This window comes from Balearica regulorum, chromosome 28, assembly GCF_011004875.1.
Source record: "Balearica regulorum gibbericeps isolate bBalReg1 chromosome 28, bBalReg1.pri, whole genome shotgun sequence".
Taxonomy (NCBI): Eukaryota; Metazoa; Chordata; class Aves; order Gruiformes; family Gruidae; genus Balearica; species Balearica regulorum.
Genome location: NC_046211.1, coordinates 2,072,989 through 2,141,057, shown reverse-complemented (window position 1 = coordinate 2,141,057; position 68,069 = coordinate 2,072,989). Strand labels below are relative to the sequence as shown.

Sequence of the window (68,069 nt, the reverse complement as noted above, 5' to 3'; positions counted from 1 at the left end):
GGGAGACCTGAAGGAAGATCCCTGCCACAACTCATAGCTGCTGGAAAGACAGCGTCCCTGGGGGGGGGGGGGGGTGTTACTATGCCTGCCCGTCAACTGGTACCTACGTGCACACGGTGGGACTGCGCCCCATCTCTCCAGCAAGGACCCTCTGCAGAACAAAAGGCGCTGGGCTCTGCTGTGTTCTTGTGACCACCCAGCTGCTCGTTCATGGCAAAGTTTTCTCTGGCAGACCTGCCTTTTTGGACCGTTCCCTGCAGCCAAGCTATCAGAGATCCCGTAGCATCCACAGTGTCATGTTTGGTGCCATTATACTTTGTCCAGATATGCACAAGTGCAGTTTGTGGAGGGGGCAGCTGCCAGCTCCATCACGTCTGGTTTGCAACACGCTCTTGCAACCAACGTCTGCAGCCCAGGCTGGCTGCGAAGGCTCAGACGCTCTGCATAGACGGTGCAAGGCCTCACCGACCACCCTGTGATGCTCAGCGGGGTGATGCGCCAGCTACCATACTCTTCACAGACAGTGAGCGGGAACCAGAGCTAGTTTGGATCGATGCTGGAGAAGCACCTGAGCAACCTGTTAGTCTTCACGCAGGGTAACGATGCCCTGCAAAGTCAGGGCTCAAGGCATTTTTAGGCACGTATGTTAGAGCACATAAATGGGTGTGCACGTGCAGGTGGGCTGTGCAAGCTGCGTGTGCACAAGTGCGCGTGCAAACTTGGGTTGCAGAGTACACATGCATGTGGGTAGGTGGCTGAGCAAGGTCCAGCAACCCTCAACACATGTCTGCACGCACACCCATGTTTACTTGTGCGTGTGCTTAGCTAATAACAGAAGGCCCCTGATCTGCACAGCTCTCTCCACGCCCTGGCCACGCTTGCCTGGCTAGTGACAGAAGCTCTCGGCTCCGATAGCCCCTCTCCTCGCCTTTGTCTCCCTGCCTTTTATTGAGTGCAGGTTTTGTGAGCGGTCGGTGACAGACGGCCCCGGTGCTCGATAACTAGACAATCTGTCACCACCACCACTGACAGCTTTCACAAGGAGCCCCTTTCCTTTCATCCTTCCCGGTTCCCTTCGTCTCTGCTTGTCCCCCTTCCACACGTGCTCTCTGGCTTTGTTCCCCCCTAAAAGCCAAATAGCGACAGAAGCTCCTGATCATAATATTGCTCTAATCGAGTCTGTCATAATCGGATCCAATCTAATTACGTTCAGATCCCTCTCTTCTCCTGACTCTCTCTATTGCCTGTCCATCTGTCCCTCTCTTCCCTTCCAGTCTTTGTGTCCATCCATCTGTTATCTGCAGGCCTTTCTCCCTTCCCATCATCTCCCTGGGCCCCTGCCCCATTCGCAGCGTGGCCGCCCCGGCCCTTTCCTCCAGCGGCTCCCTCTCCAATCTATCTCTCTTAAAGGCCTCTCCATCAATCCATTTAGCAGCAGCTCCCTGCCTCCTCTAGCCCATCTGCTTCTCCCTTTCTGCTGGCTGCGAGATGCAGAGATGCTGTTTTGTTTGTATGTCGATCTTGATTAGCCCCAGAAACCTCACTGTTAAAGCTGTGCTGGCACTGGGGAAAGATCACCTGGGTAGCAGAGAGCTGTAGGTCCTAAGAACCATCCTCCATCCCTGCCTCATCATCTACCTCCTCCAAGCAACTGCATCACACACAAGCGCTCAGGCTGGACACGCAGAGAGAGGACGAGGTGGAGCAGAGCCGGGGCAGATGGCTGCAGTGGTACCCAGCAAAGGAAGCAGGTGCCCGGGTATCGGTGTGTTGTGGATTTGGGGCACGGGGTCACTCCAGGGTCTTCTGTGCCTTTCCCAGCAGCAGCAGGTGCTGGTCTCTGTCAGAGATGAGGACAGCAGCAGAGATGGACCCTGGGCATGATCCAGTCTGGCAATTCCTACACTCCTATTTGTAGTAGTCAGACCCTGATTTTAAACACATGTTGGAGTCAGATGCCTGCTGGGTGCCAGCCAATGGCCCTCGCTTACTGCGACAGTTACCCTGAGCTAAGCTGCCTTCGTTCCTCGTTGCTGCTCATGGGTAGGACACACAAAGCAGTTGTCAACGATCATGGCAACAGGACTACTGGAGAGTGACCATGGGCTACTGGACAGAGCACAGGACTGGAACACAGGCCCCAATGTATCCTTTAGACAGCAGCATCACACAAAGGCTCCATTACATCTGTATCTGCTTTATTGCTCCATGGTCCACAGCCTTACGTAGGGAAAGGACGGGCTTAGACCCACTTCACAGAGACTCAAGGCACAGGTCACACAAAGCTCAGAGGTCTTTAAAGTATTCAGCCCTGACAGATCTAGAGCACTTTCAAAGGCATGCAGAGGAGTAGCTCTTGTGGCAGGTCACAGGTTTTCTCCACGTACTTATTTTGGAGTTAAAGCTAAATGCTCTCCCTTGAGTAATCCATGCCCAAGTGATTGTTACTTGTGAAAACAGGGTCTGGTGGTCTGCATATGCATTAAAGCGGCATGTAGAGCAACACCTCGGCCTCGCTAAATCCTGAGCGAGGTATCAGGCAGGCAAGAGCCCAACTGGGAGCTGGACGCAGCCACACTGCAATGCTGACCATCAGGGAGAAGTGCAGGGGGTGAATGACAGCCCTAGCAAGGCCATCTGTGGGACAGCTCGACTCCAGCCAGCTGCAGGGGAACAGGAGAGGCAGCAGAAGCTGGGCAGACTGGAGAGGAAGGAGAAGTGTCATCTCAAGTAAGAGAAATAGTGACTTCTTAGAGAAGTGATGGAGAGCACAGTACTATGAATGCTGCTCTGCCACGTCCCAAGCTCAGTCCCCAGCTTGAAGAAGGCGATAGTAGCTCTTCCTATAGTTCACCCAACAAACTCTCCTGCCCTTTGTCAGAAAGCCTCTTTCTTGATCTCCAGAAAGCAATCCCTTCACCCCCGCAGTGGGCTTCATCTCTATTTCAGCTACTGATAAAACATAGAAAACAAATTATTTAAGATGACACCAATTTTTTCTTCCTGTCTCCACCGCTTCCTTCTCCCAGAAGCCAAACAGCCCTGGCTTTGTTCTGGGTATTAATTAACTTTCCTGCCTCTTAATATTCCAGAGCCATAAAGTTCCCAGGAGCTGGGAGGCCGGGCGCTAAGAAAACACACATTTCCTCTCCTTTCTCCTTGTCTCATTGACTGTCACCCCCATATGTCTCCCCCCTCAGGGCACAAGGGCAGCTGCAAACCCTCCTCTCTGGGCTCAGCCCCAGCCCTCTGCCTCCCGCGAGGCAGCTGAGTTCAGGGGTCAAGAGAGTCAGTGGCATCTTCTTTTTGTGCAGAAATCCCTGGTAGAGTTGCACGGGGAGAGAGGAGAGGAAATTGATGCTTGCAAATTATGTGTGCGCATGAAGGGGGGAGCGTGTGTCTCAGCAAGATGCCTGGGGGCTCTACGGCAGAGACAGCATGTGCCAGCTGCCCTCCTCAGCAAGAGGAGTCAGGGGCTGCCCAAAAAACCCAGGCTGGGCTTTGATGTAGCTGGAGCTGGTTTGGGGAAAGTTTCTTCAGAGCAGGTTGGTAATCCAGGCGCTATGTGAGGCATGGGTGGGAGCTCCATGGAGAGTCCGCAGGGTTATCAGTAAGGACAGGACTTCTCATGGGTCCAGGCAAGGCAAGGTACAGGGATGAAGCTAGTTTTGGAGGATCCTGGACAGTCAGGCAGAGATCCCTGAGTTTCTACTCTTGGCTTAGCACCTTGTAGCCAAAAGAGCTGGCAGCAGGTAGCAAACGACCTCTCAGAGTACAACAGGACAGGGCTGCCTGGCCAGCACCAGACTCACTGGAGCTGGGTGTGGGAGGAGGCAGGAGTAGGCACAGAGCTGCAGCCTTTACCTTCATGAGCAAAACACAGCGCAAGGTGCAGACAGGCAACTACCCCTGGGAGCAGCTGTCCCAGCCTTCACTGGCGTCAACGGCCTGTTTATTTTGAGGAGCAGTTCAGCAAGACTTGCTAGAAGTTGCATCACTTCTTTTTCCCCTGGCAGAGGGCTGCAGAACTTGCTTCTTCCAGGCTCCATCTCTTGAGGATGAATTTGCCCTCGGCTGCTCAGCTGCTTTCTCCTTTCTTCCCTGTTTCTTTGGTGAAGCATTGAGCAAGGGAGAGAACTTGCAGAATCCCTCTCCCACTAAACCAGCAGAATAACTGACCTGCTGAACTCAACGCCTAAACTTGGCCAAGGATGCCAAGTGCTTGGACAGAACCCAAAGCCATCCAGCACCTACAACCATCAGGAAGAACTGGTTAGACTAGTAATGATGTAAAACAACCTCAAAATGTAGTAGTTCTGGAAGAAATTCAAGTACTCGTGCTTTGGAGCTACAAGACAAAAATCTTAAGAGTCAGAAGAGAGCATTTTCCCAGTACCTGAACTTGACTGTGATGCTGAACTGAAATGGAGTGAGCTTTTGTTTCCTCTGCTGACTGCGTTACAGAGATGGCAACCTTTGTCAGCTGGGACAGTATCTTAAATCGCCGCAGCAAGATTTGCCAGAAGAAATCTGTTGAAGCCAGAGAACAGCTAGGTATCTCTAGTTCCTGGGAGCTGTTTCCCAGCTGGACTATGTCCTCCTGGGCCAGATATGACAGATACGAGCGGTGCTTGCCGCATCCCTCCCCTAGACCAAGAGGCAGCCAGGGCTGCTCTGCGCCGCTGCTTCAAAGACGACCAGACAGGGAGCAGGAAAGTTGTTTGCTTTCCACATGTTTTGCATAATTTCCCATGCAAACTTTTCTAATTATCGAAGCAAATTGGCTTTGAACAGGGGAATTCTCATTCACGTCAGCCTACCTCAAAAAAGGCCACACCACCAGCTTTGCACTGTCGTCCAGCACAACTTAAGACTCTACCTTATTTAGCCAGCACACATCAAAACACAGGCAGTTGCTCCTCAGAACTCAGTAATTCTGTTTCTATCGCAAAGATAGAAACTAAAACCTAAATAAACCTACATATATGCCAATACTCAAACTACTTTCCACGTTAATGTACTGAGAAGGCACTTATTCCCCATTGCTTATTAGCATTAGGGATGCTCTAATTAATGCACATAATCTCAGGAGTGATGGAGAAAAGTGTATCAGGGGAGTTATCAACTTTAAGGTTTGCACAGCTGAGGACAGCTGCTGTTATACCAGGATGGGCAGGAGGAACTAGAAGTACAGCTCAGCCCCAAACCAAGGGCAGCTACTGAACATTACAAAGGAAGATGCACAAGGAGTCAAGCCCGTTTCATTTTTAAACCGGGGACATGAATCTACCGCAGATAACTGTACTCAGACTGAAGGCATGGAAAGGACGGCTTAAGAGTGAGCCTTTCCAGGGCTAAAACACTAACTCTGGGCTTAAAGCAGCAGACAGCAACTCCCTAAAGGGCAGCGATTTAGTAGCCGTACACAAAGCAGCAAAGGCTTTCCTGGTCCCAGCGGAGGGGAATGAGCACTCCCAAATCCAGTCAGCTCTTTGTTCGAAGATCAGGAGTGAGACCAAACAACTGAATAGGTCACAGAGATCCCGATTCCTCCCAACTCACCCCGTTTATGAGCTGGAGAGGGGTGCAGGTGAACGTAAGACCTTTTTCCATGGTCTTGTTTCCATATAAAATGGGATTTCATTCTACACAACACAAAAAGCAGCTCCTTTCACCAACATTAGCTTTACCTTAACAAAACACCTTTGTATTTCAAGTACTGTTCACCTCAGGGTCTCAAGAGCATCCCCTCACCCCTGTGAAACAGGGCAGTAGCAGGGTCCGTGTCACCGGTGAGAGAAGGGCACTGCGAGGGGAAGGGCAGCAACCGCAGCCAGTCTGGCGAAGGACAAGGAAGAGAAACCTAGGAATTAGGACTCACTCTCATAGCTCATTTACTTCCCAGACGAATCCCGCAATCCTATTTCTTCCCCACCCCCTTTCATCCAACACTCAGGCCCGATTCCCCAGAGGAGGGAAGACTCAGATCTGCACGGCACAAGCCTCATCATCAAAAGCCAGCTGAGCAAAACGAATTTACTGACCATGGCAAAACACAACAAGGAGTGCTGGAAACACCAACAGCTACTGCCTTTCCTTTTACCCCGCTGTGCGGCAACACTGCTGGCACCAAGAGAGTTTGAGGGACGTGCAAACCCCCAGCTCAGGGTAAATTTTGGGCTGACAGTCAAGCGAAGACTTGCGGTGTTTTCCAGCATTGGCAGCAGGAGGGAAAATGTGTCTCTGCTGCAGTGCCTGCCAGCTTAGCCCCCTTGCTTCTCCCTTCCTTTTGTCAGCCACTGATAGGAGAGTTGCTCATTGCACTGTCCACAGGGGAGACCTGTTGGCCATCCAAGGAGCGGCGTAGGCAGAGACAACGGAGACAGCTGTTTGTTCCCCTCGCCAGAGAGCAGCTCTGAACAAAAAGCTGGGAGTGGTAAAAGGGTTTATTTCTGTTTGTACGGGGAAAAGCAGGAGGGGAAAAAAAAAAATCCAACCAGAAGCCTTCAGGGGAAAAAATGGGAAGAAAAAAGAAAAAAAAAAAGCCCAAACCCAAGCACAGAATCTAGATTGAAAGATGGGAGAGAGAACAGTATAGGAAGGATATATCTTTAATTTGAAAATTATCAAGAACCCTGTGTATATTGACCCAGTTTGCTGATCAGGCATCACCGATCCCACCATCTCTCCACACAGCACTGCTCGACCATTGGTTAAACATTTGCATTCCAATATGTAAAAAAAAGAAAAAATATAATAAACTTACTTTAGGGAAGGAAAAAACATTGGTCCTCTGTCTCACCCAAAATACTTTCCTGCACAGAAATAGTTTACTTGGATAATTTTGGGGAACTGATTTTGTTCTGACAAAGTTGGAATGAGTCCAAAGATTGGGAGTTAGAGGCTATGAAAATCCTTATTGGAAAGGCAAGATACCTCCCTGTAAATTGACATATGAGTTTCTTCAGCATTGCTAGGAGAAATGAAATCAGGCACAGAAACATTTCACCAAGTATCAGGAGCAGTTTCCTGATAGCAGGATACATTAGCAAGTAGAAAAAGTCTCCCTCAGGGTAGTGCTGAAAGTACAAGGTCTGAATTACTTTAAAACTCCAGAGCATACACCTAGTTGAGAAAAGACTTAAACACGATAAGCCCATGCTGTCCTCTGGGGAAGGGAAAGCAATGTCTGCTGTAGTGCTAGTCAGCTCCAGTTTCTGAAATTCATCCTCTCTACCTGTTTTTGAACTCCTCGCTTTGGACAACAGCACCATCACACCTTTAAATCCCAATTGCTGAAGAACAAGTGAATTTTCATATTAAAAAAAAAACAACCAGGAATATCCAAGTGCCTGGTCAGTCACAACCGCTAGCCCTGAGAGCCCAATCTTGCCGGGCACTGAGCAATAGCATCGAAGGAAATAAAGTGTGTAAGCATGCTCATTAAAAACCACGTTTATTATACCAGCACCTAGGGATTGATGGAGATCAAGGTACCATTGTACAAAGCACTGTTCGGAGTGATGAGGCATCCCTGCCTTGGAGAGCTTACAGTCTAAACAACAGTCGGTTAAGTCCCTGTCCTGTCTGAGGGCATGATGTCTGTCTTTTGGCCAGTTGTAGAAAGAATTTGAAGTTTCAATGCGAGTCAAAAAAGAAATCAGACAAATTCTGTTTCTCCCAGGACCAACGCATACTGCAACACCTGGTGGTTTTGGTCCTTTTGGCAGCAACTAAGACAAAAGAGGCAATGGGTTAACTTGTAAGCAGAGATTTTTTTAATTAAATGGAACTATTTATATATATACAAAACCCAGAAAATATTGCACCATTAAAAAAAGAGGACATTTTACATCTAATCATCTGTCAAACAACCCTTGCCCTCCCTGCATTGTAGTATACGCAGATTCACAGCAGCTGTTAGACATTAACAGGCAACCTGTGCTGTTGGACACCACGAAAATCTGTCGGTCCACATACATCCCAGAGAAAATACCTTTCCCCTTTCCACTCTTGCCTTCATTTAGGGAACACATCCATCACATTGTCGTCTCAGTGGCATTCAGGACCAATCCTCTCGAGTTGCTCAGAAGGAAGGACAAATTAAAAAGAAAGGCTTTGGGAACTTCTCAGTCAGAGTCTCTTTAGGGCTTGGTCGGCACGGTTTTCTGGGAAAGTCTGTTACATTTTAGGGCTCAGTCCCCAGAACCCGAGTACGGAAGCTCTGGAGAGAACCATTTGCATCCCTATCCAGAGAGAGAGGCATTCCAGTGTAGTTTTATTTTTGACAATTGTAATCCAAGGGCTAAGACTTCTCAAGCCCCGAGAGCATCTTCAGTAAGCCACAGCCCCAGGGTCCCGCGGGATGCTAAAAAGTACATCCGCTTTGGCGTTGATAAAATACGTGGCGAGGAGAGAGAAGACCAGAATGGCAATGCCCACAACCAAAGTGATTATCTGGGAAGGGATGAGAAACACTTAGCATTGTTGTTACAAATGCAGACCTGCAGCACCTCACAGAATTTGCATCAAATGGGGGTCTCTGTCAGAAAGCTACAGAGACCAGCTCACGACTGAGGCACTACGTGTGCTGAAATAAAAAGATACTCCGAGGACCTTAAAGAATTAGACAAAAGTGACTGCCAGACAGGGTCAGGTCAGGTCAGCTTTCATTGTAGTTATCAACAGCACACACAAACCCATCTTTAAGAAAAAAAGGTTAGAAATAAGGATAGAGAACATATTGTGTTTCAGAGCGGTCGATGCAGTTTACAAAGATTTTCAGCAAGCATTTAATGTAACACTGGCTACTCCTGCGTGAGCCGTCATGTCCTCCAGCAAGGAACTGTAAATGCCTTCAACAAGCAGAGTTGCCAGAATCAACATCTGTCAATAGCCTTTGCATAACTGAGATTACCTCCTGCTCAGGACCCTTCTGGAAGCCTGAGTGCCAGACCAGTCTATAGCCTCGTTAGATTCCTTCCCATCACCCCTTCTCCTTGCACAGTAGGACTGCCGTTCCCAGTCTCCCCTGGATATCTCCAAACACCCCTCATGCAGTGGCCAGAATCACGTGCCGCTACAACTCTCTCAGTACATTTGCTATCGGGTCAACACTTCAGGGATGGCTGGGCTCAAACTCTGCATCTCCAGGGCACCAGCATCTACTGGGCTGTAAAAGGCTGAGACACACAGGCAGGGCATTGTGCTTGCCTGACAACATTAAAAAGGCCCAGTGCCACATAAATAAATCGCTCATATTTCAAATAACCATCCAAGAGATGCAACAATTGCCCGGGCTTGCATGGCCTTTGGGTGGCTTACTGCTAGAACATGATGACAACAGCGCTGTGCACTCCTGAGTCTGTCCTGACAGGGAATGACATCATTAACAGCCAACCAGAGGGCATCGAGACAGGCACAGAGTCCCAAAGTGACTGCACGCTTAACCCTTATTCTGCTGGCACTTAAGCCACATCACACCCAGTTAAGGGCTGCTTAGAATAGGAGACACTGAACCAAGAGCAGCTTTTGTTTGTGAAGGTTTGCACAAAAGTTATTTCTGTATCGTTGAGAGGGGATTCGAACTGCAGGAAGGAAGATCTGAGTTGCACATCAGGCAAAACACCTCAACGGCCAGATTCACCAGCCTGGCTTCCTGTGCTTGGGGAAGGGGTTAAGACTCCTGTCACTTCTGTCTTTTATTCACAGAGCTCAGCCTGCTCATGGGACTCTTGATTATTCCGCACTGTCTCGGCCTCAGCTGAGGTTATTAACCCACAAACGGCTAGAGGAGGTAGGGTCAGCACCAGTGACGCATTCTTGGTTACCTCCTTTTCAAGAATCAAAGCCTGGCTGTTCTTAACGGGGGAGCTTACACAGGATGATGCTACAAGATCTTGTAATAAACTCTTAACTGTTTCTCCAGCTGTCAGGAGATGTTGCTCAAAGCTAGCCACAGTTTTCCCTCTACTTTCTTTTTCAGACATGTACAAACTCACCTCTAGCTCCTTGCTGGCTACCAGAAATATTCGGGCACGGATCTCTTTCCACCGACTCTCTGTCCATGTGGAGTACTCTGTAGATCCCCACTGCCTCAGCTCAAAGGCAGGAGAGAGCGCTTTGCTTAGGTGAACAGTTGACCGAACACAGTAGGGGACTCGTGATGTCGAATTAGGGTCCAGAGAACCCTGCACCCAGGCATATTCATACATCTGCAAAGAAAATGGGAGAGTAAGAGACAGAAAACAGGAGTGTAGGAGATAGCAAACAGCCACTACCAACTAACCAGACCATCCCCTTGTTCTAGAACCTTACCCATGTGTCTGAGGAGAAAGAGAGGGGCTTTACTGACTGTTCTCACTCTAGGGGATCCTTTTGACCACTCCTCCCCTGCCCTCGTTAAGATATCTCTCTGCTGGAGGAGTTTCCCAGTTCTCCCATGTGTTATTACGAGCAGTAGAAAGCATTCCTAACTGGCTTTCCTCAGATGCAGAAACAAGCAAACTGGACAGCAGATCTGCCCTTACCTATCATCCCGCTCTAATATATACTTACTTCTTTCTCACTGCTGGGTGTTTTTTCGGGGTTCAGGCACTCTTCCTTGGTGAGGTTAACAACAGTGCCGGTGAGGTTGGCCAGAACATACTGCACAAGGTAAGTAGTGTTCACAGGGCTGGAAACGGCGACGTAGTGTTGGGGAACATCACCTGGAACAAACAGTCAGAGAAATGGGATTGACGGGGAGATGGCCAGAAGCAGACAATGTTAGTACAACGCTTTAGAAAGCTGCCAGGTAACATATGGAGTCAAACTCACTCTTGTGTTTGTCTTCCCTATGTTGCTCTTACCCAGAATTCCTTTTATGTCTGGTTTAATGATGGACTGAAACCAGGAATTGTTCATTTTAATCAGAAACCCATAGAGCATTCGAGTGACCTGGAAAGAGATGGAAATTGGTTTATACAAAGACGAGAGAAAATAGCATCTTAACAGCTATACCTCTCAAGATTATTTGGCTGATAGATGTTTCCCACTACCGGGGCAAAGAGCACAGCAAAGGAGAGACTGTATGTCACAACTGTCAATAATTCAGGACCGAGCTGTGAAAATTGGTTTTGATTCCAGCTCCACTGACTCCTTAGCCGATCCTTGTGGCACACATTGCCATTTCATCTCAGCTTCCTCTCCTCCTTTGTGGAACAGGGATAAAGGAGCTCTGTTTTATAGAGGGCTCGTGAAGCTTAATGTCTGCCCTGAGATCGAAAGGCGAGGAACTAGAGAAGGGTAAAAGGTTTTTCATTCAGCTGTGGTAGGGAAAGGGAGAAAGGGGGAGGCAAAGCCCTCGTGGAGACAGACAGGACAGCATGCTGTGTAAACACATATAAACAGAGACAGAAGGGAAGTACGTGAGGGCTCATCAGAAATGCCAGGGACTCAATCCATCTGCTCGTACCGTTTTTGGATCTGCCTGAATAGCAGAGGTGTTGTTGGCTCCCCCCGCAAGCCGGTAGAGAGCACGGGCGACCACTGTGGCAACTTCTGCCAGGGACTGCAAAGGAAGAGCGCTCTGTGTTAATCAAGATAGGCAGATCCAGCAAAACAAGCACGGAGAGCAAGCCAGAATCTACCCATCCATCAAAACGCTTACATCGTGCTAGCATTTGAGTGCCTATTGCCTTTGTCACTGTACAAAGCACTCCCACCTCCTTTCTGCCCTTTTTGGAAACAGCTTTCCCCCTCTCCCCATGACCCCGCTTCTATCTGCCCCTACCCAAAGCCCCATCCACCCCAGACACAGCAGCTAAAGAAAAAGCAAAGTAGGAACCTTGGCTGTGTCTGTGACATACTCCAAGGTCTCCTCAGGGCTAAGCCCCTCGGGATATTGCATCCGGATGTTCTCTGGAGTGTCGTACATGCTCTGGTAGTATCTGAAAAGAGGACGACAAACAGAGGTTGGGGAGGAGCAGAAAGAAACCACAGGGCATGGAATTCGATTCAGAGTGTGCCTAAAGCAAACAGTGGGAGCGGTCTCCTGGGAGCAGAGATACAGCCCTGCCAAAGCACTGCCCTGCCACACGCTCCTTAAACCATTTAATGAGGCTTTATAATTAACTTGGCCCTTCCACAGCTTCTCCCATCTGAGGATCTCCACACAATTTACAAGCTGTGATTAGCTTTCAGGTGGGCGACAGCCCAATCTATTAAATGGGTAGAGAAACTGAGGCAAGGACAACCCATGCAGAAGGTCTCCTGGGAAGAGGGCTTTTGATGCAAGTCATGCCAGCGGATTTTATTAATGCCTTATCCTGAAGGCGGAGAGGAATTCCAAGCAAACGCTCTTACTCCTTTAGAGCGGTGCAGATTTAGAGGTGAAAGGGAAGCTACATCCCCTTGATTGCTACAAAGCTCAGCAGAGAAGGATAGAAGATGAAGGGAAACAGACAATTTGAAGAGTTTAGGGAAGAGAGGAGAGGCATATGTCTGTCCTCTACCCCACATTTCCACTTCCAAAGTTGAAGAGCAGAGGATCCCCAAGGAATACACTGTTGTAGGGTCATGTGGGGTGAATGAAAGCGCCCTTTCCAATGCCTGGGGCTTTCTGCCATCATAAATAGAAAGCTATACTAAAAAAAAAAAAAAAAAAGGCTTCTGGAAGAACAGATGAGGCTTAGGCACGCTCAGTTGCCATTCGCTCACCTCTGGCTTCCAGCCAGCTGTGGGGAACATTTTCTGTACAAAACTGGATTTCTTTCGGTTGTCAGAATAATTATGTTGCGCTTGTTCAATTACATGGCACATGTTTGCTCCTCCACTCCCCCCGGACTGCCGCTCTACATGTATGTTAGGCAGCACACCCCGGGCAGAGGCCTTGCAGGAGCTCAGATGCCCTCTGCCGGCTCCGCATCCTTTGGCCACGGGCCAGCCTGTGCCCATCGACCCCGGAGAAGTACCTGTTCTGGAAGGCAGTCCTGTGGTCAGTTAGGACCACTCCAGGGATGTGCCGGGCCCGAAGGAAGCGCTGGAAGGAAGACGGGGGAAGAGGCTGCGAGTATCCAGCCTCCTGTAAAGTCACACGTGCTCCCATGCTGCTATTACTCAGAATATCTAGCAAGTTTCTAACCTGAAAGAAGAGAAAACAGCGCTGTTCTGCTGTTCTTTTGGATGTATAATTTCTCTGGAAAGGTTAGCATCCTGAACATCTGCAGTGTGCTAAAGATCCCACAGCATTTTGGTTAGCTGAACGACTACAGATTGCTTTCTATTACCTGCGCTTCAACAGTTTCATTCATCCGAGAGACGGGGTCGGTATGCATCCATAAAATTGAGTCATTCCTTAGAGCCACCTTCAAGAAAAAAAAAAAAACAAACAACCCACCATAAGTACATGACTGGACATCACTGAGTATTGCAGAGCAGGGAAGTCCAGTCCAGGGAAAAATCAAAACCAGTTAAAGGCTGGCTGGGAAAACCACAGCTAAATTATCACAGAGAAACAGGGAATAAAAAGGGCTCCTAACTTATCCCACACCTGATTCAACTCCACAAATGAATAAATGTTGTCCAAGCGGAGAGGAAACTTCTCTTTTTCCATATCATACACCATTCGTGAGCTGCCAATGTAATCAAAAGTCTCCTGCAATAGAAAAAAAAAATCATACATGAATCACATATGAATAGCTGCCTGGCTCAACTAACAGTAATATTTGAGAGGCTGAGGTGGAGTAAAACCGAGAGTTTGAGGGCCAACTACTGCACCAAGTATTTCTGAAGGTGCACACAGCCTGGCACACACCAAAAGACCAAAGTAAATATTACATTGTGCCTGGCTCCAAAGACAAAGGTATTGTAGGAAGGGATGGAGCAAAGGACAGAAATGAAGGCAAAGAGCAAAAAACACAGGGGACAGGTATTGAATTCCATGAGCAGGAAAGGCACAGAGGTAAAGCCAGGCTTAAGTGAGCACCGATATCGAGCAAGGTATCACAGAGAGGCATTAATACAGCCTTTACTCTGGCATAAGTCATCCTCTTTGTTTTTTGGTAAGGAGGAGAGCAAATCAGGGAAAAAGGCAATTCTCCATTCTGGGAATTAAACATATGAAGCTTTCCTGAAAGGAGGGGTGTCTGTTTCCCTGGAAAAAAAGGGAGGGAAGGCTAAATGACAGAAATGAGTTTGTCAAGGGAGCTGCAAGAAGCTGAGCATTGCCTGGGAAAGAAGAGGTGCCCCTAAGAAGAGAATCCCCATGACAAAGAAGGGCAATGAAGTCAGTCAGCCACCGGACTTCCCCCTTGACTGATTTACAGCCAAATCTTATCATTCCTCCTGCACCCTGGGAGCATGACAGAGAACGTCCGCTCCATAGCGCCGTATGCCTGTCTCCCCCAGGGAAATTCTGACCAGGGATATATGTGCTGAGGAGGGTGAATGAAGGGAATCACATGGCTGCAGCATGGGGCTGTGGGAGCCAGTTTCACAAAGCTGCACAAAAGAAGCCATCAATGTAGATGCCTTGAGGGGAACATCAGCTGTTGGCCATCAGTCCCTCCTCCACAAGCTCATTCTGCTTTTCCACAGCTGCCAACTCCAGTGCTGGGCTCTCAGAAATGAGCTACATTTCGCTGCTGTCAACACATATATTTTTAATCTAGCCCTTTTCTGGGTTTCATTTCAGAATTTAAAGCTTGGCCACCATTGCAGTTCATCCTGAACGGGGGTGAGGTGGAGAGCAGACATAGAGACAGGCACAGTGGGAGGACACAGGAGGGAAAACAAAGTTTGAGTCATTCATCCAGAACGAACTGTGGGGCAGAATATGGGTTGCCCCAGTGGAAGCTCCATCTGCCATTGTTATCCCAGTGCAATTAAGATCCCGTTCTCACTGGGGGAGCAGAGAGAACTACAGTGTAGGGATGCAGACAAATGACTCCGCACAAAGAGTAGGGAAAAAGTTCATTTGCAGGGAGCCAAGCGCTGATTTGCTATCTTAGAACAAGCCAAATGGTGGAGTGATGCCGCTGCTCTTACCCCTTGGAAGAAGGTGAACATTATATTCCTTTGCAGCGAATGAACATCAGACACTTTATGAAGGGCTTCAGCAGCAGCCAAGTGGGTCACAAAAGAAGAGACAGCACTCTCTGCCCCAGGTGCAATGCTCCAGAAGAAGGAATGGCTGTCAATCTGTAAACGTGAACAGGAGGGGTAAGAAGTGTGCATGTAGACAGAGGAATATTGTATTGGGAAAGAAAAATCTATCATTTCTCTCCTAGTCTTCTCATCCTACTGATAAGGGAAGAACCAAAGTAAGCCGCCTAATCAAACTTAAAAAACCAATTGCATTGCTGTGGCAGCCCAGAGGCCTCGGAGCCCTGCCACCGCCACCAGCCCTCAGCCCTCACCTGAAAAACTGAGATTATCAAGCGTGCCGCAATTTTAAACACTGTTCAGCACAAGGCTCCAAGACAGCGACAAAATGGAATTTTGAATTTGCATCTCTGGAGGGTGTAAAGTGACTGGAAAACAGACTGCTAGATGGGGAAGTGAACTTCTTTCTCAGCACTGACACTGACTCACTGCTTGACACACAACTAAATCTCCATGTGATTCAGCCTATCCCCAAAAAAAACATACAGATGAGCCAACCGCACTGTCTCCCTCTCTGCAACACTTTTTTAGGATGTGAAATATCTTAGGAAAAAGCACAACAGATACGCTAACCATTTGTACTTGTCTGGTTCTATCAGCAAAGAAAATGCTGAAGAGTCTCACATAAGACAGAAAGAAACAAAATGCAGATACCCTTACATTGAAACAGTAGGTAAGCCCACCAACTAATTCAGAGAAGTATATTCCCATGAGACTCTAAGCCCATATCTTCCCAGAATCATGCTCTACTAAGCAAGAATAAGAGGTACCTACTCGTGTAGCAACAATAATAACTTCCTTCCCAGGATCGACTTTTCCAGAGGAATTGATGGGGTGCAAGGTGCTCCACACATTGTAATCAAGAAGAGGATCACACACAACCTCTAGGAAGCAGAAACAACATTGCTTGAGTTGAGACTACGGCAGTGACAAATGAGAAATGAACTTTCTGGTAAACTGTAGCTCATCAGCGGTTCTATCAGAGAAGTAAACTCAGCAGGGGTGAAGTCCTGGCCTCAGGAAAGTCCCTGACAAAACATTTACCAGGACCAGGATTTCAATTCACGTACACACAGTCTAACAGAGCAGTAATCTCAGAGCCATTCGTAATGATTGATGTAGTGAGTATTAGGTGCCTTTCTCAGTCATCAGTTCTACATATTATTTTCTAAACTGATGACAAACACAGTCCAAAATTCTTTACCACTTCACTAGTTTATTTTGCAAAGGCTCAGTTGGCAAGCAAGCCTTTAAGAAAACCCTAATGTTTTCTTCCTTTTGCACAACTGTATTCCACTCGGATTTTTACCCCCAACCTTATCCCACAACATGACAAGGAAAGAGGAATCCACTCACCTGGATTAATGCTGAAAGTGCTTTGGAGGGAGCTGCGTCTCATGCAGGTAACTGTGCTGGTGACAGCATGCATGTGGGAAAAAAGCTGCATGGCACAGAGAGGGTACTCAGGGCCAGATCCATCACGAGGGACATTATGGTCTTGATAACACTGGATAGAAATAAAAATCATTACAGATTTTTTGTATTACAGTCTTTCTGTAATAGCATTGTGTACCACATATAAAATTAGACCATTTTTACTGTAGATTTCAACATCCAAGCTGAGAGTAAACAATACTTCTGCCCCCTTTCCTAAACTGTGCAGCAGTTCCCCTCTCCTACTTGTTGAGGAAGTGCAGTACCTGCTTAATAACTTGAATCTCATTGGCATCTTCAAGGAGAAAAATAGGGAAGTCAAAATCCTCATACGAAAGCCCGCTCCCCACAGGATTCCACACAGTCTTATTGCAGTGTGCAAACTGAGGGCCATAATCTTTGGAATAGACACCTGAAAACAGAAAGAAATGGGCAAATCTGAGCCTGCAAGAGAATAACAGACTGCAGGAGAGGTAAGGCCTGCTGAGAAAATAGCAGCAAATCCAGAATGAGCACCATTATGGGCTGAGGAACCAGCTGACAAAAGCTTGGAGAGATGGAATTGGTCACTGCATGCGGCAGAGTGGCAGAGAAAGCGCTCTGTGCCACGCAGAGAGAACAACGAACGTGCATGCTCAAAGCCATCCCATGCCAGGAGGCTGGCATGAGCACTCGGTGAGCATTTATCACATGCTGAGAGAGTGGAGGAGGCACACAGAGAAACATTATACTTCAAAAGGAGGAACATACAAACCCGCATTTTTCCGAGCTCATCGTGTGCTGGAAGTACCCCTATGGCATCTGTAATGTGCCAATCATTTTAACACCTAGATACTGTGCAAACAGCATGAAGGCAGAGAAGTGACGAATGCCAGCACACCAAACTCATCTCAGGAGCATACGTGGCATCCCTCACAGCAGAAAGCTTTGCGCAAACTACAGAAGGTGTAGCAATTTCTCCCCTCAAAGTTCAATACAGTAAATTTGCTGTATAAAAAAAATAGTGAAATGAAAACCTAACTGAAACCACAGGGGGAATTCAGGGAGGCAGAATGTCATTTTATAAAGCAGCAGCTGGCCCAGACAGAGAAGTAAACACACACTCCACTCGATCCATGCAAACACAAGACACTTTTAACGATCACGTGTGGACTAAGTACAAGTTTCACATGTTAAAGAAAAAGAAGTTACAATAACCCTTGGTCAGGTTTAACACTTGAGTGACTTAATGCTGTTTTAGCCAGCTTATCTAAGAGTCTTCCCCCAAAAACCTGCCCCAGCCCTGGCTGAGAAACTATGAGATTCCAGCTCAGACCAACTACTTCGAACGAACATATTGAGCCTGTTTCCTTTGACGTGTAGCTGCTGTTCCCTTTGCGCTTCTTGCTTTGACTGTGCAACGTAAAGGTCACGTTTCTGTTCCTCCTAACAAGGATAAAGACTTAACATTTCCTTACCAAAGCCATCATTGGGGCACTTCAAACCAGGAGAGAATCCCTGGGGAGGGCTAGGCTGAGCAATGGCCACAGCAAGGCCTGACACTCGTGAGGTTCCCTTCAGCTGCAGCATTATCCTCCTGGAAGAGAGAGAAAACACGAGCAAAATGTTGAATTCATTACTGAAGAGTTACAATCCAAGCCGTATTACAGTCAAGCATGTGATGATGCTTTTGATCAAAATAACCAAGGTGTCCCTTTTTATTTATCTTCTCAGAACTGCATAAGGTCAGCACACAGCAACAAGCAAAAAACTTCATCCGCTTCTTTCCTGCTCTGCCCAAGAAGAGATGTGACCAATCTTAGTCACGTTGTTTAATGAACTTTAGTAACTGTTACAGCAACAAACATGCCATGAAAATTTACACAGAGCAGAGCTCTTCTACCAGCAAAGCAGCCCATTCAAGAAGAAATAAATTCAGGCACTAAAACACAGTAAACCCACAAATGTTTCAACCTCGCTATACTTCAGTGCAGTCAGGGCTGATTCTGCTATCTGTCCCTTCAAAAAATAACATTTTCAGCATCAGATTAGGGACCCATATTGATGTTCTGGGCTCAAGTCACCCTGGGAAGATAAAAACTGCAAATGACTGACCTGTTGAAGAGGTTCCCATCAAGCAGGATCATGTAGGGTGGGTGTGGGCCATCAGCAAGCACCCAGTTTAGATCCTCTTCCTTCTCAACCACATGGATGACCCCCGTGTCTCCGCTGATGGAGGCTGGGGAAAGAGAGCGTGTCCTTCACATTTCACAGTGATCTACTTCCTTCACACCCCCAAACCACCCCAGAACAGCAGGGCAGTATGTTACTAAGGGCTTTAGGGAAGAACAGCTCATGGGATTCGAGGGTCAGAGGAAGCAATTTGGTGAACTGGCACCATTTAGCTGCAGCAGGACAGAAAAAGGAACAGTGGCTTTTAGTACAGGGAAAAGAAAAAGCTGAACAGCATAGACTAAGAAATAAGCACTCGTGCTTTGAAAACATCTTTTGTTTAAGCACATCAAAGCACGTAAGGACTCAGAGGAGACAGGACCTGCCTCAAGAACCACAGTCACAGCAGCAGTTTAGTGCTGCCCCTCAGCAACGAGTAAAGATGGCAAATTCAGAAACTGAGAGCTCAAAGACAGCTCAGCACGAGGCCTGGAAGAGCACAAGGGGCAAAAGATTGTCGCAGCAAAAGAGACTAGCAGCAAAGCAGGTCAACCACTTGTCATTTCGCCCCGTCCCAAAAAAAAAAAAAAAAAAAGGACAACAGACAAAGCACTTTCGTAAGGAGGTACTGATAAAAACAAGCACTTTGTTAGTAACTGCTCTCATTGTCGGAAACTGCCTGTGAGCAGGAAGGCAGGACTGTGTGCAGCTGTCTGCCCTAACGTTAGGCTCACGCAGAAGATGGAAGAGGAGTCACGAGAACCTTGTACTCTTGGTTATCTGACAGACCAAGCCCAGCTGTGCTGCCCTGTAGTGGCAGCTGACAATCTCTGCTGCAGGGAGTGGCTCGCTGTGGAAGCAAAACTGAATTGGAAATGAGCAAAACACTGACTCACGCTAACTTCAACCAGGAATACCGCTTGAATGGGGTTCCTTTATCTACCTTTTAATTTTAACAGTCCTGCAGTCCTGCCTTCCCTATTTCAATATGACCAAAAAACTTACAAAGTTACAGGCACTGCACAAGCAACTCAAACAAAACCCTTTTCGCCCTTCAGACATCACCTTCTCACCTATTCACTCCCTGCTCTCTTTCTCTCATACCTTGTTAACCCCAACGCATTCTGCAATGCTCACGGCTTTGCCTCATACCCCTCGAAGCTGTGGCTCGGTTTTGTCCTGTGTATGCACTGACTGCACAAGCTCAAACGGATGAAAAGCAGCCCTGAGGAGAAGGACTTGGGGATGTTGAGGGACGAGAAGCTCAACATGAGCTGGCAATGTGTGCTGGCAGCCCAGAAAACTGCAACCGTGTCCTGGGCTACATCACCAGCAGCGCGACCAGCAGGGCGAGGGAAGAGGATTTTGCCCCTCTACTCCGCTCTCGTGAGACCCCCCTGCAGTACCACATCCAGCTCAGGGGTCCCCAGGACAAGAAGGACATGGAGCCATTGAAGCGAGTCCAGAGGAGGGGCAGGGAGTGACAGGATGAGGGGGAATGGCCTTAAACTGAAGGAGGGGATATTGAAATGAGATCTGAGGAAGAAATTCTTCCCCGTGAGGGGTGGTGAGGCCCTGGCACAGGTTGCCCAGAGAAGCTGTGGCTGCCCCTGGCTCCCTGGCAGTGTTCAAGGCCAGGCTGGATGGGGCTTTGGGCAACCTGGGCTAGTGGAGAGTGTCCCTGGCCATGGAACTAGATGGGCTTTGAGGTACCTTCCAACCCAAACCAGTCTGTGATTCTATGAAAATGCTGCTCTGCCTTCTCAGAGTTTTTGAAGTCTGTAGGAAGGCTCTAGGTCTGTAGGTCTCTCTAAGGTCTCCACTCCTCAATTTAGCAGGTCAGCATATTTGGCATTACAGAAGCAGGATTAGATAGGAGGGCAAACAGCAGTGAGAACAAGGGCAATACTGATCTAGGCAAGTCAAACACGAGCTGCACTACACCCATCACCCACGGCATGACCGCCCCAAGGACTCTGGGGACCCGCAGCTGTACTCACACTGGCAGCCGATCTGGTGGGTGGCATTCAGGAGGCGAACGCATGGTGCCGTTTTGTTCAGGGGGATGTAGATCTTCCTCTCAACAGAGTTTCCCTGGCAGGAGCCTGGGGAGAAGACACAGCCCCACCTCAGACAGGACAAACCAGGGGCTCCCCGCATCTCAAAGGGGTCTCTCTCTCCAACTCGAGGGAAGGGGGAAAGCGAGCCCCTCCCCAACTTCGAGGGTGCCAGGCGAAAGCTCCCAGTGCCGCCATCTGAAAGGCAGCGGGGCGAGGCCCTCCCTACCCCCGCTTCAGTCGCGGAGCGGCCCCACACCGGGGGAGGCCAGGCCTGCCCTGCCCGCCCCACTCCCAGCCGGCCTCACCCGCTGCCAGAACGGCGAGAAGCAGCCCCCACCAGGCCGGGAGCGGGGCCCAGCAGCTCCCCGCAGCGGCCTCCATCCCCCGGCTGCCCCAGACTCTGTTCGCCGCCGCCATTTCCCAGCCCTTCCGCTTCCGCTTCCTCCTCCGCCGCGGCCACACGCAGGCGCCGCCAAAAGCCGCTCTGTACCGCCGGAGGACCGAGACTCGATGGTTAAGGAGGTGGCGGAAGCGGAAGTTAGCTGGGGGCACTTCCGGGGCGCCGACGTGGAGGGCGGTGGCGGTGCCGAGGGTTGGGGTGGAGGGCGATGCTGACCAAGTTCGAGACTAAGTCGGCCCGGGTGAAAGGTAACGGCGGGACCGGGTTGGGGCCGTGTTGGGAAACTTCTGGGGAGGCCGTGCCGGGAGCTCCCACCCGGCCCGAGGGTCCCTGGGGGGCGGCTCCCCCAGGGCGGCTCACCCCAGGGCTGCTCCAGGCCCTCAAGTGTGCGGAGGCCTCGCTGTCACGTCTCTGTGTGCCTCGGCAGGGCTCAGCTTTCACCCCAAGAGGCCGTGGATCCTCACCAGCCTACACAATGGCGTCATCCAGCTGTGGGATTATCGGATGTGCACCCTTATCGACAAATTCGATGAGCACGACGGTCAGTGTGCTGGGGGAGGTGTGTTGGGTCCTGCTTGTGGAGGAAGACGGGGGTGCAAGAGGAGGAAGAGAAGCTCTGCAGAAGCATTGCTGAGGCTTCTGCCTGTTTGACTTCCGATCCTCTCTATTTTAGCCCGTGTTTCTTTGTAGCCAGTTCGTTAGGCTCTGAACGTTGCTTGTGCACGCATAAAGCAGGGTAGTGGGTTTGTTTCTGCTGTGAAAATGTTACCTGTAAAAACGGATCCGAAGGGCCTGGATGTTTTGCTGCAGGCATCTTGGAGGAAAGGAATGGGTTTGGGAGTAGGATCTTGGACTGTTACGTGACTTTTTATTGTTGCTTTGAAAGTCTTACTTTATCAATAGCAGCAGGAACGAGGAGGAATGCAAACTGTAGTGTTTAAGTGGTACAAGGGAATGCTCCAGCTGTCAGCCATCTTGCTGTGTCCAACCTGCTCTTCCTATTTGTAGGACCCGTTCGAGGTATTGATTTCCACAAGCAGCAGCCTCTGTTTGTTTCTGGAGGAGATGATTACAAAATAAAGGTAAAATTTTACCCCTTTAGCCCTTGTTCTTTAAAAGGCATTATCCAGGGGAGCAAATGTGCAAAGAAACTGGATAAAAGATGAGAAGGAGCGTGTGTGGGAGGGAAATAGTGTTTGTGTCGTTTCAGGGACGTTAGAGTTAACTGCAGCAAGTTGAAGTCTTGTTGTAGCTTGCATTAGAAACACATTTTAAAGTGGGAGAGAGAGCCTTGTAGATGAACTGAAATATGAGAATGCACGCAACAAATGTAGTGGATAGTGGCATGTACCATCATTGTTCTGCTTCGGTGTTGTACAGGTCTGGAATTACAAATTGCGCCGTTGTCTCTTCACTCTGCTTGGGCACTTGGATTATATTCGCACTACCTTCTTCCACCATGTAAGCTCCTCTCGTCCTTACCCCTTACCTGCTTTCTTTGTGTGTGAAAGGGAGTCTTTCTTTTGCTTCCCTGGATGGGAATCTTTGCTAAAGAAATTGTGCTGGATTTGCTGGTATGAGTGCCCTCCAGATATGGTGGCCTTCTGTAGAGCTGTAAGAGGCATAAATTCTGCCTATGAGATCTAAAATAAGATTTAAAAGTAATCATTCCTGGGGGCAGTTGAAAAATACCATGTGGGGAGGTAATGTCTGGGGTGCACATTACTTCATATACCGAATACTTTGTCTTTTTAGGAATATCCCTGGATCTTGAGTGCTTCTGATGACCAGACCATTCGGGTTTGGAACTGGCAGTCCAGAACTTGTGTTTGGTAAAATCAACGAGTGCTTTAAAAAAATAACTTCACGGTTTGGCGGCGAGCTGTCTTTGTTTGTTTTGTTTTCAAGTGGAAACCGTGCTTAGTTGAAGGAATAGAACTGATAGAGAACCGAGAATCTTGTCTTTTGCTCGTTTATTCTGATGCCACCAGACTTATATTCATAAATTGACATGTTGTTTGGTTGAAAATTTTTTGAGGCTGAAATAGTATGTGTTAGCGCCGAAGGCTGTGAAGTTACTGATATCAGAAAGTCAACCCTTGAATGCTCTCCGTAAGAGCAGACGATTTCGGTGTTCAGTCACGCTAACTCTCGAGGAGTAGCATTTAGCAATCCTGTATTCCTCATCATCCCTCCTGAGACTGAGCTTATTGGAATGTGTATTAATATATCTTATGTTTAAATGGTCTTTTCTGTCCTTTTTGTTGTAGTGTGCTGACAGGACACAACCACTATGTGATGTGTGCCCAGTTTCACCCCTCTGAGGACCTGGTAGTGTCAGCCAGCTTGGATCAGACTGTGCGCGTTTGGGATATTTCTGGTGAGCTGCCCAGACCAAGGGGGTACCCGGTGGCAAAACCCACTTCAAAACTGCAATTGGTGAAAGCCAAGCCAGGCAGGAAAGAGCAGTTCGGATCTGGGGGCAGGAAGAGTAGCCTCTTGACTGCAGGAGCCTCACACAGAAGATTAAAAAGTCTCTATTGACGGGGACCTGTTCCCCTCAGTGTCCATGAAGTCGTAGGGTGTTGGCTGGAAGGGAGCTCTGGGTGTCATCTAGTCCACCCTTTTGCTTGAAGCTGGTCTTCTGCGACAGTAGGTGAGGTGAGCTGTAGCTTTGTGCCACCGAAAAAACTTCTAAAGGTGGAAATTCTGCAACCTAATCTCCCAGTCTGATTTTATAGCCAATATAGGCAACAAGTGTTGCCGTCAGAACGGACGTGGTGTTGTCACCTGATCAGCTTTGCAGATGTGCCAGACTTGTAGGAGGATTTTAGAAATTTCTGGATCACCTTCTGTTCCCTTAAAAAACTGTCAGAGGCAGCAAAAAGTCATTTGTTCTGAGAGAAAGATAAAAAGGCCTCTCGATGGATTGCAGAAAGGGTAGGGTTTTGGTAATTTTAGTTTTTTGTGGGTTTTTTTTTGGTAGCGTAGTTGTGGACAGTGACAGGAAGATATTATTAGGGATTCTTTCAACTTTTTTCAGTCTGCTTGTCCGTTTCATACAATGAAGCGTGGCCTAAAGATTAGAGCAGGAGTTGCAAGTCAAAACTCCAAAGTACTTTGCTGATATCGTAGCTGTTTCGCAGTTATACCTAGGCCCGAAGGTGACTTAATGGAATGAATTGGATCCCTAAACAAAGAAAATATTAGATGGAGATAAAGGACTGGTGGGAGGCAGAGGAGACAGTACTGGTGCTGTTACAACAGGATAGACAGACTTGATCTGACCCGCCGCTCTCACCATTGCAGTTTTGGTTGGGCACGCTGCGTTATTTGTAGCACACGCTCAGACGCGGCCAGCTGTGTCAACAGCAGGGGCTGGGGACAGGATATCCTGGTTATTTAAAACCTGTCCCCCTCTCTGTACTGCCAGCATGGGGAGTTTAACAGCTATTCTGCCAGTAAGCTTTGCTGCTGCATTCTCCCACAAAACATTCTCTCTCCGCAGCGTTCCAGCTGCCAAATTGGTTTGGAGATAGTACAGACCTTTTTTTCTCAACTGATATGTGATGAGGGGTTTTAGAGACATGCTGAATTATTGACTCAGCTGTCGCTCCAGTCAGACACGACACTCCGAGAATGCTAGTGTGTGGAAAAACCTACAGAGAGATGAGAAACAGATTCAAAATACAATTCCACTCCCCAATTTTTCCCCAAAGTGACATGTCCTTAGCAGGATTCTGTTCTGGCTCTAGCAGTCTCCTGGGAAAGATTATTTCCCCAGTTTTCTGATGTCTGTTAGTCCTAGAGAGCATCATTTGGTGTCGAGCTTTAACCCCGTTTCTGAGTGCTACTGTTAACTTGCAGCTTCTGCTGACATCAGTGGGAATTGTTTTCAGCAGGTTTTAGGATTATGAGCACTGGTTCTTTGATGCCCTCAGTTAAATGAGTTTAAAGGTCACATTCCAAAATCCTCCTCCCAAAAGTGTCAGCCTCAGCGAGAGTGTGAGGGATGAGGGTCGTGACCCGTACTGGGCACCAGAATGTGAAGATGACTCTGTTTTTTTGAATTCCTATACAGATAGTGTTCCTTAGTTTGAAACCTTCCGATAAAGGATCTTCAGTGTGAAACAAGTATCCTCAAGGTTAAAGGGTCTGTTTCATGCTAATCTCCTGAGAGAGACTGTGTGAATGCAGTCAGAATAAGCTTGTTTATATATATTAAAATGCATGAACGTTTGTGTTGTATTATTCACCTGTGCTGTGGAATGAAGTCCTTGCTCATGATGCTGATATTAACGTGCAGAAACTACAACATAATCTATTTTTCTCTGTCTCTATAAGTATTAACCCCCGAGGAGGATGTTAGTGGTCCTGCCCTGATCAGAGTGCTTTTGTGTGTGCTCTAACATCATGCACTATTTCCTGTTTAACCTTACTCGTGGTTGGCAGATGTCTGATACTTGGTAGGAAACTTCCTTATTCTGTCAGAGCTCTGTTTAATCAATCTGGATGGCCAGTTTAAGTGAGGATCACCTGAGAAGCCCTGGGACTGGGGGGACCTGAGCTGAGAGTCCCCAGATAGCATCCGTGGACCTAGACCACCACTCCTCAAGCACCTTCAGTGGATGCATGGTGGTGGCTGGCAAAAACCATCTTTAGCCTCCACTGCGCTTCTCCAGTTGCCCACTGATGTGGATGGATTACGTGCACAGGAAGGAACCTGAGCTCCGCACCCAAAGACTCTGTACCCAAGAGCCCTCTTTAGTTTCCATTGAAGAAGAGAATAGAGCAAAAGAATGTGCAAAGGACTGTCTGTGTTCTTCCTTCTCTCCTAACTTGCAACTTGTCCTTCACAGTTAGCATGTTGCCCCTTTACTCTGGTTATTTTAATACCTGTTCTCCTGAGTGCTCGTGAGCATGTTGAGCTGAATCTCCTTTTCAGTTTTTTTTTCTTAACAGCTATCCTCAGAATGCCTAATATCTGCCTTTCTGCTCCGAGTCCCTTTTCTGTCCCTGCTCCCTCCCCAGAGCCACACAGGAGGCTGGTGTGTTCTGTGAGTGTCCTGCCTTTCCTCTTGATTTGTGCAGTTCCGCCAGAAATTTTCCACTTGTGTCCCAGTCCTGTTTCACTGGCTTGTCAAAGGCTCAAGTATTTTCTCTTCCAAAAGTTTTGTGTTTCTTCACTCATTTTTCTTGGATTATATATTTTTTATTCCTCCTTTCTGGGATATTTTCTGTCAGCTTTGTAGAAGCGTCTACTCAGCCGTTCAAGTCCTACACCATTACCCAAACCATCTGTATGTGCACCTCAATGAGCTGAGCATTTGTGCTTCGCTGTGAGACACTGCTTAACGTGTTGGTTTCGTTAGACTAACTTTGCCAGAGAGGTTGTTGAGGTGTTGAGCTATCACAGTTGCAGCAAGAAAACAATAATTTTTGTCTGTGGTATTGTTTGTTTTCTTCTTACTCATCCCTCTCTGTTGGCATCCATGCCAGTGCGATTCTGCTTTTACCCTGGACAGGTTTTTCTTATCCTTGATAAATTTCCTGATAACAATCTTCGGCCAAGTACTTTTAAATGGAAAAGCGTATTTTCTAAGCTTTGTTTTAAGTGTGTTGTATTTTGTTGTCTTTTCCCTGTGCATTGTTGGAGCAGAGGCTTTTTTCCATTCTCACTTCCCCTACTGTGTTCCACTGGGTTTTCATGAAAGGTAGGAGATACAGGTCTGTTTTAACTTGGATGACTTAGCTTTCTTCAGAAGTGGGAACAGACTCTATTTCATGTAGCTTTAGCTCCTGAAAGTATTTTGCGTCCAGGCAGATTGTCCAAAACCAAGAGGTCAACAAAGTGGGATGGGTGAAAGTCCCCGGAAAGGTGCAAGCTCAGATTAGCAAAGGGGTGAGAGGGAGAGAAATCAGAATGTGTCGGTCCTTCTTTGCTGAGGTGCCGCTGTCTGCGTCCCAGTGTGCTGAGGTGATCCTTCATCCAAATTGCTGCATTGCAGGCTTTCCTTTTGGTACGTCTAATCTGAGCTTGCGCTTTTGGAGGAAGTGGAAGGGAGTCCTGGATGTTTCTCACCCTTTTTCTCACCCAGTTTCCACCTGAAGATGTGTGTAAACAGTACAGGAGAGCGCTCAACTTGTTAAATTAGAAACGTTGTCTTGATAATATATTTTTTGCTTCCTCCACCCTGCTTCTTCTTCCTCTTTGTCCCACAAGGCCTAAGGAAGAAGAACCTGTCCCCTGGAGCTGTGGAATCCGATGTCAGGGGAATAACGGGGGTGGATTTGTTTGGGACAACAGATGCAGTTGTGAAGCACGTTCTTGAGGTACGGTGTTAATGTGTGTGTGCAGTCAAGCCTTTTCAGATTTATTTAATGAAATCTCTGCGACACATATGATCCTCTAAAAGCCCAGAGAAATAGCAGAGGAAAAAAAGAGTTGAAACACCTGACTCAACACTATAGAGTTATATGCTTTTGCAGATTATGACATTACTTTTTCTCAGTTTGAAATCTGAATTCTGGAGATGTTTGCACTGTAACCAAACAGATACAGTTTTCTCTGTACAGCCAAAAGCTCAGTTAAATAGCAGATGTTATTACCTTGTGTTACTGGAAGCAACAGAGGAGATGATAGCAGTGACAACCTTCCGTAACGGCTTGTTAAAGCTAGGAAGTGGTGCTGCTGTGCTGCCGAGCTTCACCTTTGCTCTACTGGTGAAGAATGGTATCCACAACATTTATTATTGCGGGCATCTATAATCTTACTTTCTGTAAGCATTCGGTATGAGCAGCGTGATGTATAAAAATAGCGAAAGCCGTGTCTCGGCAAGGCTGTCTGCAGTCTTTGTTGCTTCGTTCTTCCTTTGCTCGTTCCATTCAGTCACCAAATTGCTTCTAGTGACTGTTTTCTTTTGCCTGTAGGGCCACGATCGTGGGGTGAACTGGGCCGCCTTCCACCCCACGATGCCACTTATTGTGTCAGGAGCTGATGATCGGCAAGTGAAGATCTGGCGGATGAATGGTAAGAGGATTTTCCAGGGGCTGGCAGGGAGAAGGGGGTTGAGAGTTGAAATTTGTATTTGAACATCTGTAGGCTGAACCTGGAGGTAATTTACACTTTGCAAACATGTCTGTGTGGTAAATAATCCCAAGCAGCATTGACTTTTGCAGTTTGAGGGGAGCTCGGCTCTCTCGCAGACACTTCTGGCTTTTGATTTGCACGTGCTGCTGAGGAGAAGCTTGTAGTAGAAAAACTTGACTGAAGTTTTTTGAATATTCACCAACGGAATAAGAAAGGGAGGTGATTCCAGAGCTAGAAGCCCTCCATCAGGAATGGCTGTGCTTCTGTAAGCTCAGTCCAGCTAAACTATGTACAATTCTTAGCACCTCTTTAGTAATCTGTCTTACCTGTTTCTCTTAGGTGAGCTGTGCTAGCGGTTAGAGAGAGATCATAAATGTAAATTAGAGGATGGTATAGTAACTAGTGGCTGATGCAGTTTGCTTTATAATAAAGTGCTTGCTATGCTTCTGCTATGGCGGAGCTTCACCTGTTCAAGCGTTATTTTCCTCATTCTTTTCCACTTCTGGTTAGAATCGAAGGCCTGGGAGGTTGACACTTGCCGGGGGCATTACAACAATGTCTCGTGCGCTGTCTTTCACCCACGGCAGGAACTAATCCTCAGCAATTCGGAAGACAAGAGCATCCGTGTCTGGGATATGTCTAAACGGTTAGTGCTTGTCAAGCATCTGACTCAGTCTTACTATGAAAGCTTTTACACGTGTGAAAGACCTACAGTTATTCTTACAGAAACCGAACACTAGCAGTTCTTAAAACATCAGCGCTAGTGTTGGTAATTCATGAGTGAGAAGTCATGGTTTTTTTACATTTTCTGTCCCTTTGAGACAGCCAAGCACGAGGCTTGTAATTATCTGAAGGCAGGGGGAAGAGGGCTGGCTTGTCTAGTGATACTACTCCTGAAAATACGTTAAATGAGAGTATATTATTGACAGAAAGCTTTGAATAAAGTGTGCTGAGCTCTCAGTGGACTCTTCATGCTGAACGCTAGAGATGGTCTGTATGGCAAAGCTTAGGATCTTCATTTTGGGAACTGAAGTTTACACCAAGGTTTCCATTTTATTTATATTCCATATTCCTCCTGTTGCACATTTAGCACGGGTGTCCAGACCTTTCGGCGTGATCACGATCGCTTTTGGGTATTGGCTGCTCATCCTAACCTCAACCTCTTTGCTGCAGGTAAAAAAAACTCGTACTCAGTGTCAGACTGGTTGCTGTGGAGAGAAAATGTATTCCATACAGGAAACCCATGTAGGATTTGCTTTTCTTTAGCACACTTTGCAGAACGCACTGACCTGCAGATGCTTTTATTAAATGCATTGTAGGGAAAAGATCCTTACTGAATTTCCTGCAGTGTCCGAGAGCTGTGAGCGGAAGACAATCTCATTGTATCGGCTGCAGTTCAAAGCTAGAACAAGATAGACTGTGCATTAACTAGTGAAATGCTCTAAGGCTAAGAGGGGATGGGACAGATCCTAGGGGAACCTATGCTGGACTAGTAATGCTTAAAGAAATTTGTAACAGTGAGGCAAACTATCTCTAGAAGAGTGTCAGATTTTTTAGAAAACCTAAAGGGGGGTGGGAACATGGCCCTTAAGTGAGGAAAGACATGGAATCAATTCAGTCAGGCTGAGGAGTGGCAGATGTGGCTGGCAGTCATTGGTTATGATTTTTGTTGGCCCCTTCTTGTTTTGAAGGACTGGGTAGTGTCATCTTCATAATGAGAAGAGCCAAGGATTTAATTCACGTGTTTGAATTCTCGCATGTCTTTTCTCAGGCCATGACGGTGGCATGATTGTATTCAAACTGGAGCGCGAGCGGCCTGCTTATGCTGTGCATGGGAACATGCTGTATTATGTGAAGGACCGTTTCCTCCGCCAGCTTGATTTCAACAGTTCAAAAGACGTCGCTGTCATGCAGCTGCGAAGGTAGGAGATGGTTGCTCATTGTGTTACAAGGGGCGTTGCCAATGTCCTGAATCCTGTGTTATTTTCTCGCTTACAGATGGGTCGTGGTGTTTTATTCACGTTCCTCAGTTTCCACCGACTCTTCTGTCAGATGAATTTACTAAGCCTACAGGAAGTTTTTTAGGTCATTTTTTATCTGTGCATAGATTTTTATTTTTTTTTTTCAAGTTTCAAACTGAAATGCCAAATCTTTCATTTATGAAACACTGATGTTCTCACAGTGTTTCCAAGTGGTTTTGATTCAGTAAATTCATCAAAACTGAGCTTTTTCTGGTACTCAATATATTTCAGAAAATTAAGAGCTTTTTCCAGAAGGTGACTTAGGTAGAAATAGTCTTGGTCCACTTTAACTTTCTCTTTTCTTCATGACTCTTCTTCAGTGGTTCCAAGTTCCCTGTGTTCAACATGTCGTACAACCCAGCCGAGAACGCTGTCCTTCTCTGCACAGTAAGTCAGCTTTGCTGCATCATGTGCTAAAGAACTTTCCACGGGGCTGTGAATGTTGGTTCTGTGAAATCCTACCTCAAAACGTGTTTTTCCCCTCCCTCTATCTGCAGAGAGCCAGCAACTTAGAGAACAGTACTTATGACCTATACACCATTCCCAAGGATGCAGACTCCCAGAATCCGGATGGTAGGCATTTCTTATTTCACATTAATCATTGTGAGTGTTTATTACTGTCTCCTCCTCCGCTCTCCAACTGTGTGTGTGTATTATATATAAAACCCCCTTCATTTCTGTAAGCCTCTCTTGTTGGACTCTTTCTCCGTGTTTCCCAATGCCCCTGCAGCACGCATCATTTGGCAGGCTTCCTGCTCACTATATCACACTATACTGACTTGAAAAATTCATGTTCATCCCAAACTTTTACTGCTACAAATATATATTTTATAATTTTGTTATTAGGAACTTTCTGTTTTCCCTTTTGACGCAGCAGGCAGCCTTCCTGGCTTGTCAACATAGATGGATTTTAACTAGATATGTTTTGTTCTAAGAGGTTTTATACTCTGAAAAATGGCTGTAAAAGTGACGCTGCCAGGGTGCCAGTAGTCATTCTTCCTCTCGGCAAATTCCAGATCAGTTTTGTGCAATTTACAAGTCAAAACATGATTTAGGGGAAAAAAAAATATAATTCTTTCTCCTAACTATGTATTCCATTTGGGATCTGAAACTCCAGCTGGTTCCTCCTGCCTCTGTCGTCACGACAGTAAAGATTTTGAAATGAGTGGGAGTGATGAATGAGTTAGACTGGAATCCAGCTCATTTGTTCATAGATTTATTGACTTCTGCGGGTCTAATGAAGGGAAGATTTCTTGGCTGAGTACAGCCAGCAGGTGTATTTGGAGAGAGCAAGAGAAAGGGAGCTTTTTATACATTAAATGTTACTGAATATATTTCAGATATTTAGTTTGAGACGCTCAGAGATGACTTGTCTGGGTATGCCTAGCTTGTGACCCTTTAAATGAGGAAAGGGGTTATTCTTCTAGAGGAAGAAATGTCTAGGCCTCATGAAAACTGTGCACTTTTAATACATTTTTCAAGAGCAGCATAAAATTCTGCTGATTGATAAGTGTCTTCTCCAACAAGCTGCTATATAGGTAATCTGTAGTCCAGGAATATAATGTAGTTAGTTATTTAACATGTGCCTTGGAGTTGTCATCCTCATATCCTTCGGCTTATTTACCTGACCTACAAGGGAAGCTAAGCTTTCTTACCACTCTTTAACAGTCGTCTGGGTAATATGTTTCAATTACTTTCTGCCTGATCTACAGTCAGTGTTAAAGATTTAAAGACAGGAAAAACGCTGAGTTGTGGATATTCAGAAAAACGAGTGAAGTTGCCATCAGAAAAACCCCAAGCAGAGCTGGGAATTGAATTCAGACAAATCTTTCTTGTCTTGAGTAGTAAAGGAAAGCGGAGGGGCGAGGCAGTCAAGTTGAAATCATCATTTGTTAGGGTGTAGATCTGCCACAAATGGCACTCTGCTTGCTGAAATAGCACTCGGTCTAGCACGTAAGTCTCCAAAAGTGTTCATGCTGAGCAGCAGGACTGGTGAGAAAAGGGGCTGAGAACTAAAGAAAATTTTTCTTTAACCAAAACAGCAGCTGCTCTCTTGCTTCACTTCTCTGTTCCCTTCCGCTGCTGCACAAAGCCTTCTCCACATCTGAAGCGCATCCTGCAGTCCCGTTCTTTCTGTGCTGTCTGACGTGCCGAGTGCTGTGTTTGTATTAGCATTTTAAAACTGGGAGAACAGCTGCGTGCTGGGGAGAGTGCAGCCTTTCTCCTCCAGCTCATTATATCAGTTTGCAGGGGGGGGAGAGAGAAAAAGGGGGAGGCTTACATTGAAGCCGGGACCCTCGCTGCTCAGTTCGTTTGGCCAGCAAGGCTTTGCTCGTTAGCTTGACAGACGGTGCTGTCGCCCAGGATGGCCCGCTTCAGCGCCAAGCAGTGGCATTGGCGATACAGCCAACCACTTGTCTTGTGCCTTGGCTGGAGAGAAGGGCTGGCGCTGGCCACGCGGAGATCTGAAAGGACATCGGGGGGGAGGAAATGAGTCTTGTGAATAGCCTCAGGTTAAACATGAATTAGTAGGAAGCATCTACACCAGCCAAGATGGGATCAAACAAGACTGAGTAATGTGTTGCTGTAAAAGCCTGCCAGAGGTTTTATTCACTGCCTGTGTTTTCTCTCCCTAGCCCCTGAAGGGAAACGTTCCTCCGGGCTAACAGCTGTGTGGGTAGCTCGTAACCGCTTTGCAGTCCTGGATCGCATGCATTCGGTAAGGGGACAAGCTTAATAGGGTCATCTTTTTAACGGGGGATGTTGTCATTTGGAAGCATGCAGATGGAGATTGGGTTAACAGAATTATTGGAGATACAAGTAGACTGGCAAAGCATTGTTGGTAGAGAGTGGGCTACAGGCATACACGAAGAAATATAGTATGTTGAAAATGTAATGAGTTGAAATATTAATGTATTTGATGGTAAATCTTAGCTTAGTTGCTGGAAGCTGCTACAGCAGGTGAGTTCAGGAATGAAAGCTGACCGGAACAGGGCTGTGAAGCCACCCAGGTCACTTTCATAGCATGGAAGTAATGGGGAAATGGTGAAAATACAGGTTAGATTTTTAGTAGAGCTCTTTGTTCTCACTTGTGGAGTGCAATAGAAGAAAGAAGGGGGAAAGACAGTCTGGGAAAGTTTTCCCTGCTTGAATTTACTTGATGTGAGGGGGAAGAAAAGTCTTTGCCCCATACAGGATATTGTATTTTTCTTTTTTTAATTCAGGGTGTTTTTTGGCTTAGTAAATTCAAATTTATTTCATGCCTGTTCTGTTACTCTTCCTTTCTTTCCCTTCTCCACTTGCCATTCTCCCCTCTTAGCTTCCTCATTTCCTTTTTCTATCTACACCGTGTTCTCTCTCACTTTTCCCTAATATTTACTTGGTTCATATGCTCATTGTAGAGAGGGTTTGCAAACTGTATCAGCCAGCAAGTAATGACAGCGGTGGGATACACTCTGTCTGCACCCTGTCAAGCTTGTGGTTGGGTTTTTCTAGCAGGATAAAGTCTGGTCCTGCTTTGAGAAAGGGTGCAGCTCTTATTTTGGCCTCTTGTCACTGAGGTTCAGCTATACAAAAATTCTGAGTTAAAACATCCTGAATTTCCTTGTAGAATCTACCTAACTGTCCTGTGCTGTTACATTTCCTCTCATCAAATGGCAGATCCTAATCAAAAACCTGAAGAATGAGATCACGAAGAAGGTGCAGGTGCCGAACTGTGATGAGATTTTCTATGCTGGCACAGGGAACCTGTTACTGAGAGATGCAGACTCCATCACCCTCTTCGACGTGCAGCAGAAGCGGTAAGATCCAGTCTGCCGGGAGAAGTTTTAATATTGTAATCCTGCTGGCGTATGCCCTCTGGGGACAAGTAATAGCTATTAATGCACTCCAGAATTTAGCATCAGCTGCAGGCTGCATCAGACTGATCCAAACCACGGCTAACAACTGTTACGAAGAGCAAAGTGTAAACATAGCCAAGGTGCAATTTATGCTGCAGGCATCGTGCCATTGATCACAGGGAGATGTGTGCCATACCCCAGTAAATCCTGTGACTACAGAATCGGGTGTTATAAAAATGGAGAGAAATCAAAAAACCCAAACTCAATCAAGCTAAGCTTGCCTGATGTCTTGTCCCTTACGTTTTATATCTGTTCAAAATATTCTTTTGTCAGGATGGTTGTGCTGGCGTACGTGTTGCTGGCCACGAAGAAACGGGCAAGGAGTTGATGCTTCTGGCCTAGGCTTGAGAAGGTTCTGGATTATCTGTAGATAGATATGGTGTATGTTGATTGTTTGTGCCCCAGAACTTCCCTCATTTGCTTATTTGTATGCCTTTGTCTTTCTGGTATTGTTGGGACAGTTACAAGTAAATTAAGCAATGCAAATGCTGCTTGGAAATACCTTATTTCCCTCGTTCTGTTAAATCTGTCCCTAAACACCCCTCAGAAATCTGAGTTTTGAAGTCAATTGTCACTCAAATACATTTATTACTGCACAGGTATGGAGAGAGGTTTGTGTTGCTGTACTGGACTGCAGAGATGCTCAGTCCTGCCTCATGATTTTAAAGCTCCAGAATGGCAAAAAGGGGCTTCAGAGCATCTGCAAATTGGGTTCAGGATATCGGATGCTGGTAGTTATCGTACAGAGCTTGATCATAGAGCTTGCTGTGAAGGGGTATTGTTCAACTCGCTGATGTCGGTGCTGTCCTTTCCCAGAACTCTGGCCTCGGTGAAGATCTCCAAGGTGAAATACGTCATCTGGTCAGCTGACATGTCCCACGTGGCTCTGCTGGCTAAGCATGGTAAGCGGCAGGGGGACACGGTGTTTTGCCTGGAACTTCGCACACACTGGGTCCTTCCTCGGTTGGGAGTAGAGTGCTTGCTAGAGGAACCATTCAGTGCCATGGCAAGCTGTGAAGGTGCAGCTGAAGACATTCACCGTGTGGGCCCTGCCACTTTGTCTCTTCAGCAAAACCTTTCTGTAAGCTCGTAAAACAGAGGGCTTCTTGTACTCCTCATAATGATCCAGCTAATCTCTTTCATAAAACAAAGGCAGATGGTGACAATTGAGTTGTGGTTGCCATCACGTCCTTAGTGTCTGCCACTCTGAATATAGTTTCTGTGGCTGGGACTGTGGAAGAGAGAAGCCGTAATTCAGAGGCAGACGTTTGACAGTAGAGGGTTCTCTAGCCTTACTTCTTTTGGCTTTCCTCTCCAGCCATCATGATCTGCAACAGGAAGCTGGAGTCGCTGTGTAACATCCATGAAAACATCCGTGTCAAGAGCGGTGCCTGGGATGAAAGCGGTGTTTTCATCTATACCACCAGCAATCACATCAAATATGCTGTCACCACAGGGTGAGTCTGGGAGTCGTGTGCTGAGTCCTCGAACTGGCAGGCCTTGTGCAGATTGCCATGGGGTTTTTTTGGCAGACACCAAAACTGGTGCTTGTGAAACGGCGCTTTTATTACAGCATGGAGCTACCCAAAGACAGCTAGAGCTAAATACTCGCATTTGGTTGCTTACCCTGTGCACTGGTATTTTATCGCTGGGCTGGATGGCTGGCCTGCTTTTATATTGCAGGCTAAAATAACGTATAGAGTGTTGAGCCTCCTTTGAGGTAGGGGATGTGGTCATATAGATGTGTTGCGTTGGCATGCACATCACGTGTGTGCTGTGTGTTGGCGTAGGGATCACGGAATCATCCGCACCCTGGACCTACCTATCTACGTTACCCGCGTGAAGGGGAACAACGTGTACTGCCTGGACAGAGAGTGCCGCCCCAGGGTCCTCACTATCGATCCCACAGAATTTAAATTCAAGCTGGCATTGATCAACAGAAAGTATGATGAGGTGAGGAGGCATGAGAAAGCCTGTGGTCTTCTTTGACCTATACCTGAGGGTAAAGGGAAATCATTCGCAAGTGGTGTTGACAGCATCAGTGCCTGGACCTTTTGTTTGCAGGTGCTGCACATGGTGCGGAACGCTAAGCTTGTGGGCCAGTCCATCATTGCGTACCTGCAGAAAAAAGGCTACCCAGAGGTGGCCCTGCACTTTGTCAAGGATGAGAAGACCCGTTTCAGTCTGGCACTGGAGTGTGGTAACATTGAGGTGAGGTGGCAGCAGGTGCTGTGAGAAAGACATCCCCTCTAGGGTGTCGCTTGCAAGCCTTACTTTTTGCTGCAAGGAGGAATATCAGGAAGAAGAAGAATTAGTTAAGAGTATGATATTGTTGAGGATGATAGTAGCCCTGCTAAGGCACAGGCCCACAGCTGGGGGAATGATTTAGTGCGGTGATCCTTGCTTTCCATCACGGACATTATTAACAGAAGCCTGCAGAGAAAACTGCTTTCTGCAAAGCCCTTGTAACCATGTCAATTCTTTTGTTAGATTGCTCTGGAAGCAGCCAAAGCTCTGGATGACAAGAACTGCTGGGAGAAACTGGGAGAAGTGGCACTGCTGCAGGGAAATCACCAGATTGTGGAGATGTGCTACCAGCGCACCAAGAACTTTGATAGGCTCTCCTTCCTCTATCTTATCACTGGCAATCTGGAGAAGCTTCGGAAGATGATGAAGATAGGTGAGTGCCAGGGTGGTGGCAAAGAAGAATGAGATAAGAGGATCTGAGGGAAGGAGCGGCATCACAGTGGAGGCTAAGAACAGCAAAGCTATTGTGACTTTTTTTTTTTTTGTCTTTTTGCTTAGCTGAGATCCGTAAAGATATGAGTGGCCACTACCAGAATGCCTTGTATCTAGGAGATGTGGCAGAGAGAGTGAGGATCCTGAAGAACTGTGGGCAAAGTGAGTAATATCAGACTAATCGATGTCCCTGTGGGATGGAGAGAAGCTGGAGAGGTTCTTGGGATGAACAGTAATTTTTGGAGGCGGATCAGTGTAATCCCTTATCTGAGAAACTGAATCAGATGAGCAGAAAGTAACCCAAGAGCTGGAATATCATCCAGGAGACCTGAGTCAACTGTAGATCATGTTCAAATGGTCAGTCGTTGCCTGCACATTCTAGTCCTGAATCCCATGACACCCCTCCAGGTGTGATTCTGCACCTTGGTATGCTGCTCATCTTTCCTTCGTGAGAGTGTGGCCATGTGTGCTGCCATGAGAAGTTTTCTTTGGGCGGTGAAGAACATGCACTTATGTTAGTTACATCCCATTTCAGAGTCCCTGGCCTACCTCACGGCTGCAACTCATGGTCTGGATGAGGAAGCTGAAAGCCTGAAGGAAACATTTGATCCTGAAAAGGAAACGGTTAGCAAACTGATTTAATGCTTCCTACTTCATTACACGAGCTCTGGAGTTTGGGAAGAAGATGACAGTGGGATGTGGTGTTAGCGAGACTGGCTAGGCAGCTCCTTTCTGGGAGGGAGGATCCATCTCCACTTCAGTCACTGCTTATCAGGCTTGAGACTGTCTGCACCGCTTAGAGGCAGGTAGGTCGAAGAATGGGATTTTCCTGATGTGGCCTTTAACTGTTTTCCATTCCTCTTTGCTCAGATTCCAGACATCGATCACAATGCAAAGCTGCTGCAGCCTCCTGCTCCTGTCATGCCTCTGGATACCAACTGGCCGTTGCTGACTGTCTCCAAGGGGTTCTTTGAAGGAACAATTGCTAGCAAAGGTATTGCTTTGTACTTGGAAAGTTGCATTAAGCTGGGATGTGCAGAATGGAGATACTTGTCTCTGTGGCTCCTGATCTGTTGCTGTTAACCTCAGATTTGTTGTGTGTTACTAGCAGAGGTTGGAACCCGGCTTGGCATTTACACTGTCTTTGGCAAATCTGTCAAATCTTTGGCCTTTTAGCACAAGATGGGACTTGACATTTGGAGGGGAGGGTGCTGGCCCAACATAATTCTTTGCTGAACACCTGACCCACTTGGAGATGAGTAAATGAAGGATTCTGCCCTTTTTGTAGGCAAAGGGGGTGCCTTGGCTGCTGATATTGATATCGACACTGTTGGCACCGAAGGCTGGGGAGAAGATGCAGAGTTGCAGCTGGATGAAGGTGGGTGAATCCAAGAGTTTTTTCTTGCAGAAGTCTAAGTGTGTGCCTGTGTAAGAGCTCTGACTATTTCCCCCCTGCCCCTTCCATGCAGATGGCTTTGTGGATGCTGGAGAGGGCTTTGGAGAGGAAGGTCTAGGTAAAGGACAGGAAGAAGGAGGTGGATGGGAAGTCGAAGAAGATTTGGATCTTCCCCCTGAACTGGTAGGAGGCTTCTGGGAGGCTTCTGAAGTCACCCAGTTGTAGTTACGTGGGAAGGCAATGACAGCTTGTGGTGGTGGTGGGGTGGGAAAGGTGTTCTGGGCTTCTTCAGAGACTTGGTCACCACAGCTGTGGCCAGCTCTGATTTCATCTGGGTGCTGGAAACTTCCACGCTAATCACTGCTCTCTCTGTTTCCCCAGGATGTTCCTGCTGGTCCGGCAGGAGCAGCAGAGGATGGATTCTTTGTGCCACCCACCAAGGGCACCAGCCCAGCTCAGGTAGTGTCACAAATCTTTGATTGCCTCTCTCAGAAACTTTCCACTTTGGCACTTCTTTTTTTTGGGTTTAGTCCTTGTTAGCATTCATCTGTGAGCCCAGCATAAGGACTTTGTTAAGGGGAATTAGGGGTGATGAGGGCAGGTAAGACAAATATGTGTGTATACACAATTCCTCCTGTATATGTTTCCCTTCTGTTCTTGTAGGTGTGGTGTAACAATTCTCAGCTTCCCGTTGACCACATTCTGGCAGGCTCCTTTGAGACAGCAATGAGGGTAAGTTTCCCCTGGAGTTTCTAGGGAAAAGATTGTGCCCTCGTCCCTGTGTATTTTTGTCTCTGATCTGAAGCTTCATTTTGTGTCCTGTTGTGTATCATGTTGTGCATTGTTTTCTCTGGGTATAAAATAAGAGGTGCTGTGAGCCTGAGTGATGTCTGCGCAGCCTTTGTACAGCCCTAGACAACTTTTACTCAGCAGATCAATGTCTCTTTCAGCTCCTCCATGATCAGGTAGGAGTAACAAACTTCGGACCCTACAAGCAGCTGTTCCTTCAGACCTATGCCCGTGGCCGTACCACCTACCAAGCCCTGCCATGTCTCCCTACCATGTATGGATATCCACATCGCAACTGGTAAGCAATCGGGTTACCTCCTTTTCTGTGCTCTTTCTCTTGTGCCATATACCTCCCAGACTCCTTGCCAGTTGTAGCCAGCAATGTTTCCTCCCTCTGTTGTGAAGGGAGGAACCTGCCTGTTTGCTCGATATAAATATGGAGGGATATAAATACAGAGCATTCTGTCTTCACTGGGATTTTTCTGCTGCCTGTAGATGTAAAGATGTTAAATAACTGCTTTCATATTTTTTTTAGAGACTAAAACCAGGGTGAGGCAGTTGGGATGCTGTGTTTTCTAGCACTAATGCTCTGCCTCTGTCAAAGCTGGCCTGAGGCATCTAGAGAACCACAGGTGTGTTTTTACAGTGGTGCCTGGAAGCCACTGTAGAAAAATAAGCCAGACTTCCCAGCCTGCGCTAATGCAGACAGAGCTGGGCATTGTGGGTGGCAGAATTATGGAAGCACAGATGTCTTTTGTGCTAAGCTAATGGCAAAGAAAAACAGCTTGGCCCTCGGTCAAAACATTTCTGACAAGTTGCAGTCGAGCTGACGGTGTGCGTGTTCTTGCTGGTGTCTGCAGTGGTCCCATTTGTACCCCCAACCCCTCTTTGGTGCCCCCAGGAAAGAAGCTGGTTTGAAGAACGCCCTCCCTGCTGTTGGACTGAAACTCAACGACCTGATCCAGCGCCTGCAGCTGTGCTACCAGCTCACTACGGCTGGCAAGTTTGAGGAGGCCGTGGAGAAGTTCCGCTCCATCTTGCTCAGCGTGCCCTTGCTGGTGGTGGACAACAAGCAGGAGATTGCTGAGGTGAGAGGCAGACTCTTTTGTCCGCTGTCTGCATGCCTCCGGGGCAGGAGGCGAAATACTTGACTCCGTCTCCCTCTCTCAAAGGCCCAGCAGCTGATAGCCATTTGCCGGGAGTATATTGTAGGACTCTCGATGGAGATTGAGCGGAAGAAGCTTCCCAAAGAGACCCTGGAGCAGCAGAAGCGAATCTGCGAGGTATAGAAACTCTGTGAATTTCTTCACTAGGAGGGAGATGAGGGGGAAGTAGCCTTTGGGTTTAAAAAGGCATCGGGGATCCTGAATTCTGCCATTTCCTCCTTTCAAGCAGATGTGGCAGTGGTTACCCGGGAGGGGTTTCTTGCAGCGTTTTCAGGGCACCCAGTTTTTCATGTGGTTAGTAGTGATCTATCCCTATTTTCCCTCCTTCTTTCTAATGCAGATGGCTGCCTACTTCACCCACTCCAACCTGCAGCCTGTCCACATGATCCTGGTGCTGCGTACAGCTCTCAACCTCTTTTTCAAACTCAAAAACTTCAAGACAGCTGCTACTTTTGCCCGTCGGCTGCTGGAGCTGGGTCCAAAGCCTGAGGTGGCCCAGCAGGTACGTCTGTGAGGTGCATGGCCAGAAATATCTGCTGTGGCAGACCCGATTTGAACTGCGTCCTAGCTACCCTTGGGTCAACGGCGTTGCTTTTTTTTGCAGACTCGCAAGATCTTGTCAGCATGTGAGAAGAATCCCACTGACACCTACCAGCTCAACTATGACATGCACAACCCCTTTGACATCTGTGCCGCCTCTTACCGACCCATCTATCGTGGCAAACCCGTGGAGAAGTGTCCACTCAGCGGAGCCTGCTACTGCCCCGAGTTTCATGGGCAGATCTGCCGCGTCACTACAGTAAGGGAGTCTCAACCTCTGTTACCACCTAACCCGTGATGTTGCCCTTGAGAATCCCCTCCAGCAGCTTCCCCCATGCTTCCCCTAAACTGACTTGGCATGGCTTGTGGGTCAAGTTGGACGTTGGAGGACTTGGCATGTGAGGTGGAACAGTTTGGGAATTGTGAAATACTGTTGGCTTTTAAATGCTGCCTTCAGGGACTGACGTTGCAGGGATCGGCAGCGTGCATTCTCGAGAACCGTCTAGGCTCTGAATGCTGCGTACGGGGTTGGGCTGTTGAGTTGCTTTTAAGCGTTAATCATCTCCTTTTTATTCCTCAGGTGACGGAGATCGGCAAAGATGTCATCGGGCTGCGGATCAGCCCGCTCCAGTTCCGCTAGGGCATGCCTGTCCTGGGGAGGTGTGAGATCAGAGGGAAACAGTCCCGTTTCACAGCACAGTGTGGAAACTTTCACCTCCCACCATTCCAGCTTCTCGTCTAGTCTCTTTAGTGTAGCCGTGCCTGTGCTGTGTCTTACCTGCTCTTCCCCACCTGGGAATGCTGTAGTGAGACTCTTAGCTGCTTCCAAGTAGTAGCAACTTGCGTTTCTGTTTCCAAATCCAGCTGATGTGAGGTTTTTCTGTACCATTGTCTCAAGGCAGATCTTTTCCAGAGTGAGTGGCTCTTGCTGAGCCCTGGTTACCACACCATGCGCTCTGTAGAAGCCGCTTGAGAGGTGGCAACTGCCCCTTTACGTCCTTTAACATTGGGCTCCTGAAAGAAGAGCTCAAAGATTCTGCTGCAGCCTGGAGAGGAGGAGAAACAGGGCTTGGCTCTCAGGGGAGCGCGGCGCTGTGTGGAACCAGGGCCAGCGCAGAGCCTGTCCCTGCTGCCCTCGGAAGTGGCAAAAGAGCAGCTCGGCATCCAAGCGCTAGTGTTGACTTTTTGTTTTGTTGTCTTAGCAACGTTTCTCAAAATAATCAGCTTCTCTCATGAATAAAGTTAGTTGACCATCTTGATCTTCCTGTTTTGTAGCTCAGTTGGTCTTACTAAGATAGAAGAGAGATTAGACTTGATTTCCTGTCATTCCCCCCCCCCCATTCCCCTCTCTTGCACTTTTAAGCTACCAAACTTGGAAGGTTTTGAAGTTTCCAGAAAATGGAGGCTGTAGTCCTGAAATAATTTATCATGCCAGCAGGGGCTGCTTCTGCTAATTATTAGTGTGTAATTGCTGTTGCCACTGCTCAAATTATCCTTACTGGTAATGTTCCTGTCTTTGCATTTACCTTGCGTATTTGTAGCCTTTAGTGTTACTGTACCTTTCCCCATAGTATTTAACAGGCTGGAGGATCTCCGAAGCCAGACAGATCATAGTGACAAGGATGAGAACACGCATGTTCTCGCATCAGTGGAGAAGCAGAGGGTAGAACCTGGAGATCCTGCTCCCTCAGTGGCCTGACTGCTTTCCCAGCGCTTTCTCCTCGCTCATAACGCTGCAATAAAACCATGCCTTACGCTAGGATTTTAAACCTTTTATTTTATATGTAAAAATGAGGAATGGGGGCCTTATGCTAGGATTTTAAACCTTTTATTTTATATGTAAAAATGAGGAATGGGGATGTCCCCATCTTAAGGGCACTCCTTCCAGCGTTGCATCGGTCTTGTTCGAGGAATGTTCACAGCAGCGGGGGAGTCACAGCAGCCAGGGCTAAGGGGAAGGGGTGTTAACAACCAGGGTGTTGTGGCAGGCAACTGCAATGCCCCCGATGAGGTTCAGGAACTCCTGGAAATCTAACTGCCCGTCGCTGTTCAAATCGAGTTTCTTCATCATCCTGTCCACGACACCTGGGTCCTTCTGATTCTGCAAAAGACCAAAGCGATGGGACTCGATGTCTGCCTTGATGTAAAGGACCCCCTCACTGAACCCCCCCCCCGCCCCAGGTGTGGCCGGTGCTTGTGGGGTCAGAGCCTTTAACTGCTGCACGGGGGCCAAAGCGCGTGTCACTGGAGAGTTCTGGCCTGGGTTTTGCACGCTCACCTTCGTGAAGGCAGCCAGCTCGGTGTTCATGAAGGCCAGGAACTCCCTCTTGGAGAGCGTGCAGTTGTTCCCATCGCGTCCCGCGTACCGTTGGAAGACGGCGAGCAGGGACTCGATGCAGCGTTCAGTCTCCGTGGGCTGCAGGAGCAAGAGCAAGTTCAGGCGAGCGCTGTGGGGAGCTCTGGGCTCACGGAAGAGCAACCTGACTCTGTTTCTGGCGGAAGGCTGGGCTGAGGGGGGGCCTCCTGCGATTGCTTTTCTCAAGGACTCTCCTATGCTCAACCTGTCCAGCAGCATTTTTCTTTGGTATTAATTTCTCTGATGCCTTGGCACTGCACTGTGGTGCAGGAAGGACCCAGGGGATTGGGGAGTGGTTCATGGAAAATCCCCTCGGGAGGTGTCAGCTCCTATCGGAGGAGCGTTCTGGACTGGGAAGAGCTTGCGCTGCAACCGCAGCGACTAGTTTTTTCCGTGCTCTCCAGCACGGTTTGGCTAGAGCCGCTTTTCTGGAAAGATAAGCCTGCCTCCCCCTTTCCCCCTCCCTACCCTGTCTGGACAGAGGAGAAATGAGTCATGAGAGAAACAGTCGAGTAAAGTTTACTCCCCAACTGTTGCGTCCAGGCAGGGCTGGAGCTGGGCTGGCTTCTCCAGGGGGGATGGACAGGGCGAGGTGAGGGAGATGGGGGGATGTGGGGTTCTTTTCCCCCTCCCCATGGCTCCAGTTTTTGGGGAAGGGCATTGCAGAGAGAGCTGGGGGGAATCTGCCCTTCCCTGCCTGGGGCCTCCCTGTGCCACATCCTGCCCTGCCTGAGGCTCAATTCAGCCTTTTTTTGGTTAATGTGAGAGGAGCTGATTTGCTTCCTCCTTCAGCCATGGCTCCTCAGCTCGTGGCTCCTCTGCACCCTGGTGTGGGGGGAACGGGGACGGTGGAGGCAGAGCTGCAGCCCCGAGTCTGAAGCATCAGCGGGAAAAAGGAGGGGAAGGGATGGGGGAACAGCACCAATGCGGCCCCCCCCCCCCCCCCCCGGTCCCCCACACCCGCAGGGACCCTCTGCTCTCCCTCTCTAGCTCTGCACCCTCTTCCCGCGCCCAGGGCTCATTCCCGGCAGAGATTTAGCTCAGCCCTTGGCACTGTCTGCCATTTCCCGTGCCAAAGTGCATCTCTGCCTTCAGCTCCGGGACCGTTTGCGGGAAACGCTCCTCTGCCATCGCCCTCCTGCCCTTAGGAAGCCGCCTCTTCTCCCCGTCCCAGGGTCCAGGATCACTCACCATGGCTGGGGTGCGAGGAAGGGGCTCGATCCTCAGCGCGGCTGCGGTGCAATGTGGCAAAGCAGGAGCCGGGGTGGTTTTGAGCCTCACCCCGCAGCCACCGCCCTTCCCAGCCCTGACTCAGCCCTGGCTTACGTTGGGCAATCGTCAGCTCTTAACGGACGCTCTGGACGTGTCTGCAGCCCCAGCTCAGGCTCAGGAACATCCTGGATCCCTCTGCTAGACTCTCCATCCCTTTCCTCCTGAGTTTTATTCTTCACAGTTATTTACACTTACATTTTCTCCTTCTTGCCAGTTTTCTCCCTTCGGTCCTTTGCCACTCGTCCCTTTTATGGCTCCCAGGCTCAGGGCTAAGCTCCCCCCCCACCCAGGGCTCCCTCACTGCTACCCAGAGCATCCTCAGTGTTTCTTTTTGCTGTGGTGAGATTTGGGCTTCCCCAGCTTTTCTAATGAGACTGGTGAAGGCAGATCAGGCATAGGTGAGCAGGCAGCATTCCCCTGCCTGCACAGCTGGGGCTGCCTGCCCCTGGGGGCCATCTCCTGCCTGTCCCCTTCAACCCTGACGGGTCCCACCTGCTGAGCTTTGCTGATAACCCCTTGTCACCTTCTCATGTTGTAAAAGGCGAGGGAAGGCAGCCCCGTAGGCATTGGGGTGCTGTGCTTGGAGCTGGCTGCAGGCAGGATTTGTCCCCAGCGGTGCTGGTCCCCACCGGGGGGGGGGGGGGGGGGAAGGGAGAGTCCCTGGAGGGCTGCAAACAGCTGAGAAACAGTGGTGGAGGAGGGACCCAAAAGGCATCTAGAAAATTAAGTTATGTGCTCCAAGAGAGGATGGGGGCTGCGGAGCTTGTGCCGCTCAGAAACCAGCACACGGGGCGATGACTCCCGGCCGCTCCCCATCCGTCGGGAGCCAGGGAAGCTGCTCAGACCTGTGGTGTTTACCCATGTTTGCACAGCTGTGCTGCAGTTGCAGCATCCGTCTCCGCGCCTTTGCGACCGGCGCTGATGCAGAATTGCCCGCCCAGGGCCGGATTTCCCTGTGACTTCCAACCCTGGGCGCTGCCGCGTTTCCCCAAAAGATTTGGGGGGAGCCTGGAGCGGAGAGGTTGGGGATACTGTGACTCAGCATAGAGCAGGAGAAAGGGAAGCAGCAAATTGCAGGGACAACTGTCCCCAAGATATTTTCCTTTCTTGTCCTAATTTCCTGCCTCAAAATTCTCCTTTTTTTCCCCATGTATTGGGAGAAAAAGCACTTCCCCTCCCCTCAATCAACCCCTCCCAAACTGGAAACAGTTCGGTCTAGGTACATCAAAAAGCTTTTCCAAACCTGGGAGCTGAGGGCAGGAAACCTGTTGCTCTTCTCCTTGGATTTTGCACTTCCACCTGCATTTTGCAAACTCCTCTCTGTGCTCCCTTGACAATAAAATACAAGCTGGTCAGAGGGGCAAGTGTTATTTCCCTTTTTGCAATAGCAAATCCCAGAGGGGGTCGTGGCTGTGGTGGGTTGATGCTGGCTGGGGGCCAGGTGCCCACCAGAGCTGCTCTATCACTCCCCTCATTCACCAAACAGGGGAGAAAAGGTACAACGAAAAGCTTGTGGGTCAAGATAAGGACAGGGAGAGATCATTCTCTAGTTATCGTCACGAGCAAAACAGACTGAACTTAGAGAGGGAATTCATCTAATTTATTACTAAGCAAAACAGAGTAGAGGAATGAGAAATAAAATCAAATCTTAAAACACCTCCCCCCACCCCTCCCATCTTCCCGGGCCCAACTTCACTCCCGGCTTCAACCTCCGCCCCCCCTCAGCGGCACAGGGGGACGGGGAATGGGGGTTACGGTCAGTTCATCACGCGGTGTTTCTGCCGCTTCTTCATCCTCAGGGGGAGGACTCCTCTCATCGTTCCCCTGCTCCAACATGGAGTCCCTCTCACGGGAGACAGTCCTTCACGACCTTCTCCAATGTGAGTCCTTCCCACGGGCTACAGTCCTTCATGAACTGCTCCAGTGTGGGTCTCTCCCATGGGGTGCAGACCTTCAGGAGCAAACTGCTCCAGCGTGGGTCCCCCACGGGGTCACAAGTCCTGCCAGCAAACCTGCTCTGGCGTGGGTTCCTCTCTCCACGGGGCCACAGGTCCTGCCAGGAGCTTGCTCCAGCGCGGGCTTCCCACGGGGTCACAGCCTCCTTCAGGTGCCTCCACCTGCTCCGGCGTGGGGTCCTCCACGGGCTGCAGGTGGAATCTCTACACCCCCTCACCCTCCCTCCATGGGCTGCGGGGGGACAGCCTGCTTCACCATGGTCTTCACCACGGGCTGCAGGGGGATCTCTGCTCCGGCGCCTGGAGCACCTCCTGCCCCTCCTTCTGCACTGACCTGGGTGTCTGCAGAGTTTCTTACATCTTCTCACTCATCTCTCTGGCTGCAAAAGCTCTCTCTAACTGTTTTTTTTTTTTCCTTCTTAAATATATTCTCTCAGAGGCACTGATTGGCTTGGCCTTGGCCAGCGGCGGGTCCGTCTTGGAGCCGGCTGGCATTGGCTCTGTCAGACACAGGGGAAGCTTCTAGCAGCTTCTCACAGAAGCCACCCCTGTACCCCCACTGCTACCAAAACCTTGCCACGCAAAACCAACACAGTGGCCCAGCTCCGTCCTGGCTGCCGTGGGGGATTTCAGGAGGTTTCTGTTTCTTGGTGCTGCTGCTGCATGTGTTTGCAGTCAAGGCTTTGGCCCTGTTTGCAGACAGACCATCTGTGCTACCATATGTTTGTTACCAAGACGTGCGATTGTCACGCACATGAAAGGGGCATCACTGAGAGCATCGCCCCGTGCATCCGCCTGCCTCTGGCTGGGACAGACCCTTCTGGGTCCCTTTGGCACCAGGTTCAAAGCATCACGGGATGGTGGCTGTGGCTAGGTGAGCGAGAAGCCCTGGGTGCTGCCACTGAGGCTGCATCAGGCTGTGGTGGACCTGAGATGCCCTTGTTCCTCCCGGCTGGCCCTGATACCAGCCAGTGGGCTCTGGTTGCGTTTAAGAGCAAGAAGCAGATGGTGCTGGGGTTGTCCTCGCTTCTCTCTCTCTGTCTTCTTGCACAATTGCAGCCCCATCTGCTGTTGAGGGAATTGGTTCTTTCTTGCTCAAGAAAAAGTGAATAAAATCTGGTTTTCTCTAGGGAGGGTCATGGACGCCTCCATCTCCAGCCTCGTGCACCACGTGTGAGATCCAGTGCATGTTCTGTGCCATGCTGCTGCCTCTCTCTTGCCCAAGGATTCAGGAGTGGTCCCAGGTACGGGGCAGCCCAGGGGAAAAGACACATGGGTGCATGTGGCCAGGAAAATGTGCATCTGGATGGCTGTGGACTGCTGGCTCTCCCCGTAGTGCGTGTCTGCCATGGAAGCCGGAGCATACGGGCACAACTGCGTGTCCCTGTGTGGGTCTCGGACCACATCACGTGCAGGCTGCAGTGGAGCCCCTGAAATCATGCAGATCAGGAGAGAGGGCCAGAGTTTTAGAGGTATGTGGGCTCTAGACATGTAGTAGAGAGGATTTGTTGGGATTTTCAGCAGCCCTTGTCTGGATTTAGTGCCTGGGCTTAGGAGGAATGTGTGATCTGAACTGTGACACCCTCCCACCAGGCTGAGGCCCTTGTAGAAATTAGATGCAAGAATGAAGGATGACAGCAGTCAGTGCAGTCATCAGCTATTTATTCTGATTTTTCATGCAATACAGCAGTGTGAAGAAAAAAGAGACCCCTCACCCACCACCATTACCCTGCAGTAACCACAGCATAACTCAGCGACTTCAAAGTCTCCATGAGGCTAGAGCTGGGATTCTGCTCAGCTGTTAGGGGAGCAGAAAGGTGTAACGAAAAACATTAAGTCTAGAAAAGTGTTGTTTTGTCAGTGGTGGTTTTGTAGGTTTGTTGATTTGGTTTTTTTTCCTCAGCCTTGAGGATTTTGAGGCCTCAGAATGAGTATGATTGAGCTACTAGGATTTTAAATTTTTTTTTTTTTTTTGCATTGCACAGCAGAAGCTAACAGGAAAGCCAGTCATGGGGCTAGGGAGACGTGAGTGCAGTGAGATACAGAACGGTCATGCCACAGGGTAGAAAAGATGACAGGGACATAAAGGACAGAGAAATCCAAGGAATCCAATTAGAGCAGAAAAGTGACTAAATACTGCATTAAGGTGGATAGACATAATGCAGGAAGGCAGAAGCTGCAGATCCTGGGGTAACTCTTTGCCTACCTAGCTGCTGAGGATTTTTTAGATGGAAAAACCCCAAACCCACTTGACACCCTCACAGAGAACCTCATTAACCCTTTTGTGTCGAACACTTCTGTGCCAACACGCAGAAACATACTAAGTTGAAAACAGAGGGCAGAGAACCTCAAAGAGACTTGGAGAAGCTCCACCAGCTCCAGGGAGAGGACTTTCCCTTAAGATGCCTTGGTTTCATCTCTGGCAGGATGGCTCGGTGCCTCCTGTGAGACCGGGGGGCCAGGGGGGCCCTGGCTCTCCTTTGTGCGAAGACGTGATTCCTCCTCCCGTTGAGACTGGGAATCGCTCCCTGGCTGGAGGCTACTCTTGCTGTTGTCCTCCTGATGCAGCCGGCAGCTCTTCTCCGGTGGGGGAAGCTCTGCCTCCTCATGGCAGTGGCCAGCTTCATCTCTCCTGCCCGGCTCACAAGCCTCCTGTGGCTCCAGAGCCTGGGGCAGAGGTGGGCAGCTCTTGGCCTCCCTGTCCTCACGCTCACTCCCCTGGCAGCTGGATTTGGGCTCCTGCAGGACCTGCTCCCTGGCAGCTTTTGATTCATCTCCCTGGGGCTGATACTCCTTCTCTTCCGCATCAGGCATCTTGGGGCGCTGGCTGTCCCTCCTGTCTTCCTTGGGCTTTGCTCGGCAAGGGTCACCCTTAACACCATCTGACTCAGAGGCAGGAGCCTGGTGAGCGCCTTCCTTCACGCCTGTTTTAGACCTCTCCTGTGGCTCATCAAGATCCCCTGTGTTTTCCTGGGAGCTAGAAGACAGTGTGCCCTTTTGCTGTGGCAGTTCAGTCTCCCTTGTTTCTCGCTCGTCCCTTTGGGGTCGTGGCTCTCGGTACTCGCGCTTGTCACAAGGCAGGGCCAGTGGCTGGGGTGACACATAGCACTTCTTCACATAGATGGGCTGCCCCAGGTCATCAGGCTGGTGACAGAAGATCTCGTAGGTGGTAGCCTCAGGATCGTTCAAATTCTGGATCACGTGGATTAAGTATGCAATGGTATGAGGCTCGAAGGACTGAGGGAGGACCTGCACCTCTGGCCGTACATCGGGCTTAGCGGGGAGATAATGGACCCTCATGTCAGTGACAGATGGCTGCTCTCCTGGGGGGGAGATATCTCTGTTATCCATCTCCACAGTTTGGTAAAGGCTCCTCTCATGCATTCGTCCATCATCTTCATGAGTACGGGAAGTGCTTGGTTCACGTATTTCATCCTCATGTAAAAGCCTGCTATTCATCCAGTCTTGGTCTTCCAAGGGCTCACAGAGAGTGATATCTCTGTCAAGTTCTTCTTTGAGTAACTGGAGGCTGCTTTTCTCACGTGTGTCTCTCTGGTTGGTCGTGGCACCTCGCTCTTCCCTTTCCCGTGTCTGGCGGCTGCGGCGCTCGTAGGCGTCGAGTTCCAGCTCCCGTTGGCGATCGACCCTCCTCTCCCGCAAGGCGGGTTCTTCTCTCTCTCTTCCTTTGCAAATCCTGCTCTCTCCCTCAGGTTCTTCGCACTCCCGGGGACGATCCCTCCTTTCCAGGTCCTCACGGGGCTCCAGTTCCCGGGACTCGCGGTGGATCTTCACGTCAGCGTCTGCTGCGGCCACCGTGGTCTCTCGTGTCCTTTCGTACCTCACGGGCTCACGTTGCCTCCTGGCGTCTTCTTCGGGCTCTTGTGTTTGACAGTCCCGTCTCTCACGTGTCTCTCTCTGGTTGGTCGTGGCACCTCGCTCTTCCCTTTCCCGTGTCTGGCGGCTGCGGCGCTCGTAGGCGTCGAGTTCCAGCTCCCGTTGGCGATCGACCCTCCTCTCCCGCAAGGCGGGTTCTTCTCTCTCTCTTCCTTTGCAAATCCTGCTCTCTCCCTCAGGTTCTTCGCACTCCCGGGGACGATCCCTCCTTTCCAGGTCCTCACGGGGCTCCAGTTCCCGGGACTCGCGGTGGATCTTCACGTCAGCGTCTGCTGCGGCCACCGTGGTCTCTCGTGTCCTTTCGTACCTCACGGGCTCACGTTGCCTCCTGGCGTCTTCTTCGGGCTCTTGTGTTTGACAGTCCCGTCTCTCACGTGTCTCTCTCTGGTTGGTCGTGGCACCTCGCTCTTCCCTGTCCCGTATCTGGCGGCTGCGGCGCTCGTAGGCGTCGAGTTCCAGCTCCCGTTGGCGATCGACCCTCCTCTCCCGCAAGGCGGGTTCTTCTCTCTCTCTTCCTTTGCAAATCCTGCTCTCTCCCTCAGGTTCTTCGCACTCCCGGGGACGATCCCTCCTTTCCAGGTCCTCACGGGGCTCCAGTTCCCGGGACTCGCGGTGGATCTTCACGTCAGCGTCTGCTGCGGCCACCGTGGTCTCTCGTGTCCTTTCGTACCTCACGGGCTCACGTTGCCTCCTGGCGTCTTCTTCGGGCTCTTGTGTTTGACAGTCCCGTCTCTCACGTGTCTCTCTCTGGTTGGTTGTGGCACCTCGCTCTTCCCTTTCCCGTGTCTGGCGGCTGCGGCGCTCGTAGGCGTCGAGTTCCAGCTCCCGTTGGCGATCGACCCTCCTCTCCTGCAAGGCGGGTTCTTCTCTCTCTCTTCCTTTGCAAATCCTGCTCTCTCCCTCAGGTTCTTCGCACTCCCGGGGACGATCCCTCCTTTCCAGGTCCTCACGGGGCTCCAGTTCCCGGGACTCGCGGTGGATCTTCACGTCAGCGTCTGCTGCGGCCACCGTGGTCTCTCGTGTCCTTTCGTACCTCACGGGCTCACGTTGCCTCCTGGCGTCTTCTTTGGGCTCTTGTGTTTGACAGTCTCGTCTCTCACGTGTCTCTCTCTGGTTGGTCGTGGCACCTCGCTCTTCCCTTTCCCGTGTCTGGCGGCTGCGGCGCTCGTAGGCGTCGAGTTCCAGCTCCCGTTGGCGATCGACCCTCCTCTCCCGCAAGGCGGGTTCTTCTCTCTCTCTTCCTTTGCAAATCCTGCTCTCTCCCTCAGGTTCTTCGCACTCCCGGGGACGATCCCTCCTTTCCAGGTCCTCACGGGGCTCCAGTTCCCGGGACTCGCGGTGGATCTTCACGTCAGCGTCTGCTGCGGCCACCGTGGTCTCTCGTGTCCTTTCGTACCTCACGGGCTCACGTTGCCTCCTGGCGTCTTCTTCGGGCTCTTGTGTTTGACAGTCCCGTCTCTCACGTGTCTCTCTCTGGTTGGTCGTGGCACCTCGCTCTTCCCTTTCCCGTGTCTGGCGGCTGCGGCGCTCGTAGGCGTCGAGTTCCAGCTCCCGTTGGCGATCGACCCTCCTCTCCCGCAAGGCGGGTTCTTCTCTCTCTCTTCCTTTGCAAATCCTGCTCTCTCCCTCAGGTTCTTCGCACTCCCGGGGACGATCCCTCCTTTCCAGGTCCTCACGGGGCTCCAGTTCCCGGGACTCGCGGTGGATCTTCACGTCAGCGTCTGCTGCGGCCACCGTGGTCTCTCGTGTCCTTTCGTACCTCACGGGCTCACGTTGCCTCCTGGCGTCTTCTTCGGGCTCTTGTGTTTGACAGTCCCGTCTCTCACGTGTCTCTCTCTGGTTGGTCGTGGCACCTCGCTCTTCCCTTTCCCGTGTCTGGCGGCTGCGGCGCTCGTAGGCGTCGAGTTCCAGCTCCCGTTGGCGATCGACCCTCCTCTCCTGCAAGGCGGGTTCTTCTCTCTCTCTTCCTTTGCAAATCCTGCTCTCTCCCTCAGGTTCTTCGCACTCCCGGGGACGATCCCTCCTTTCCAGGTCCTCACGGGGCTCCAGTTCCCGGGACTCGCGGTGGATCTTCACGTCAGCGTCTGCTGCGGCCACCGTGGTCTCTCGTGTCCTTTCGTACCTCACGGGCTCACGTTGCCTCCTGGCGTCTTCTTCGGGCTCTTGTGTTTGACAGTCCCGTCTCTCACGTGTCTCTCTCTGGTTGGTCGTGGCACCTCGCTCTTCCCTTTCCCGTGTCTGGCGGCTGCGGCGCTCGTAGGCGTCGAGTTCCAGCTCCCGTTGGCGATCGACCCTCCTCTCCCGCAAGGCGGGTTCTTCTCTCTCTCTTCCTTTGCAAATCCTGCTCTCTCCCTCAGGTTCTTCGCACTCCCGGGGACGATCCCTCCTTTCCAGGTCCTCACGGGGCTCCAGTTCCCGGGACTCGCGGTGGATCTTCACGTCAGCGTCTGCTGCGGCCACCGTGGTCTCTCGTGTCCTTTCGTACCTCACGGGCTCACGTTGCCTCCTGGCGTCTTCTTCGGGCTCTTGTGTTTGACAGTCCCGTCTCTCACGTGTCTCTCTCTGGTTGGTCGTGGCACCTCGCTCTTCCCTTTCCCGTGTCTGGCGGCTGCGGCGCTCGTAGGCGTCGAGTTCCAGCTCCCGTTGGCGATCGACCCTCCTCTCCCGCAAGGCGGGTTCTTCTCTCTCTCTTCCTTTGCAAATCCTGCTCTCTCCCTCAGGTTCTTCGCACTCCCGGGGACGATCCCTCCTTTCCAGGTCCTCACGGGGCTCCAGTTCCCGGGACTCGCGGTGGATCTTCACGTCAGCGTCTGCTGCGGCCACCGTGGTCTCTCGTGTCCTTTCGTACCTCACGGGCTCACGTTGCCTCCTGGCGTCTTCTTCGGGCTCTTGTGTTTGACAGTCCCGTCTCTCACGTGTCTCTCTCTGGTTGGTCGTGGCACCTCGCTCTTCCCTTTCCCGTGTCTGGCGGCTGCGGCGCTCGTAGGCGTCGAGTTCCAGCTCCCGTTGGCGATCGACCCTCCTCTCCCGCAAGGCGGGTTCTTCTCTCTCTCTTCCTTTGCAAATCCTGCTCTCTCCCTCAGGTTCTTCGCACTCCCGGGGACGATCCCTCCTTTCCAGGTCCTCACGGGGCTCCAGTTCCCGGGACTCGCGGTGGATCTTCACGTCAGCGTCTGCTGCGGCCACCGTGGTCTCTCGTGTCCTTTCGTACCTCACGGGCTCACGTTGCCTCCTGGCGTCTTCTTCGGCTCTTGTGTTTGACAGTCCCGTCTCTCACGTGTCTCTCTCTGGTTGGTCGTGGCACCTCGCTCTTCCCTTTCCCGTGTCTGGCGGCTGCGGCGCTCGTAGGCGTCGAGTTCCAGCTCCCGTTGGCGATCGACCCTCCTCTCCCGCAAGGCGGGTTCTTCTCTCTCTCTTCCTTTGCAAATCCTGCTCTCTCCCTCAGGTTCTTCGCACTCCCGGGGACGATCCCTCCTTTCCAGGTCCTCACGGGGCTCCAGTTCCCGGGACTCGCGGTGGATCTTCACGTCAGCGTCTGCTGCGGCCACCGTGGTCTCTCGTGTCCTTTCGTACCTCACGGGCTCACGTTGCCTCCTGGCGTCTTCTTCGGGCTCTTGTGTTTGACAGTCCCGTCTCTCACGTGTCTCTCTCTGGTTGGTCGTGGCACCTCGCTCTTCCCTTTCCCGTGTCTGGCGGCTGCGGCGCTCGTAGGCGTCGAGTTCCAGCTCCCGTTGGCGATCGACCCTCCTCTCCCGCAAGGCGGGTTCTTCTCTCTCTCTTCCTTTGCAAATCCTGCTCTCTCCCTCAGGTTCTTCGCACTCCCGGGGACGATCCCTCCTTTCCAGGTCCTCACGGGGCTCCAGTTCCCGGGACTCGCGGTGGATCTTCACGTCAGCGTCTGCTGCGGCCACCGTGGTCTCTCGTGTCCTTTCGTACCTCACGGGCTCACGTTGCCTCCTGGCGTCTTCTTCGGGCTCTTGTGTTTGACAGTCCCGTCTCTCACGTGTCTCTCTCTGGTTGGTCGTGGCACCTCGCTCTTCCCTTTCCCGTGTCTGGCGGCTGCGGCGCTCGTAGGCGTCGAGTTCCAGCTCCCGTTGGCGATCGACCCTCCTCTCCCGCAAGGCGGGTTCTTCTCTCTCTCTTCCTTTGCAAATCCTGCTCTCTCCCTCAGGTTCTTCGCACTCCCGGGGACGATCCCTCCTTTCCAGGTCCTCACGGGGCTCCAGTTCCCGGGACTCGCGGTGGATCTTCACGTCAGCGATCTGCTGCGGCCACCGTGGTCTCTCGTGTCCTTTCGTACCTCACGGGCTCACGTTGCCTCCTGGCGTCTTCTTCGGGCTCTTGTGTTTGACAGTCCCGTCTCTCACGTGTCTCTCTCTGGTTGGTCGTGGCACCTCGCTCTTCCCTTTCCCGTGTCTGGCGGCTGCGGCGCTCGTAGGCGTCGAGTTCCAGCTCCCGTTGGCGATCGACCCTCCTCTCCCGCAAGGCGGGTTCTTCTCTCTCTCTTCCTTTGCAAATCCTGCTCTCTCCCTCAGGTTCTTCGCACTCCCGGGGACGATCCCTCCTTTCCAGGTCCTCACGGGGCTCCAGTTCCCGGGACTCGCGGTGGATCTTCACGTCAGCGTCTGCTGCGGCCACCGTGGTCTCTCGTGTCCTTTCGTACCTCACGGGCTCACGTTGCCTCCTGGCGTCTTCTTCGGGCTCTTGTGTTTGACAGTCCCGTCTCTCACGTGTCTCTCTCTGGTTGGTCGTGGCACCTCGCTCTTCCCTTTCCCGTGTCTGGCGGCTGCGGCGCTCGTAGGCGTCGAGTTCCAGCTCCCGTTGGCGATCGACCCTCCTCTCCCGCAAGGCGGGTTCTTCTCTCTCTCTTCCTTTGCAAATCCTGCTCTCTCCCTCAGGTTCTTCGCACTCCCGGGGACGATCCCTCCTTTCCAGGTCCTCACGGGGCTCCAGTTCCCGGGACTCGCGGTGGATCTTCACGTCAGCGTCTGCTGCGGCCACCGTGGTCTCTCGTGTCCTTTCGTACCTCACGGGCTCACGTTGCCTCCTGGCGTCTTCTTCGGGCTCTTGTGTTTGACAGTCCCGTCTCTCACGTGTCTCTCTCTGGTTGGTCGTGGCACCTCGCTCTTCCCTTTCCCGTGTCTGGCGGCTGCGGCGCTCGTAGGCGTCGAGTTCCAGCTCCCGTTGGCGATCGACCCTCCTCTCCCGCAAGGCGGGTTCTTCTCTCTCTCTTCCTTTGCAAATCCTGCTCTCTCCCTCAGGTTCTTCGCACTCCCGGGGACGATCCCTCCTTTCCAGGTCCTCACGGGGCTCCAGTTCCCGGGACTCGCGGTGGATCTTCACGTCAGCGTCTGCTGCGGCCACCGTGGTCTCTCGTGTCCTTTCGTACCTCACGGGCTCACGTTGCCTCCTGGCGTCTTCTTCGGGCTCTTGTGTTTGACAGTCCCGTCTCTCACGTGTCTCTCTCTGGTTGGTCGTGGCACCTCGCTCTTCCCTTTCCCGTGTCTGGCGGCTGCGGCGCTCGTAGGCGTCGAGTTCCAGCTCCCGTTGGCGATCGACCCTCCTCTCCCGCAAGGCGGGTTCTTCTCTCTCTCTTCCTTTGCAAATCCTGCTCTCTCCCTCAGGTTCTTCGCACTCCCGGGGACGATCCCTCCTTTCCAGGTCCTCACGGGGCTCCAGTTCCCGGGACTCGCGGTGGATCTTCACGTCAGCGTCTGCTGCGGCCACCGTGGTCTCTCGTGTCCTTTCGTACCTCACGGGCTCACGTTGCCTCCTGGCGTCTTCTTCGGGCTCTTGTGTTTGACAGTCCCGTCTCTCACGTGTCTCTCTCTGGTTGGTCGTGGCACCTCGCTCTTCCCTTTCCCGTGTCTGGCGGCTGCGGCGCTCGTAGGCGTCGAGTTCCAGCTCCCGTTGGCGATCGACCCTCCTCTCCCGCAAGGCGGGTTCTTCTCTCTCTCTTCCTTTGCAAATCCTGCTCTCTCCCTCAGGTTCTTCGCACTCCCGGGGACGATCCCTCCTTTCCAGGTCCTCACGGGGCTCCAGTTCCCGGGACTCGCGGTGGATCTTCACGTCAGCGTCTGCTGCGGCCACCGTGGTCTCTCGTGTCCTTTCGTACCTCACGGGCTCACGTTGCCTCCTGGCGTCTTCTTCGGGCTCTTGTGTTTGACAGTCCCGTCTCTCACGTGTCTCTCTCTGGTTGGTCGTGGCACCTCGCTCTTCCCTTTCCCGTGTCTGGCGGCTGCGGCGCTCGTAGGCGTCGAGTTCCAGCTCCCGTTGGCGATCGACCCTCCTCTCCCGCAAGGCGGGTTCTTCTCTCTCTCTTCCTTTGCAAATCCTGCTCTCTCCCTCAGGTTCTTCGCACTCCCGGGGACGATCCCTCCTTTCCAGGTCCTCACGGGGCTCCAGTTCCCGGGACTCGCGGTGGATCTTCACGTCAGCGTCTGCTGCGGCCACCGTGGTCTCTCGTGTCCTTTCGTACCTCACGGGCTCACGTTGCCTCCTGGCGTCTTCTTCGGGCTCTTGTGTTTGACAGTCCCGTCTCTCACGTGTCTCTCTCTGGTTGGTCGTGGCACCTCGCTCTTCCCTTTCCCGTGTCTGGCGGCTGCGGCGCTCGTAGGCGTCGAGTTCCAGCTCCCGTTGGCGATCGACCCTCCTCTCCCGCAAGGCGGGTTCTTCTCTCTCTCTTCCTTTGCAAATCCTGCTCTCTCCCTCAGGTTCTTCGCACTCCCGGGGACGATCCCTCCTTTCCAGGTCCTCACGGGGCTCCAGTTCCCGGGACTCGCGGTGGATCTTCACGTCAGCGTCTGCTGCGGCCACCGTGGTCTCTCGTGTCCTTTCGTACCTCACGGGCTCACGTTGCCTCCTGGCGTCTTCTTCGGGCTCTTGTGTTTGACAGTCCCGTCTCTCACGTGTCTCTCTCTGGTTGGTCGTGGCACCTCGCTCTTCCCTTTCCCGTGTCTGGCGGCTGCGGCGCTCGTAGGCGTCGAGTTCCAGCTCCCGTTGGCGATCGACCCTCCTCTCCCGCAAGGCGGGTTCTTCTCTCTCTCTTCCTTTGCAAATCCTGCTCTCTCCCTCAGGTTCTTCGCACTCCCGGGGACGATCCCTCCTTTCCAGGTCCTCACGGGGCTCCAGTTCCCGGGACTCGCGGTGGATCTTCACGTCAGCGTCTGCTGCGGCCACCGTGGTCTCTCGTGTCCTTTCGTACCTCACGGGCTCACGTTGCCTCCTGGCGTCTTCTTCGGGCTCTTGTGTTTGACAGTCCCGTCTCTCACGTGTCTCTCTCTGGTTGGTCGTGGCACCTCGCTCTTCCCTTTCCCGTGTCTGGCGGCTGCGGCGCTCGTAGGCGTCGAGTTCCAGCTCCCGTTGGCGATCGACCCTCCTCTCCCGCAAGGCGGGTTCTTCTCTCTCTCTTCCTTTGCAAATCCTGCTCTCTCCCTCAGGTTCTTCGCACTCCCGGGGACGATCCCTCCTTTCCAGGTCCTCACGGGGCTCCAGTTCCCGGGACTCGCGGTGGATCTTCACGTCAGCGTCTGCTGCGGCCACCGTGGTCTCTCGTGTCCTTTCGTACCTCACGGGCTCACGTTGCCTCCTGGCGTCTTCTTCGGGCTCTTGTGTTTGACAGTCCCGTCTCTCACGTGTCTCTCTCTGGTTGGTCGTGGCACCTCGCTCTTCCCTTTCCCGTGTCTGGTGGCTGCGGCGCTCGTAGGCGTCGAGTTCCAGCTCCTGTTGGCGATCGACCCTCCTCTCCCGCAAGGCGGGTTCTTCTCTCTCTCTTCCTTTGCAAATCCTGCTCTCTCCCTCAGGTTCTTCGCACTCCCGGGGACGATCCCTCCTTTCCAGGTCCTCACGGGGCTCCAGTTCCCGGGACTCGTGGTGGATCTTCACGTCAGCGTCTGCTGCGGCCACCGTGGTCTCTCGTGTCCTTTCGTACCTCACGGGCTCACGTTGCCTCCTGGCGTCTTCTTCGGGCTCTTGTGTTTGACAGTCCCGTCTCTCACGTGTCTCTCTCTGGTTGGTCGTGGCACCTCGCTCTTCCCTTTCCCGTGTCTGGCGGCTGCGGCGCTCGTAGGCGTCGAGTTCCAGCTCCCGTTGGCGATCGACCCTCCTCTCCCGCAAGGCGGGTTCTTCTCTCTCTCTTCCTTTGCAAATCCTGCTCTCTCCCTCAGGTTCTTCGCACTCCCGGGGATGATCCCTCCTTTCCAGGTCCTCACGGGGCTCCAGTTCCCGGGTCTCGCGGTGGATCTTCACGTCAGCGTCTGCTGCGGCCACCGTGGTCTCTCGTGTCCTTTCGTACCTCACGGGCTCATGTTGCCTCCTGGCGTCTTCTTCGGGCTCTTGTGTTTGACAGTCCCGTCTCTCACGTGTCTCTCTCTGGTTGGTCGTGGCACCTCGCTCTTCCCTTTCCCGTGTCTGGCGGCTGCGGCGCTCGTAGGCGTCGAGTTCCAGCTCCCGTTGGCGATCGACCCTCCTCTCCCGCAAGGCGGGTTCTTCTCTCTCTCTTCCTTTGCAAATCCTGCTCTCTCCCTCAGGTTCTTCGCACTCCCGGGGACGATCCCTCCTTTCCAGGTCCTCACGGGGCTCCAGTTCCCGGGACTCGCGGTGGATTTTCACGTCAGCGTCTGCTGCGGCCACCGTGGTCTCTCGTGTCCTTTCGTACCTCACGGGCTCACGTTGCCTCCTGGCGTCTTCTTCGGGCTCTTGTGTTTGACAGTCCCGTCTCTCACGTGTCTCTCTCTGGTTGGTCGTGGCACCTCGCTCTTCCCTTTCCCGTGTCAGGCGGCTGCGGCGCTCGTAGGCGTCGAGTTCCAGCTCCCGTTGGCGATCGACCCTCCTCTCCCGCACGGCGGGTTCTTCTCTCTCTCTTCCTTTGCAAATCCTGCTCTCTCCCTCAGGTTCTTCGCACTCCCGGGGACGATCCCTCCTTTCCAGGTCCTCACGGGGCTCCAGTTCCCGGGTCTCGCGGTGGATCTTCACGTCAGCGTCTGCTGCGGCCACCGTGGTCTCTCGTGTCCTTTCGTACCTCACGGGCTCACGTTGCCTCCTGGCGTCTTCTTCGGGCTCTTGTGTTTGACAGTCCCGTCTCTCACGTGTCTCTCTCTGGTTGGTCGTGGCACCTCGCTCTTCCCTTTCCCGTGTCTGGCGGCTGCGGCGCTCGTAGGCGTCGAGTTCCAGCTCCCGTTGGCGATCGACCCTCCTCTCCCGCACGGGCACTTTCCTCCTTTCTTCATATTGTTCTTCCCTGGTCTGATCCTGTTGGATTTTTTTCTGACTTTCTGGATATTCAAGCTCACGTTCGGTTTTTTTCCCTTTTTCATTTATATCTCTTTCTGGCTCATCTGTGTCATAGTGCCTGAGGTCAATTTCTAGCGGTTCCTGTAGATATGATTGGTGTGGACGTCTTGAGTCCAGGCATTCAGGGTCATGCGGCTGGTGGCTAAGATTTTCAACTTCTTTTTGTTCCAGGTCACGTAGGTGGTAGTGGCTTCTCTCTTCTCTGACTAATTCAGATTTACGTGTCTGATTGCAACTTCTTCTATCTCTTTTTTGTGGCTTCTGTGTTTTTTGATCATATGCTTGTAGTGCTGGCTCATGTGGCTGATGGCTACTCCACCGGTTTGGCAGTGGTTGAGGTTCACCGGTCTTGTTACGAGTCCTCATGTCTGCCAGTTGTGCTATCTGAGGCCGCTCTTGATTTTGCCTTTCATCTTCCCGCTGTCCAGGCTCATGTGCTTGCAAGCAGCCATGCTTGCAGAGTTGTGCATCTCCTCGTCTGTCTGGCTCTGGTGGTTGACGTCTTCTCTGATTGTTCCGTTGGTTGTATGGCCTTTGGCTTCGTTCTTCGTATACCTGAGTGATTGGCTCCTCCTGGTCGCTGCTTCGTTTTGCATTGTTTGTGCTTTGTGTGTTACGTTGCTGGTGATGACTCCTTATCTCCTCTAGTGCTTCAAGTTCGCTGACCCTGGTGTCTCGTTGCAGCTGAGAGTCACAGGGGGAATGATGATTACTCTCACAGGTTTGTCTTTCCTCCTCCTGGAGCTGCCAACGGCTCCCTCCATTCTTAATTTCAGGCTCTCGGAGTGACTTGCCACTGGTTGTCAGCTTTGTTCTTTGCAGAAGGCATGGTCCCTTCGGCAGGTACCAGTAGCAGGCCTTAGCCACTTTGAACACCAGAAGCAGGAACTCATTAAAATCTATTTCCCCATCACCATCCCACTCCAGAAACTGCAGAATCTTGTCAATCGTCTGAAGGTCATGTGGCTTCTGCAGGGAAAACACACACAGGGATAGAAAAAAAAGGGATTTTAACCTTCCTGCTCCTTGTCAGAGAAATGCGAAGACAGGGAAAATTGCAATCTTTACTCCTCTGTCTCACATCTTCACTTCTATAGCTCAGCAACAGCTCCAAGTTTTTGTTCTCATTTTCCTGGTTGTTGCCTGGCTGCCACTAACCAGCTCCCTTCTCTTTGGGATATGCTGTGCCCCTCTACTGGATGCATCTCCTTCCTACCTCTGAAAGAAAACCATACCTCCCCACAGTTCATTCTCCAACTTTTGCCCATTTGCTCATGACAAAGTGGGTTGGAAGAGCTGTCGAGGCAGTCAGTGCAAAGGAATGGAACTGGTGCTTCCCTTTGGTGAAAGCCTCCCCGTCCCACTGTCATAAGAATCATCCCCTCTCCAGAAGGAGACTTTGCAGTCCCTGCACTCCAGTCTTGGCCTCAAGCTCTCCCCCTTGCAGCACCACTCACAGCTATGGAATCTGCAAACTCCCTCTGGATGAACTCTTTCATCTTCCTTCGGCTGAGGTTGGAGCAGTCTCCATCTTCCTTTGCATATTTGTGAAAGACGCCGATGATGGTGGAAACGCTGTCTAAGAAGCGAGACATCTTCCTGCAGATTCAAGCAAGCCTGCAAGAAAAGGAGCGGATCTAAGGACAGGAGATTCACTTGCCTCTGAACATGAAAAGAGCAGGGAGAATTGCTGGGGTCAGGCTGTGTGTGTTAATGGGACACTGGGTGCCATGTGCTGTGTGCTGCTCCTCTGCCATGGCGAGCTCTGTTTCACCAGAGCACTGGGAAGAAATTCAAACGCTTAGGGGTTTTAGTGGGATGGGGAGTGTCCTCCAACCTGTCTACTGACGAATTCGAATGCCATTTGATAGGGGATGACAGGATGCCCGCATTTATGGATCGCAGGGAGGGGACTGGGGCTGGTGACTCAAGAGATGCCCCAAGAACCTGTCCCCATGGGGCTATACCAGATACTTATGTTTCCACGACCCACGCTGCTATCTCTGCCTGGTACTGAGAGACACCAGCTTCTCTGGAGCGGGTTAGAGGATGTCTAATGCAGCGCTGGCATGGCCTGAGACAAGATCTAGCTGGCCAGAGACAAGTAGAGTGCTTACAGGGGGTTAAAACAAGCCCTGTGGCTGATGCTTTTGTGACCAGTAGTAATGCAAAACAATTAATAAAGCTTTCAGTACAGCATCAGTTCATTGGCAAATAGATTTTGGCCAGAGGGTAACTGTCAGATCACCTAGGTCAGAGCTACTTATTTAATTTTACTGAGACCTGCTTGGTGGAAAGCAGTGCTCCTGTTGGAGCTTTGTGTTTGGAAACCTCAAAAGCCACCTTCTTCCCTCCTCCTCAAGGTATCCCCATGCCTGTTACCAGGTACATCAGTGCTGAGATCTCAGCTTGCAGCTGGAGAAGTATCTGTGCCATATCTGCCTTGCCACCTCTATAACGTGCACATATGCATGAACACATGTGCACACCTCTACATACAAAATCCTGGGGTTTAGTATTTCTGTAGAAAACAGAAAAAATTGTCCAATTTGTTCATTCAGTCTGGCAGCTAACTCCAGACCAAAGTAAGGCACAAAACCTGGCTCTTTCTCTCCTTTTCCCTTTGAGAAAAGCTGCCTCTACACCTGGACACACAACGACATCATGCAGGTGTCCGACCAACGCAAAACAACACTTCACTGGATATAAACGCGAAAGACTCTCAGAAAATACTGCTGCAGGAATGATGCTGCCACCCGACATGAATCCTATAGAAATAACATGTCCTTGCCCAGCAAAGTGCACGTTTCAGAAGGAGAAACTTACCCAAATCACCAACGGGATCAAGTGGGATTCCTGTGAAGCCGTGCGGAGTGATCAGAAGACCCAAGTGCTTTTATAGGGTCCTTGACGGAGCTACAGAAAGGAGACACCCTTTGTGGACATTGTCCTGATTCATCTTTGGCCAAGCCCAGCTGCACCTTCATGTCCTCAAACGGGTTATTTAACTTATCATCCCCTTACCTATCATTTTAACCCAGAAATAGCAGTTGCCATGTGGCAATTCAGGCACTGGCTGGTTCCACCTAATCCAGACTGTTAAGTTATTTTACAGGCTGATTTTATTTCAGATTTTAAAAAATCTAGAGTAACTATAAAGCATAGATGTATACTAACAGGAGGATGTATTTTTATATAAATGTGCATCTGCATAGGTATAAATTTATATATGTACAATACACACATGCACACGTAAAAATAGTACCAGAATGAAATTTTGAGGATGGGGAGAGAAGTGCTGATGGTAGCAGAGCTCACTATGAGCAGATCCGTATGGCCCATGATCTTGGTACCGCAATAACCAGAGATTATTTATTTTTTTTCTTTTTGTATGGTTCCTTCGGTACCTTGGGCCTGAGGTCAATGGGGTTTGGGTCTGGCTTTTGCTCACAGAAGGACAGAAAAAGACCTTAGTGCTATGAAAATGGTGAAATACAGGTGCACAGTAGTGAGATCCCCAAATCCACCAGATCTTGGGTTGTGTGGCATCCTTGTAGAGTGTTTTATTTTTGGTAAGTTCTTATTAAGGAGCCTTTTTTTTATATTATCCAGGGTTTTGTTGGAAAAAAACCCAACCACAAACAGAACATTTTTAAATGGTAAAGTTTGCAAAGTGAATTTTCATACAAAAAAAAAAAAAAAAGCCTGTTCAATAAGCAATGACTTTTCATTGAGAAAAATAATCATAAAACATTTTTCATATTAACTGTCTTCCATGAATGACTTTCATTTCAACTTTGCTTGATATTTAATTAAAAATAAAAGCTGAAACCTCTCTGCTGAGAGGTTGATTCATGTTGAATGTTCATCTGGTTGCCCTAGGCAGCTTTTGCTGTAATTACCTCTACAGTCTTTTTTTTTTTTTTTTGATCTTTTAACAGTAAATTAGTTAGAGACCGACTGATTCCTTTATTCACCCCGAACTCTCCCAGTATACAGAGCAAATAAGGAAGACATCAGCCGTGCCACCTGGGCCCCTGACTTTGGTTTTGAAGGTCGGATGCTGCCTTGACAAGCATGACGGAGACATTGCAGAGAGCCTTCGGAGCATGAACTTGTCACGCAGCCTTGGGTGAGTGGCTCATCTGGCCCATCTGTAAGGTAAGATCATACTGGGTGTAGGAGCCTAATTAATTAGTGCTGGTAACACCTTGGGGATACTCATACAAGTGCGTACGAAGGATTGTTACTAACCATACTTCATTTTTGAGCTTTTTTTCAAGATTAAATTATACTTGTGCGAATTATACCCCACCTGTGGGATAATAATACCCTTGGGAAACTGTAATTTTATGGTAGATTGGAGTTATTATTAAAATTAGAGTATTACAGTGCGGCTTGGTGTCCTGTAACAGTCTGTAATCCCCCCCGCAGGGGCTGGGGCAGTGCGGGACAGTCGGATGCTGCGTGAGCCACTGGGCAGAGTTTGGGTATCAATGCAGGAAAAATGTGCGTCGCGTTTCGGCCGTGCACATGCTGGCATGCTCGCCTGCTTTCCCATGCGTTGCTGCCATTCCCAGGACAAAGCAATGAGTTTCAAAGCATGTTCTTGGCAGCACTGAAACTGCCTTTTCTCCAAGGGCTTCATTTTGCCCAAAGATGTTTTCGTAAGATGGGACTTGGGTAGGTTTTTAAAAGCTATTACCCAAGAGGGTGGGCTCTGTCCTCCTGCTTCATACCCAATTCTGTGCCCATCCCTGCCACCGTTTATAAAAGGTGACCAAACTTCTGTTGCATTTAATCTTAGAGGAACTGGGCTCCTAATGTGGTATATCAAAGACCTTTTCTCTTCCAACACCTCCCAAGTTTGCAGGACTCTTACGCAGGTTGGAATTAGGTGTTCTTTGAGGTCCCTTCCAACGCAAACCATTTTATGATTCTATGATTCTATTCTAGGTATTTGTATCAGTGGGATAATTTTCATGTTCTCCTTAAAATAAACCAAAAAAACCTCTCTTAACTTCAAATATGACACTCCTGATGGCAAAAGTAGCATTATTCAGAATTGAGCGTATAATTAACATGTCCCTAACAGGGCTTGGTGCCTGAACTGGGAGGTCAGTTTTTATTGATACTGCAAAAGGTGGCAGCTGATGGGCAGACAGACCGCAGGGGGATTGTTGGGTCTGGTGATTTTAGACCCTAAGCCAGAGCTAATAAGAAGCAAAGAACTATTGGACAAACCTCTAACTGAGACCTGTTTTACAAGAAAAATGGAGTTCTCTGGAAGATGAAATGTTTTGAGGAATGTCTCAGATGGCTTGGAATTTTGACAGGTAGGTGATGAAATTAAGTCTTGACTCTCCCCTTTCATGTCCACAGCTGTCATGAGGTAGGTCAGAACTTATTTTTACTAATATGTTTTATCAGTAGTAGAGCAGACTGGTGCACTTTGTGTCTAATACATTTAATTTTGATATTAGCACTTTTAAACCAAGTCATTTTTGTGATGTACATTCTGGGGATAGTTTTGAAACGCTGGTTTTTCTGATTCAACGCTTAGCAAATTGTGAAATTCTAGGGTGTCCCAGAGGAATGACGTTTTATTTTCCAGTGAGGTCTCTGTGTGCTGCTTGTCACTGGCCACAGAGCAGGAGGTGCGGGTGCATTTATCATGTGCTGATTTTGCTGATAGGTTGCAAGTGAAAGATAGCATGGTGAAAAACAGGCTGAGCATTACCCTCCCTGCGGGATGCTGAGTCCTGGACCTGCCTGGTGGTCCAGCACGTCTGAACACTCTAATAAACCCCACTGACTTCACTGGACTGCTCATGCCCTCAGAGTTATTCACATTCCTACGTGCACGTCTGGACATGGTACCCCAAACTGTCTGAACTGAATCTGAGTTTGAGATATTGGCTTCGTTTGTGCATGGTTTGCATGTCAGCTTTTTATCACTGGCCTCCCAGTTGTTGCTGGAACTGCATGTAACCGATCATCATTTTTCCTGTGTTTAATATATCTCCACTCCTTCCTTTGGAGACTTCCATAGCTAATAGGGGTGTTTGATCTTCGTAGCTTGCTCTACATTCCCCTTGCTTCAGAGATTATTAATAAAGTGAGGTTAAACAGGACGAATCCTTCCCATTCAGTGTTAAGCAGCTGTTTATTCTTTTCACAGCAAACATGAAAAATGCCTGGAGCAGATGGATGCTGTGAAGAATCTGTTCAGGTCAGCTGTGGTGTTGTGTTAATCCAGATTTCTACCCCCTCTGAAGACATCTCTCACAGGGATGTCACATCCCTGCCCGCAGGGAGCAATCGATTCACCTTGGATAAATTGCAAGGGCAGCTGAGCAGCAGCTCCTTTAGGCTATCCACCCCCAAGACACACCTGCCTCTCTGCAGCCATCCCTCCACCTGTGCCCTGGAGCAATCTGGGTGTACGTAATGCAAGGGATGGACACTCGGGTCCTCCACCACAACATGTCAACCTGGCTGTTTGCTCAGAGCTAGGCCAAGGACACGCTTGCAGCAACACACCGGGACACTGTGCCATTTTTGCCTTCGGTTTTATTGCTTTGCTTACAGAGGCAGCATAACACAGAGTAAGAGGGGGAAGGTCTCTAGTCATGCATAGCTCACTACAAACCAGCGCTGTGAAGCCCAGGGTTAAGAAGGAATTGGACAAGACATGACAAACAGAAATGCAAAAAACAGAGTAGGACTGGATGAAAATGTATCTCCTCGCAGGGGGCAACAGCCTCACTTAGGTGGGGGCTTGTTTCAGCCTTTACTGCTGTAGTGGCCACTGATACAGAGGCTGCAGGAGCTGTTGCTCTATAGCAGGTTGTCTTTGGTGATGAGCATCTTGTTGCTGTTGTGCTGGACAAGATGAAGGCTCTACCCTGTTGTGCTCCTGCTCCGCCACCTTGGATTCAGGGAGCGGATGGACAGCCGGGTCATGGTGCGTTCCCTGGGGCTTGGGATCCCGACGGGGGCTTGCACCCCGCTGTGGAGGCAGCAGCTTCTGGGTCTTGCTGTGGTTGGGGTCCGGCTGAGGGGCATTGCAGACCTGGGTCTTGTTTTTTGGGTCTCTTCCTCGTGTATTAGAAGGACAACTCAGGTCCTGCTCCGCTGACTCTGTCTCTGGTCTCTGATGGTGCTTTGAACCCTTTCCTCGCGCCTCTGTTTCTTTGGCCCAGTGGGTTTTTGGGTCCTGCTTTGGTGTCTCAGGTTCTTCAGCCTTATGGGTATTTCTATCCTGCTCTGGGGTTGCGGTGTCCAGAATGTCACCTCTCTCTGAATCCCCTTCTGCTGCTTTAGTCCTGTCATCCTGATAGGTGTCCTGGTCTTCCTCTGGTGTCTCGCTCTCCTGGTTTTGATGGGTGTCCTGGTCCTCCTTTGGTGTCTCACCCTCCTGGGTTTGACGGTTCTCTGGATCCTGCTTTGGTGTCTCACCCTCCTGGGTTTGATGGTTCTCTGGATCCTGCTTTGGTGTCTCACCCTCCTGGGTTTGACGGTTCTCTGGATCCTGCTTTGGTGTCTCACCCTCCTGGGTTTGATGGTTCTCTGGATCCTGCTTTGGTGTCTCACCCTCCTGGGTTTCACGGTTCTCTGGATCCTGCTTTTGTGTCTCACCCTCCTGGGTTTGATGGTTCTCTGGATCCTGCTTTGGTGTTTCACCCTCCTGGGTTTCACGGTTCTCTGGATCCTGCTTTGGTGTCTCACCCTCCTGGGTTTGATGGGGGTCCAGGTCCTGTGTCTTAGTGTCCTGAACCTGATTGTTCACACCCTGCTTGGGGATCTGCAGGTTGCAGGAGACCCTCCCCACTGTGTGTGACCCCAGTGGCTGCTCCTTGCCTGCTTTCTCTTGCGGTGTTGGCTTTTGACCATCTTCCTGCGCCTGGTGCTGCTGGAGCGGCTTGTAACAAGCCTTGGCCACACAGAAAACCAGGCTGAGCAACTCACTGAAGTCAACCCTGCAGTTGCTGTCATCATCCAGGAAGCACAACACCTTCTTGATGGTTTTGGGATCCTGGGCGTTCTGTAAAGAGACAAACGGTGTTGGCAAAGCCCATGAGCCGTTTGTGCCATCTCTCTAGGAGCATTCGAGCAGTCTCAGGGCAGAAATCCAGCCCCATGGCCCCCACCACTGTGGCTTGTGGGGCTTTGCCCCCTCTACAAGCTGCTGGCACTGGGAGAATGAACAGCCTCTCCTCTTCCTTGCAGATCCTGGGCTTTGAAGGCATCTGTGCCTTTCCCAGGAAGCCAGATGTCCCATACACCGATACGGGAGCGCATAGCTTTACCCTCCCAGCCCTGCAGCCAGCAGAAACACCCGCAGCAGTCGCCAGCTGTGGGGCCAGATCCTCACCTCCATTGCATCCCTGAACTCCTGCTCGATGAGCTGCCTCAGCTCCTCCTTGCTCAGGGGGCTGCAGTTGCCATCGCTTCTGGCGCACATGTAGA

At 50.3% G+C, this 68,069-nt stretch overlaps 5 protein-coding genes across 5 annotated transcripts in view; 1 reads left to right on the top strand and 4 right to left on the bottom strand.

Moving 5' to 3' along the window:
* Window positions 1-7,755: 7,755 nt before the first annotated feature.
* On the bottom strand, window positions 7,756-21,220 carry NCSTN (nicastrin). Its single transcript, XM_075737316.1, has 17 exons — window positions 21,095-21,220; window positions 20,730-20,834; window positions 18,673-18,796; window positions 18,036-18,154; window positions 16,845-16,990; window positions 16,501-16,651; window positions 15,919-16,028; window positions 15,028-15,180; window positions 13,532-13,636; window positions 13,269-13,346; window positions 12,954-13,123; window positions 11,828-11,930; window positions 11,456-11,551; window positions 10,851-10,938; window positions 10,558-10,709; window positions 10,002-10,214; window positions 7,756-8,457 (listed from the first exon to the last, which is right to left on the bottom strand). The coding sequence occupies exons 1-17, from the start codon at window positions 21,204-21,206 to the stop codon at window positions 8,335-8,337; spliced, it is 2,148 nt and encodes a 715-aa protein (XP_075593431.1). The 5' UTR covers window positions 21,207-21,220; the 3' UTR covers window positions 7,756-8,334.
* Window positions 21,221-21,288: 68 nt separating this feature from the next.
* COPA (coat protein complex I subunit alpha) lies at window positions 21,289-42,088 on the top strand. Its single transcript, XM_075737315.1, has 33 exons — window positions 21,289-21,437; window positions 21,617-21,730; window positions 22,198-22,271; window positions 22,570-22,650; window positions 22,945-23,021; window positions 23,460-23,569; window positions 27,413-27,522; window positions 28,120-28,219; window positions 28,790-28,925; window positions 29,370-29,452; window positions 30,051-30,201; window positions 30,621-30,687; window positions 30,798-30,873; window positions 32,937-33,019; window positions 33,961-34,100; window positions 35,016-35,101; window positions 35,518-35,656; window positions 35,990-36,152; window positions 36,264-36,410; window positions 36,690-36,879; window positions 37,005-37,100; window positions 37,474-37,562; window positions 37,809-37,932; window positions 38,227-38,316; window positions 38,408-38,517; window positions 38,716-38,793; window positions 38,998-39,066; window positions 39,285-39,421; window positions 40,025-40,211; window positions 40,296-40,406; window positions 40,630-40,791; window positions 40,894-41,088; window positions 41,410-42,088. Exons 1-33 carry the CDS (start codon window positions 21,398-21,400, stop codon window positions 41,467-41,469), a joined length of 3,675 nt encoding a protein of 1,224 aa, XP_075593430.1. The 5' UTR covers window positions 21,289-21,397; the 3' UTR covers window positions 41,470-42,088.
* Window positions 42,089-42,641: 553 nt separating this feature from the next.
* On the bottom strand, window positions 42,642-44,518 carry S100A11 (S100 calcium binding protein A11). The gene is made up of 3 exons (XM_075737314.1): window positions 44,377-44,518; window positions 43,108-43,245; window positions 42,642-42,930 (listed from the first exon to the last, which is right to left on the bottom strand). Exons 1-3 carry the CDS (start codon window positions 44,377-44,379, stop codon window positions 42,778-42,780), a joined length of 294 nt encoding a protein of 97 aa, XP_075593429.1. The 5' UTR covers window positions 44,380-44,518; the 3' UTR covers window positions 42,642-42,777.
* A 4,291-nt stretch (window positions 44,519-48,809) lies between these two features.
* Window positions 48,810-61,192, bottom strand: LOC104632358 (uncharacterized). The gene is given in 5 exon segments (XM_075736934.1): window positions 48,810-53,554; window positions 53,557-54,568; window positions 54,612-59,056; window positions 59,420-60,566; window positions 61,055-61,192. Coding segments are annotated over 5 exon segments (11,487 nt in total).
* A 5,198-nt stretch (window positions 61,193-66,390) lies between these two features.
* Window positions 66,391-68,069, bottom strand: part of LOC104632359 (uncharacterized) — a 1,732-nt gene continuing 53 nt past the window's right edge. Inside the window, exons 1-3 of the mRNA XM_075737412.1 lie at window positions 67,975-68,069; window positions 67,119-67,644; window positions 66,391-66,950 (exon numbers count right to left, since the gene is read on the bottom strand). The exon at window positions 67,975-68,069 is cut by the window's right edge and continues 53 nt beyond it. Of these exons, the coding sequence (XP_075593527.1) occupies window positions 66,391-66,950; window positions 67,119-67,644; window positions 67,975-68,069 (1,181 nt within the window). The remainder of the gene's footprint in view (window positions 66,951-67,118; window positions 67,645-67,974) is intronic.

Excerpts from the sequence above, each read along its gene's own strand:
- NCSTN (XM_075737316.1), bottom strand. The coding sequence starts at position 21,206 with ATGGCGGCGGCGAACAGAGTCTGGGGCAGCCGGGGGATGGAGGCCGCT. Across the intron at positions 16,029-16,500 it reads CACTTTCAGCATTAATCCAG|AGGTTGTGTGTGATCCTCTT; the intron begins GTGAGTGGATTC and ends TCTGCTTCCTAG. Across the intron at positions 11,552-11,827 it reads ATGTCACAGACACAGCCAAG|TCCCTGGCAGAAGTTGCCAC; the intron begins GTTCCTACTTTG and ends CTTCCTTTGCAG.
- COPA (XM_075737315.1), top strand. The coding sequence starts at position 21,398 with ATGCTGACCAAGTTCGAGACTAAGTCGGCCCGGGTGAAAG. Across the intron at positions 35,657-35,989 it reads AAATATGCTGTCACCACAGG|GGATCACGGAATCATCCGCA; the intron begins GTGAGTCTGGGA and ends GTGTTGGCGTAG. Across the intron at positions 36,880-37,004 it reads TCGGAAGATGATGAAGATAG|CTGAGATCCGTAAAGATATG; the intron begins GTGAGTGCCAGG and ends CTTTTTGCTTAG.
- S100A11 (XM_075737314.1), bottom strand. Across the intron at positions 42,931-43,107 it reads AGCTGGCTGCCTTCACGAAG|AATCAGAAGGACCCAGGTGT; the intron begins GTGAGCGTGCAA and ends GGTCTTTTGCAG.